This window comes from Schistocerca nitens, chromosome 6 (genome assembly GCF_023898315.1).
Source record: "Schistocerca nitens isolate TAMUIC-IGC-003100 chromosome 6, iqSchNite1.1, whole genome shotgun sequence".
Classification (NCBI taxonomy): Eukaryota; Metazoa; Arthropoda; class Insecta; order Orthoptera; family Acrididae; genus Schistocerca; species Schistocerca nitens.
In genome coordinates, this window is record NC_064619.1 from 670,159,167 (window position 1) to 670,231,255 (window position 72,089).

Consider the following 72,089-nt stretch of genomic DNA (forward strand, 5'->3'; position numbering starts at 1 on the left):
TTTACCACAGTCGCATCTACAAGCTTACTCTGGCCAGTTCACCAGAAGCGATACGCCATTATTTGTTGTCCTTAAGACTTTCACAGTACTCCTGCCGGGAGCTCCTCGAGTTTGCCGTTGGAATTCTCCTGTTGACGAGGCATTTGGCTACCTTAAGAGAGTCATAGTTACTCCTGCCACTTGCTCCCCATTTTACCACAGTCACATCTACAAGCTTACTCTGGCCAGTTCACCAGAGCGATACGCCATTATTTGTTGACCTTAAGACTTTCACAGTACTCCTGCTGGGAGCTCCTCGAGTTTGCCGTTGGAATTCGCCTGTTGACGAGGCATTTGGCTAGCTTAAGAGAGTCATAGTTACTCCTGCCACTTGCTCCTCGTTTTACCACAGTCGCATCTACAAGCTTACTCTGGCTAGTTCACCAGAAGCGATACGCCATTATTTGTTGATCTTAAGACTTTCACAGTACTCCTTCCGGGAGCTCCTCGAGTTTGCCGTTGGAATTCGCCTGTTGACGAGTCATTTGGCAACCTTAAGGGAGTCATAGTTACTCCTGCCACTTGCTCCTCGTTTTACCACAGTCGCATCTACAAGCTTACTCTGGCCAGTTCACCAGAAGCGATACGCCATTATTTGTTGACCTTAAGACTTTCACAGTACTCCTGCTGGGAGCTCCTCGAGTTTGCCGTTGGAATTCGCCTGTTGACGAGGCATTTGGCTACCTTAAGAGAGTCATAGTTACTCCTGCCACTTGCTCCTCGTTTTACCACAGTCGCATCTACAAGCTTACTCTGGCTAGTTCACCAGAAGCGATACGCCATTATTTGTTGATCTTAAGACTTTCACAGTACTCCTTCCGGGAGCTCCTCGGGTTTGCCGATGTAATTCGCCTTTTGACGAGTTATTTGGCAACCCTAAGAGAGTCATAGTTACTCCTGCCACTTGCTCCCCATTTTACCACAGTCGCATCTACAAGCTTACTCTGGCCAGTTCACCAGAAGCGATACGCCATTATTTGTTGACCTTAAGACTTTCACAGTACTCCTGCCGGGAGCTCCTCGAGTTTGCCGTTGGAATTCGCCTGTTGACGAGGCATTTGGCTACCTTAAGAGAGTCATAGTTACTCCTGCCACTTGCTCCTCGTTTTACCACAGTCGCATCTACAAGCTTACTCTGGCCAGTTCACCAGAGCGATACGCCATTATTTGTTGACCTTAAGACTTTCACAGTACTCCTTCCGGGAGCTCCTCGGGTTTGCCGATGTAATTCGCCTTTTGACGAGTCATTTGGCAACCCTAAGAGAGTCATAGTTACTCCTGCCACTTGCTCCCCATTTTACCACAGTCACATCTACAAGCTTACTCTGGCTAGTTCACCAGAAGCGATACGCCATTATTTGTTGACCTTAAGGCTTTCACAGTACTCCTTCCGGGAGCTCCTCGAGTTTGCCGTTGGAATTCGCCTGTTGACGAGGCATTTGGCTACCTTAAGAGAGTCATAGTTACTCCTGCCAGTTGCACCCCGTTTCACACAGTCACATCTACAAGCTTACTCTGGCCAGTTCACCAGAAGCGATACGCCATTATTTGTTGACCTTAAGGCTTGCACAGTACTCCTTCCGGGAGCTCCTCGAGTTTGCCGTTGGAATTCGCCTGTTGACGAGGCATTTGGCTACCTTAAGAGAGTCATAGTTACTCCTGCCACTTGCTCCTCGTTTTACCACAGTCGCATCTACAAGCTTACTCTGGCCAGTTCACCAGAGCGATACGCCATTATTTGTTGACCTTAAGACTTTCACAGTACTCCTTCCGGGAGCTCCTCGGGTTTGCCGATGTAATTCGCCTTTTGACGAGTCATTTGGCAACCCTAAGAGAGTCATAGTTACTCCTGCCACTTGCTCCCCATTTTACCACAGTCACATCTACAAGCTTACTCTGGCTAGTTCACCAGAAGCGATACGCCATTATTTGTTGACCTTAAGACTTTCACAGTACTCCTGCTGGGAGCTCCTCGAGTTTGCCGTTGGAATTCGCCTGTTGACGAGGCATTTGGCTAGCTTAAGAGAGTCATAGTTACTCCTGCCACTTGCTCCTCGTTTTACCACAGTCGCATCTACAAGCTTACTCTGGCTAGTTCACCAGAAGCGATACGCCATTATTTGTTGATCTTAAGACTTTCACAGTACTCCTTCCGGGAGCTCCTCGAGTTTGCCGTTGGAATTCGCCTGTTGACGAGTCATTTGGCAACCTTAAGGGAGTCATAGTTACTCCTGCCACTTGCTCCTCGTTTTACCACAGTCGCATCTACAAGCTTACTCTGGCCAGTTCACCAGAAGCGATACGCCATTATTTGTTGACCTTAAGACTTTCACAGTACTCCTGCTGGGAGCTCCTCGAGTTTGCCGTTGGAATTCGCCTGTTGACGAGGCATTTGGCTACCTTAAGAGAGTCATAGTTACTCCTGCCACTTGCTCCTCGTTTTACCACAGTCGCATCTACAAGCTTACTCTGGCTAGTTCACCAGAAGCGATACGCCATTATTTGTTGATCTTAAGACTTTCACAGTACTCCTTCCGGGAGCTCCTCGGGTTTGCCGATGTAATTCGCCTTTTGACGAGTTATTTGGCAACCCTAAGAGAGTCATAGTTACTCCTGCCACTTGCTCCCCATTTTACCACAGTCGCATCTACAAGCTTACTCTGGCCAGTTCACCAGAAGCGATACGCCATTATTTGTTGACCTTAAGACTTTCACAGTACTCCTGCCGGAAGCTCCTCGAGTTTGCCGTTGGAATTCGCCTGTTGACGAGGCATTTGGCTACCTTAAGAGAGTCATAGTTACTCCTGCCACTTGCTCCTCGTTTTACCACAGTCGCATCTACAAGCTTACTCTGGCCAGTTCACCAGAGCGATACGCCATTATTTCTTGACCTTAAGACTTTCACAGTACTCCTTCCGGGAGCTCCTCGGGTTTGCCGATGTAATTCGCCTTTTGACGAGTCATTTGGCAACCCTAAGAGAGTCATAGTTACTCCTGCCACTTGCTCCTCGTTTTACCACAGTCGCATCTACAAGCTTACTCTGGCCAGTTCACCAGAAGCGATACGCCATTATTTGTTGACCTTAAGACTTTCACAGTACTCCTGCTGGGAGCTCCTCGAGTTTGCCGTTGGAATTCGCCTGTTGACGAGGCATTTGGCTACCTTAAGAGAGTCATAGTTACTCCTGCCACTTGCTCCTCGTTTTACCACAGTCGCATCTACAAGCTTACTCTGGCTAGTTCACCAGAAGCGATACGCCATTATTTGTTGATCTTAAGACTTTCACAGTACTCCTTCCGGGAGCTCCTCGAGTTTGCCGTTGGAATTCGCCTGTTGACGAGGCATTTGGCTACCTTAAGAGAGTCATAGTTACTCCTGCCACTTGCTCCTCGTTTTACCACAGTCGCATCTACAAGCTTACTCTGGCCAGTTCACCAGAAGCGATACGCCATTATTTGTTGTCCTTAAGACTTTCACAGTACTCCTGCCGGGAGCTCCTCGAGTTTGCCGTTGGAATTCTCCTGTTGACGAGGCATTTGGCTACCTTAAGAGAGTCATAGTTACTCCTGCCACTTGCTCCCCATTTTACCACAGTCACATCTACAAGCTTACTCTGGCCAGTTCACCAGAGCGATACGCCATTATTTGTTGACCTTAAGACTTTCACAGTACTCCTGCTGGGAGCTCCTCGAGTTTGCCGTTGGAATTCGCCTGTTGACGAGGCATTTGGCTAGCTTAAGAGAGTCATAGTTACTCCTGCCACTTGCTCCTCGTTTTACCACAGTCGCATCTACAAGCTTACTCTGGCTAGTTCACCAGAAGCGATACGCCATTATTTGTTGATCTTAAGACTTTCACAGTACTCCTTCCGGGAGCTCCTCGAGTTTGCCGTTGGAATTCGCCTGTTGACGAGTCATTTGGCAACCTTAAGGGAGTCATAGTTACTCCTGCCACTTGCTCCTCGTTTTACCACAGTCGCATCTACAAGCTTACTCTGGCCAGTTCACCAGAAGCGATACGCCATTATTTGTTGACCTTAAGACTTTCACAGTACTCCTGCTGGGAGCTCCTCGAGTTTGCCGTTGGAATTCGCCTGTTGACGAGGCATTTGGCTACCTTAAGAGAGTCATAGTTACTCCTGCCACTTGCTCCTCGTTTTACCACAGTCGCATCTACAAGCTTACTCTGGCTAGTTCACCAGAAGCGATACGCCATTATTTGTTGATCTTAAGACTTTCACAGTACTCCTTCCGGGAGCTCCTCGGGTTTGCCGATGTAATTCGCCTTTTGACGAGTTATTTGGCAACCCTAAGAGAGTCATAGTTACTCCTGCCACTTGCTCCCCATTTTACCACAGTCGCATCTACAAGCTTACTCTGGCCAGTTCACCAGAAGCGATACGCCATTATTTGTTGACCTTAAGACTTTCACAGTACTCCTGCCGGGAGCTCCTCGAGTTTGCCGTTGGAATTCGCCTGTTGACGAGGCATTTGGCTACCTTAAGAGAGTCATAGTTACTCCTGCCACTTGCTCCTCGTTTTACCACAGTCGCATCTACAAGCTTACTCTGGCCAGTTCACCAGAGCGATACGCCATTATTTGTTGACCTTAAGACTTTCACAGTACTCCTTCCGGGAGCTCCTCGGGTTTGCCGATGTAATTCGCCTTTTGACGAGTCATTTGGCAACCCTAAGAGAGTCATAGTTACTCCTGCCACTTGCTCCCCATTTTACCACAGTCACATCTACAAGCTTACTCTGGCTAGTTCACCAGAAGCGATACGCCATTATTTGTTGACCTTAAGGCTTTCACAGTACTCCTTCCGGGAGCTCCTCGAGTTTGCCGTTGGAATTCGCCTGTTGACGAGGCATTTGGCTACCTTAAGAGAGTCATAGTTACTCCTGCCAGTTGCACCCCGTTTCACACAGTCACATCTACAAGCTTACTCTGGCCAGTTCACCAGAAGCGATACGCCATTATTTGTTGACCTTAAGGCTTGCACAGTACTCCTTCCGGGAGCTCCTCGAGTTTGCCGTTGGAATTCGCCTGTTGACGAGGCATTTGGCTACCTTAAGAGAGTCATAGTTACTCCTGCCACTTGCTCCTCGTTTTACCACAGTCGCATCTACAAGCTTACTCTGGCCAGTTCACCAGAGCGATACGCCATTATTTGTTGACCTTAAGACTTTCACAGTACTCCTTCCGGGAGCTCCTCGGGTTTGCCGATGTAATTCGCCTTTTGACGAGTCATTTGGCAACCCTAAGAGAGTCATAGTTACTCCTGCCACTTGCTCCCCATTTTACCACAGTCACATCTACAAGCTTACTCTGGCTAGTTCACCAGAAGCGATACGCCATTATTTGTTGACCTTAAGACTTTCACAGTACTCCTGCTGGGAGCTCCTCGAGTTTGCCGTTGGAATTCGCCTGTTGACGAGGCATTTGGCTAGCTTAAGAGAGTCATAGTTACTCCTGCCACTTGCTCCTCGTTTTACCACAGTCGCATCTACAAGCTTACTCTGGCTAGTTCACCAGAAGCGATACGCCATTATTTGTTGATCTTAAGACTTTCACAGTACTCCTTCCGGGAGCTCCTCGAGTTTGCCGTTGGAATTCGCCTGTTGACGAGTCATTTGGCAACCTTAAGGGAGTCATAGTTACTCCTGCCACTTGCTCCTCGTTTTACCACAGTCGCATCTACAAGCTTACTCTGGCCAGTTCACCAGAAGCGATACGCCATTATTTGTTGACCTTAAGACTTTCACAGTACTCCTGCTGGGAGCTCCTCGAGTTTGCCGTTGGAATTCGCCTGTTGACGAGGCATTTGGCTACCTTAAGAGAGTCATAGTTACTCCTGCCACTTGCTCCTCGTTTTACCACAGTCGCATCTACAAGCTTACTCTGGCTAGTTCACCAGAAGCGATACGCCATTATTTGTTGATCTTAAGACTTTCACAGTACTCCTTCCGGGAGCTCCTCGGGTTTGCCGATGTAATTCGCCTTTTGACGAGTTATTTGGCAACCCTAAGAGAGTCATAGTTACTCCTGCCACTTGCTCCCCATTTTACCACAGTCGCATCTACAAGCTTACTCTGGCCAGTTCACCAGAAGCGATACGCCATTATTTGTTGACCTTAAGACTTTCACAGTACTCCTGCCGGGAGCTCCTCGAGTTTGCCGTTGGAATTCGCCTGTTGACGAGGCATTTGGCTACCTTAAGAGAGTCGTAGTTACTCCTGCCACTTGCTCCTCGTTTTACCACAGTCGCATCTACAAGCTTACTCTGGCCAGTTCACCAGAGCGATACGCCATTATTTGTTGACCTTAAGACTTTCACAGTACTCCTTCCGGGAGCTCCTCGGGTTTGCCGATGTAATTCGCCTTTTGACGAGTCATTTGGCAACCCTAAGAGAGTCATAGTTACTCCTGCCACTTGCTCCCCATTTTACCACAGTCACATCTACAAGCTTACTCTGGCTAGTTCACCAGAAGCGATACGCCATTATTTGTTGACCGTAAGACTTTCACAGTACTCCTGCTGGGAGCTCCTCGAGTTTGCCGTTGGAATTCGCCTGTTGACGAGGCATTTGGCTACCTTAAGAGAGTCATAGTTAGTCCTGCCACTTGCTCCTCGTTTTACCACAGTCGCATCTACAAGCTTACTCTGGCTAGTTCACCAGAAGCGATACGCCATTATTTGTTGCCCTTAAGACTTTCACAGTACTCCTGCCGGGAGCTCCTCGAGTTTGCCGTTGGAATTCGCCTGTGACGAGTCATTTGGCTACCTTAAGAGAGTCATAGTTACTCCTGCCACTTGCTCCTCGTTTTACCACAGTCGCATCTACAAGCTTACTCTGGCTAGTTCACCAGAAGCGATACGCCATTATTTGTTGATCTTAAGACTTTCACAGTACTCCTTCCGGGAGCTCCTCGGGTTTGCCGATGTAATTCGCCTTTTGACGAGTCATTTGGCAACCCTAAGAGAGTCATAGTTACTCCTGCCACTTGCTCCCCATTTTACCACAGTCGCATCTACAAGCTTACTCTGGCCAGTTCACCAGAAGCGATACGCCATTATTTGTTGACCTTAAGACTTTCACAGTACTCCTGCCGGGAGCTCCTCGAGTTTGCCGTTGGAATTCGCCTGTTGACGAGGCATTTGGCTACCTTAAGAGAGTCATAGTTACTCCTGCCACTTGCTCCTCGTTTTACCACAGTCGCATCTACAAGCTTACTCTGGCCAGTTCACCAGAGCGATACGCCATTATTTCTTGACCTTAAGACTTTCACAGTACTCCTTCCGGGAGCTCCTCGGGTTTGCCGATGTAATTCGCCTTTTGACGAGTCATTTGGCAACCCTAAGAGAGTCATAGTTACTCCTGCCACTTGCTCCTCGTTTTACCACAGTCGCATCTACAAGCTTACTCTGGCCAGTTCACCAGAAGCGATACGCCATTATTTGTTGACCTTAAGACTTTCACAGTACTCCTGCTGGGAGCTCCTCGAGTTTGCCGTTGGAATTCGCCTGTTGACGAGGCATTTGGCTACCTTAAGAGAGTCATAGTTACTCCTGCCACTTGCTCCTCGTTTTACCACAGTCGCATCTACAAGCTTACTCTGGCTAGTTCACCAGAAGCGATACGCCATTATTTGTTGATCTTAAGACTTTCACAGTACTCCTTCCGGGAGCTCCTCGAGTTTGCCGTTGGAATTCGCCTGTTGACGAGGCATTTGGCTACCTTAAGAGAGTCATAGTTACTCCTGCCACTTGCTCCTCGTTTTACCACAGTCGCATCTACAAGCTTACTCTGGCCAGTTCACCAGAAGCGATACGCCATTATTTGTTGTCCTTAAGACTTTCACAGTACTCCTGCCGGGAGCTCCTCGAGTTTGCCGTTGGAATTCTCCTGTTGACGAGGCATTTGGCTACCTTAAGAGAGTCATAGTTACTCCTGCCACTTGCTCCCCATTTTACCACAGTCACATCTACAAGCTTACTCTGGCCAGTTCACCAGAGCGATACGCCATTATTTGTTGACCTTAAGACTTTCACAGTACTCCTGCTGGGAGCTCCTCGAGTTTGCCGTTGGAATTCGCCTGTTGACGAGGCATTTGGCTAGCTTAAGAGAGTCATAGTTACTCCTGCCACTTGCTCCTCGTTTTACCACAGTCGCATCTACAAGCTTACTCTGGCTAGTTCACCAGAAGCGATACGCCATTATTTGTTGATCTTAAGACTTTCACAGTACTCCTTCCGGGAGCTCCTCGAGTTTGCCGTTGGAATTCGCCTGTTGACGAGTCATTTGGCAACCTTAAGGGAGTCATAGTTACTCCTGCCACTTGCTCCTCGTTTTACCACAGTCGCATCTACAAGCTTACTCTGGCCAGTTCACCAGAAGCGATACGCCATTATTTGTTGACCTTAAGACTTTCACAGTACTCCTGCTGGGAGCTCCTCGAGTTTGCCGTTGGAATTCGCCTGTTGACGAGGCATTTGGCTACCTTAAGAGAGTCATAGTTACTCCTGCCACTTGCTCCTCGTTTTACCACAGTCGCATCTACAAGCTTACTCTGGCTAGTTCACCAGAAGCGATACGCCATTATTTGTTGATCTTAAGACTTTCACAGTACTCCTTCCGGGAGCTCCTCGGGTTTGCCGATGTAATTCGCCTTTTGACGAGTTATTTGGCAACCCTAAGAGAGTCATAGTTACTCCTGCCACTTGCTCCCCATTTTACCACAGTCGCATCTACAAGCTTACTCTGGCCAGTTCACCAGAAGCGATACGCCATTATTTGTTGACCTTAAGACTTTCACAGTACTCCTGCCGGGAGCTCCTCGAGTTTGCCGTTGGAATTCGCCTGTTGACGAGGCATTTGGCTACCTTAAGAGAGTCATAGTTACTCCTGCCACTTGCTCCTCGTTTTACCACAGTCGCATCTACAAGCTTACTCTGGCCAGTTCACCAGAGCGATACGCCATTATTTGTTGACCTTAAGACTTTCACAGTACTCCTTCCGGGAGCTCCTCGGGTTTGCCGATGTAATTCGCCTTTTGACGAGTCATTTGGCAACCCTAAGAGAGTCATAGTTACTCCTGCCACTTGCTCCCCATTTTACCACAGTCACATCTACAAGCTTACTCTGGCTAGTTCACCAGAAGCGATACGCCATTATTTGTTGACCTTAAGGCTTTCACAGTACTCCTTCCGGGAGCTCCTCGAGTTTGCCGTTGGAATTCGCCTGTTGACGAGGCATTTGGCTACCTTAAGAGAGTCATAGTTACTCCTGCCAGTTGCACCCCGTTTCACACAGTCACATCTACAAGCTTACTCTGGCCAGTTCACCAGAAGCGATACGCCATTATTTGTTGACCTTAAGGCTTGCACAGTACTCCTTCCGGGAGCTCCTCGAGTTTGCCGTTGGAATTCGCCTGTTGACGAGGCATTTGGCTACCTTAAGAGAGTCATAGTTACTCCTGCCACTTGCTCCTCGTTTTACCACAGTCGCATCTACAAGCTTACTCTGGCCAGTTCACCAGAGCGATACGCCATTATTTCTTGACCTTAAGACTTTCACAGTACTCCTTCCGGGAGCTCCTCGAGTTTGCCGTTGGAATTCGCCTGTTGACGAGGCATTTGGCTACCTTAAGAGAGTCATAGTTACTCCTGCCACTTGCTCCTCGTTTTACCACAGTCGCATCTACAAGCTTACTCTGGCCAGTTCACCAGAAGCGATACGCCATTATTTGTTGTCCTTAAGACTTTCACAGTACTCCTGCCGGGAGCTCCTCGAGTTTGCCGTTGGAATTCTCCTGTTGACGAGGCATTTGGCTACCTTAAGAGAGTCATAGTTACTCCTGCCACTTGCTCCCCATTTTACCACAGTCACATCTACAAGCTTACTCTGGCCAGTTCACCAGAGCGATACGCCATTATTTGTTGACCTTAAGACTTTCACAGTACTCCTGCTGGGAGCTCCTCGAGTTTGCCGTTGGAATTCGCCTGTTGACGAGGCATTTGGCTACCTTAAGAGAGTCATAGTTACTCCTGCCACTTGCTCCTCGTTTTACCACAGTCGCATCTACAAGCTTACTCTGGCTAGTTCACCAGAAGCGATACGCCATTATTTGTTGATCTTAAGACTTTCACAGTACTCCTTCCGGGAGCTCCTCGAGTTTGCCGTTGGAATTCGCCTGTTGACGAGTCATTTGGCAACCTTAAGGGAGTCATAGTTACTCCTGCCACTTGCTCCTCGTTTTACCACAGTCGCATCTACAAGCTTACTCTGGCTAGTTCACCAGAAGCGATACGCCATTATTTGTTGATCTTAAGACTTTCACAGTACTCCTTCCGGGAGCTCCTCGGGTTTGCCGATGTAATTCGCCTTTTGACGAGTTATTTGGCAACCCTAAGAGAGTCATAGTTACTCCTGCCACTTGCTCCCCATTTTACCACAGTCGCATCTACAAGCTTACTCTGGCCAGTTCACCAGAAGCGATACGCCATTATTTGTTGACCTTAAGACTTTCACAGTACTCCTGCCGGGAGCTCCTCGAGTTTGCCGTTGGAATTCGCCTGTTGACGAGGCATTTGGCTACCTTAAGAGAGTCATAGTTACTCCTGCCACTTGCTCCTCGTTTTACCACAGTCGCATCTACAAGCTTACTCTGGCCAGTTCACCAGAGCGATACGCCATTATTTGTTGACCTTAAGACTTTCACAGTACTCCTTCCGGGAGCTCCTCGGGTTTGCCGATGTAATTCGCCTTTTGACGAGTCATTTGGCAACCCTAAGAGAGTCATAGTTACTCCTGCCACTTGCTCCCCATTTTACCACAGTCACATCTACAAGCTTACTCTGGCTAGTTCACCAGAAGCGATACGCCATTATTTGTTGACCTTAAGGCTTTCACAGTACTCCTTCCGGGAGCTCCTCGAGTTTGCCGTTGGAATTCGCCTGTTGACGAGGCATTTGGCTACCTTAAGAGAGTCATAGTTACTCCTGCCAGTTGCACCCCGTTTCACACAGTCACATCTACAAGCTTACTCTGGCCAGTTCACCAGGAGCGATACGCCATTATTTGTTGACCTTAAGGCTTTCACAGTACTCCTTCCGGGAGCTCCTCGAGTTTGCCGTTGGAATTCGCCTGTTGACGAGGCATTTGGCTACCTTAAGAGAGTTATAGTTACTCCTGCCACTTGCTCCTCGTTTTACCACAGTCGCATCTACAAGCTTACTCTGGCTAGTTCACCAGAAGCGATACGCCATTATTTGTTGATCTTAAGACTTTCACAGTACTCCTTCCGGGAGCTCCTTGGGTTTGCCGATGTAATTCGCCTTTTGACGAGTTATTTGGCAACCCTAAGAGAGACATAGTTACTCCTGCCACTTGCTCCCCATTTTACCACAGTCGCATCTACAAGCTTGCTCTGGCTAGTTCACCAGAAGCGATACGCCATTATTTGCTGATCTTAAGACTTTCACAGTACTCCTTCCGGGAGCTCCTCGGGTTTGCCGATGTAATTCGCCTTTTGACGAGTTATTTGGCAACCCTAAGAGAGTCATAGTTACTCCTGCCACTTGCTCCCCATTTTACCACAGTCGCATCTACAAGCTTACTCTGGCCAGTTCACCAGAAGCGATACGCCATTATTTGTTGACCTTAAGACTTTCACAGTACTCCTGCCGGGAGCTCCTCGAGATTGCCGTTGGAATTCGCCTGTTGACGAGGCATTTGGCTACCTTAAGAGAGTCATAGTTACTCCTGCCACTTGCTCCTCGTTTTACCACAGTCGCATCTACAAGCTTACTCTGGCCAGTTCACCAGAGCGATACGCCATTATTTGTTGACCTTAAGACTTTCACAGTACTCCTTCCGGGAGCTCCTCGGGTTTGCCGATGTAATTCGCCTTTTGACGAGTCATTTGGCAACCCTAAGAGAGTCATAGTTACTCCTGCCACTTGCTCCCCATTTTACCACAGTCACATCTACAAGCTTACTCTGGCTAGTTCACCAGAAGCGATACGCCATTATTTGTTGACCTTAAGGCTTTCACAATACTCCTTCCGGGAGCTCCTCGAGTTTGCCGTTGGAATTCGCCTGTTGACGAGGCATTTGGCTACCTTAAGAGAGTCATAGTTACTCCTGCCACTTGCTCCTCGTTTTACCACAGTCGCATCTACAAGCTTACTCTGGCCAGTTCACCAGAAGCGATACGCCATTATTTGTTGTCCTTAAGACTTTCACAGTACTCCTGCCGGCAGCTCCTCGAGTTTGCCGTTGGAATTCTCCTGTTGACGAGGCATTTGGCTACCTTAAGAGAGTCATAGTTACTCCTGCCACTTGCTCCCCATTTTACCACAGTCACATCTACAAGCTTACTCTGGCTAGTTCACCAGAAGCGATACGCCATTATTTGTTGACCTTAAGACTTTCACAGTACTCCTGCTGGGAGCTCCTCGAGTTTGCCGTTGGAATTCGCCTGTGACGAGTCATTTGGCTACCTTAAGAGAGTCATAGTTACTCCTGCCACTTGCTCCTCGTTTTACCACAGTCGCATCTACAAGCTTACTCTGGCCAGTTCACCAGAGCGATACGCCATTATTTGTTGACCTTAAGACTTTCACAGTACTCCTTCCGGGAGCTCCTCGGGTTTGCCGATGTAATTCGCCTTTTGACGAGTCATTTGGCAACCCTAAGAGAGTCATAGTTACTCCTGCCACTTGCTCCCCATTTTACCACAGTCACATCTACAAGCTTACTCTGGCTAGTTCACCAGAAGCGATACGCCATTATTTGTTGACCTTAAGGCTTTCACAGTACTCCTTCCGGGAGCTCCTCGAGTTTGCCGTTGGAATTCGCCTGTTGACGAGGCATTTGGCTACCTTAAGAGAGTCATAGTTACTCCTGCCAGTTGCACCCCGTTTCACACAGTCACATCTACAAGCTTACTCTGGCCAGTTCACCAGGAGCGATACGCCATTATTTGTTGACCTTAAGGCTTTCACAGTACTCCTTCCGGGAGCTCCTCGAGTTTGCCGTTGGAATTCGCCTGTTGACGAGGCATTTGGCTACCTTAAGAGAGTTATAGTTACTCCTGCCACTTGCTCCTCGTTTTACCACAGTCGCATCTACAAGCTTACTCTGGCTAGTTCACCAGAAGCGATACGCCATTATTTGTTGATCTTAAGACTTTCACAGTACTCCTTCCGGGAGCTCCTTGGGTTTGCCGATGTAATTCGCCTTTTGACGAGTTATTTGGCAACCCTAAGAGAGTCATAGTTACTCCTGCCACTTGCTCCCCATTTTACCACAGTCGCATCTACAAGCTTGCTCTGGCTAGTTCACCAGAAGCGATACGCCATTATTTGCTGATCTTAAGACTTTCACAGTACTCCTTCCGGGAGCTCCTCGGGTTTGCCGATGTAATTCGCCTTTTGACGAGTTATTTGGCAACCCTAAGAGAGTCATAGTTACTCCTGCCACTTGCTCCCCATTTTACCACAGTCGCATCTACAAGCTTACTCTGGCCAGTTCACCAGAAGCGATACGCCATTATTTGTTGACCTTAAGACTTTCACAGTACTCCTGCCGGGAGCTCCTCGAGATTGCCGTTGGAATTCGCCTGTTGACGAGGCATTTGGCTACCTTAAGAGAGTCATAGTTACTCCTGCCACTTGCTCCTCGTTTTACCACAGTCGCATCTACAAGCTTACTCTGGCCAGTTCACCAGAGCGATACGCCATTATTTGTTGACCTTAAGACTTTCACAGTACTCCTTCCGGGAGCTCCTCGGGTTTGCCGATGTAATTCGCCTTTTGACGAGTCATTTGGCAACCCTAAGAGAGTCATAGTTACTCCTGCCACTTGCTCCCCATTTTACCACAGTCACATCTACAAGCTTACTCTGGCTAGTTCACCAGAAGCGATACGCCATTATTTGTTGACCTTAAGGCTTTCACAATACTCCTTCCGGGAGCTCCTCGAGTTTGCCGTTGGAATTCGCCTGTTGACGAGGCATTTGGCTACCTTAAGAGAGTCATAGTTACTCCTGCCACTTGCTCCTCGTTTTACCACAGTCGCATCTACAAGCTTACTCTGGCCAGTTCACCAGAAGCGATACGCCATTATTTGTTGTCCTTAAGACTTTCACAGTACTCCTGCCGGCAGCTCCTCGAGTTTGCCGTTGGAATTCTCCTGTTGACGAGGCATTTGGCTACCTTAAGAGAGTCATAGTTACTCCTGCCACTTGCTCCCCATTTTACCACAGTCACATCTACAAGCTTACTCTGGCTAGTTCACCAGAAGCGATACGCCATTATTTGTTGACCTTAAGACTTTCACAGTACTCCTGCTGGGAGCTCCTCGAGTTTGCCGTTGGAATTCGCCTGTGACGAGTCATTTGGCTACCTTAAGAGAGTCATAGTTACTCCTGCCACTTGCTCCTCGTTTTACCACAGTCGCATCTACAAGCTTACTCTGGCTAGTTCACCAGAAGCGATACGCCATTATTTGTTGATCTTAAGACTTTCACAGTACTCCTTCCGGGAGCTCCTCGGGTTTGCCGATGTAATTCGCCTTTTGACGAGTCATTTGGCAACCCTAAGAGAGTCATAGTTACTCCTGCCACTTGCTCCCCATTTTACCACAGTCGCATCTACAAGCTTACTCTGGCCAGTTCACCAGAAGCGATACGCCATTATTTGTTGACCTTAAGACTTTCACAGTACTCCTGCCGGGAGCTCCTCGAGTTTGCCGTTGGAATTCGCCTGTTGACGAGGCATTTGGCTACCTTAAGAGAGTCATAGTTACTCCTGCCACTTGCTCCTCGTTTTACCACAGTCGCATCTACAAGCTTACTCTGGCCAGTTCACCAGAGCGATACGCCATTATTTCTTGACCTTAAGACTTTCACAGTACTCCTTCCGGGAGCTCCTCGGGTTTGCCGATGTAATTCGCCTTTTGACGAGTCATTTGGCAACCCTAAGAGAGTCATAGTTACTCCTGCCACTTGCTCCTCGTTTTACCACAGTCGCATCTACAAGCTTACTCTGGCCAGTTCACCAGAAGCGATACGCCATTATTTGTTGACCTTAAGACTTTCACAGTACTCCTGCTGGGAGCTCCTCGAGTTTGCCGTTGGAATTCGCCTGTTGACGAGGCATTTGGCTACCTTAAGAGAGTCATAGTTACTCCTGCCACTTGCTCCTCGTTTTACCACAGTCGCATCTACAAGCTTACTCTGGCTAGTTCACCAGAAGCGATACGCCATTATTTGTTGATCTTAAGACTTTCACAGTACTCCTTCCGGGAGCTCCTCGAGTTTGCCGTTGGAATTCGCCTGTTGACGAGGCATTTGGCTACCTTAAGAGAGTCATAGTTACTCCTGCCACTTGCTCCTCGTTTTACCACAGTCGCATCTACAAGCTTACTCTGGCCAGTTCACCAGAAGCGATACGCCATTATTTGTTGTCCTTAAGACTTTCACAGTACTCCTGCCGGGAGCTCCTCGAGTTTGCCGTTGGAATTCTCCTGTTGACGAGGCATTTGGCTACCTTAAGAGAGTCATAGTTACTCCTGCCACTTGCTCCCCATTTTACCACAGTCACATCTACAAGCTTACTCTGGCCAGTTCACCAGAGCGATACGCCATTATTTGTTGACCTTAAGACTTTCACAGTACTCCTGCTGGGAGCTCCTCGAGTTTGCCGTTGGAATTCGCCTGTTGACGAGGCATTTGGCTACCTTAAGAGAGTCATAGTTACTCCTGCCACTTGCTCCTCGTTTTACCACAGTCGCATCTACAAGCTTACTCTGGCTAGTTCACCAGAAGCGATACGCCATTATTTGTTGATCTTAAGACTTTCACAGTACTCCTTCCGGGAGCTCCTCGAGTTTGCCGTTGGAATTCGCCTGTTGACGAGTCATTTGGCAACCTTAAGGGAGTCATAGTTACTCCTGCCACTTGCTCCTCGTTTTACCACAGTCGCATCTACAAGCTTACTCTGGCCAGTTCACCAGAAGCGATACGCCATTATTTGTTGACCTTAAGACTTTCACAGTACTCCTTCCGGGAGCTCCTCGAGTTTGCCGTTGGAATTCGCCTGTTGACGAGGCATTTGGCTACCTTAAGAGAGTCATAGTTAGTCCTGCCACTTGCTCCTCGTTTTACCACAGTCGCATCTACAAGCTTACTCTGGCTAGTTCACCAGAAGCGATACGCCATTATTTGTTGCCCTTAAGACTTTCACAGTACTCCTGCCGGGAGCTCCTCGAGTTTGCCGTTGGAATTCGCCTGTGACGAGTCATTTGGCTACCTTAAGAGAGTCATAGTTACTCCTGCCACTTGCTCCTCGTTTTACCACAGTCGCATCTACAAGCTTACTCTGGCTAGTTCACCAGAAGCGATACGCCATTATTTGTTGATCTTAAGACTTTCACAGTACTCCTTCCGGGAGCTCCTCGAGTTTGCCGTTGGAATTCGCCTGTTGACGAGGCATTTGGCTACCTTAAGAGAGTCATAGTTACTCCTGCCACTTGCTCCTCGTTTTACCACAGTCGCATCTACAAGCTTACTCTGGCTAGTTCACCAGAAGCGATACGCCATTATTTGTTGATCTTAAGACTTTCACAGTACTCCTTCCGGGAGCTCCTCGAGTTTGCCGTTGGAATTCGCCTGTTGACGAGGCATTTGGCTACCTTAAGAGAGTCATAGTTACTCCTGCCACTTGCTCCTCGTTTTACCACAGTCGCATCTACGAGCTTACTCTGGCCAGTTCACCAGAAGCGATACGCCATTATTTGTTGTCCTTAAGACTTTCACAGTACTCCTGCCGGGAGCTCCTCGAGTTTGCCGTTGGAATTCTCCTGTTGACGAGGCATTTGGCTACCTTAAGAGAGTCATAGTTACTCCTGCCACTTGCTCCCCATTTTACCACAGTCACATCTACAAGCTTACTCTGGCCAGTTCACCAGAGCGATACGCCATTATTTGTTGACCTTAAGACTTTCACAGTACTCCTGCTGGGAGCTCCTCGAGTTTGCCGTTGGAATTCGCCTGTTGACGAGGCATTTGGCTACCTTAAGAGAGTCATAGTTACTCCTGCCACTTGCTCCTCGTTTTACCACAGTCGCATCTACAAGCTTACTCTGGCTAGTTCACCAGAAGCGATACGCCATTATTTGTTGATCTTAAGACTTTCACAGTACTCCTTCCGGGAGCTCCTCGAGTTTGCCGTTGGAATTCGCCTGTTGACGAGTCTTTTGGCAACCTTAAGGGAGTCATAGTTACTCCTGCCACTTGCTCCTCGTTTTACCACAGTCGCATCTACAAGCTTACTCTGGCCAGTTCACCAGAAGCGATACGCCATTATTTGTTGACCTTAAGACTTTCACAGTACTCCTGCTGGGAGCTCCTCGAGTTTGCCGTTGGAATTCGCCTGTTGACGAGGCATTTGGCTACCTTAAGAGAGTCATAGTTACTCCTGCCACTTGCTCCTCGTTTTACCACAGTCGCATCTACAAGCTTACTCTGGCTAGTTCACCAGAAGCGATACGCCATTATTTGTTGATCTTAAGACTTTCACAGTACTCCTTCCGGGAGCTCCTCGGGTTTGCCGATGTAATTCGCCTTTTGACGAGTTATTTGGCAACCCTAAGAGAGTCATAGTTACTCCTGCCACTTGCTCCCCATTTTACCACAGTCGCATCTACAAGCTTACTCTGGCCAGTTCACCAGAAGCGATACGCCATTATTTGTTGACCTTAAGACTTTCACAGTACTCCTGCCGGGAGCTCCTCGAGTTTGCCGTTGGAATTCGCCTGTTGACGAGGCATTTGGCTACCTTAAGAGAGTCATAGTTACTCCTGCCACTTGCTCCTCGTTTTACCACAGTCGCATCTACAAGCTTACTCTGGCCAGTTCACCAGAGCGATACGCCATTATTTGTTGACCTTAAGACTTTCACAGTACTCCTTCCGGGAGCTCCTCGGGTTTGCCGATGTAATTCGCCTTTTGACGAGTCATTTGGCAACCCTAAGAGAGTCATAGTTACTCCTGCCACTTGCTCCCCATTTTACCACAGTCACATCTACAAGCTTACTCTGGCTAGTTCACCAGAAGCGATACGCCATTATTTGTTGACCTTAAGGCTTTCACAGTACTCCTTCCGGGAGCTCCTCGAGTTTGCCGTTGGAATTCGCCTGTTGACGAGGCATTTGGCTACCTTAAGAGAGTCATAGTTACTCCTGCCAGTTGCACCCCGTTTCACACAGTCACATCTACAAGCTTACTCTGGCCAGTTCACCAGGAGCGATACGCCATTATTTGTTGACCTTAAGGCTTTCACAGTATTCCTTCCGGGAGCTCCTCGAGTTTGCCGTTGGAATTCGCCTGTTGACGAGGCATTTGGCTACCTTAAGAGAGTTATAGTTACTCCTGCCACTTGCTCCTCGTTTTACCACAGTCGCATCTACAAGCTTACTCTGGCTAGTTCACCAGAAGCGATACGCCATTATTTGTTGACCTTAAGACTTTCACAGTACTCCTTCCGGGAGCTCCTCGGGTTTGCCGATGTAATTCGCCTTTTGACGAGTCATTTGGCAACCCTAAGAGAGTCATAGTTACTCCTGCCACTTGCTCCCCATTTTACCACAGTCACATCTACAAGCTTACTCTGGCTAGTTCACCAGAAGCGATACGCCATTATTTGTTGACCTTAAGGCTTTCACAGTACTCCTTCCGGGAGCTCCTCGAGTTTGCCGTTGGAATTCGCCTGTTGACGAGGCATTTGGCTACCTTAAGAGAGTCATAGTTACTCCTGCCAGTTGCACCCCGTTTCACACAGTCACATCTACAAGCTTACTCTGGCCAGTTCACCAGGAGCGATACGCCATTATTTGTTGACCTTAAGGCTTTCACAGTATTCCTTCCGGGAGCTCCTCGAGTTTGCCGTTGGAATTCGCCTGTTGACGAGGCATTTGGCTACCTTAAGAGAGTTATAGTTACTCCTGCCACTTGCTCCTCGTTTTACCACAGTCGCATCTACAAGCTTACTCTGGCTAGTTCACCAGAAGCGATACGCCATTATTTGTTGATCTTAAGACTTTCACAGTACTCCTTCCGGGAGCTCCTCGGGTTTGCCGATGTAATTCGCCTTTTGACGAGTTATTTGGCAACCCTAAGAGAGTCATAGTTACTCCTGCCACTTGCTCCCCATTTTACCACAGTCGCATCTACAAGCTTACTCTGGCTAGTTCACCAGAAGCGATACGCCATTATTTGTTGATCTTAAGACTTTCACAGTACTCCTTCCGGGAGCTCCTCGGGTTTGCCGATGTAATTCGCCTTTTGACGAGTTATTTGGCAACCCTAAGAGAGTCATAGTTACTCCTGCCACTTGCTCCCCATTTTACCACAGTCGCATCTACAAGCTTACTCTGGCCAGTTCACCAGAAGCGATACGCCATTATTTGTTGACCTTAAGACTTTCACAGTACTCCTGCCGGGAGCTCCTCGAGTTTGCCGTTGGAATTCGCCTGTTGACGAGGCATTTGGCTACCTTAAGAGAGTCATAGTTACTCCTGCCACTTGCTCCTCGTTTTACCACAGTCGCATCTACAAGCTTACTCTGGCCAGTTCACCAGAGCGATACGCCATTATTTGTTGACCTTAAGACTTTCACAGTACTCCTTCCGGGAGCTCCTCGGGTTTGCCGATGTAATTCGCCTTTTGACGAGTCATTTGGCAACCCTAAGAGAGTCATAGTTACTCCTGCCACTTGCTCCCCATTTTACCACAGTCACATCTACAAGCTTACTCTGGCTAGTTCACCAGAAGCGATACGCCATTATTTGTTGACCTTAAGGCTTTCACAATACTCCTTCCGGGAGCTCCTCGAGTTTGCCGTTGGAATTCGCCTGTTGACGAGGCATTTGGCTACCTTAAGAGAGTCATAGTTACTCCTGCCACTTGCTCCTCGTTTTACCACAGTCGCATCTACAAGCTTACTCTGGCCAGTTCACCAGAAGCGATACGCCATTATTTGTTGTCCTTAAGACTTTCACAGTACTCCTGCCGGCAGCTCCTCGAGTTTGCCGTTGGAATTCTCCTGTTGACGAGGCATTTGGCTACCTTAAGAGAGTCATAGTTACTCCTGCCACTTGCTCCCCATTTTACCACAGTCACATCTACAAGCTTACTCTGGCTAGTTCACCAGAAGCGATACGCCATTATTTGTTGACCTTAAGACTTTCACAGTACTCCTGCTGGGAGCTCCTCGAGTTTGCCGTTGGAATTCGCCTGTTGACGAGGCATTTGGCTACCTTAAGAGAGTCATAGTTAGTCCTGCCACTTGCTCCTCGTTTTACCACAGTCGCATCTACAAGCTTACTCTGGCTAGTTCACCAGAAGCGATACGCCATTATTTGTTGCCCTTAAGACTTTCACAGTACTCCTGCCGGGAGCTCCTCGAGTTTGCCGTTGGAATTCGCCTGTGACGAGTCATTTGGCTACCTTAAGAGAGTCATAGTTACTCCTGCCACTTGCTCCTCGTTTTACCACAGTCGCATCTACAAGCTTACTCTGGCTAGTTCACCAGAAGCGATACGCCATTATTTGTTGATCTTAAGACTTTCACAGTACTCCTTCCGGGAGCTCCTCGGGTTTGCCGATGTAATTCGCCTTTTGACGAGTCATTTGGCAACCCTAAGAGAGTCATAGTTACTCCTGCCACTTGCTCCCCATTTTACCACAGTCGCATCTACAAGCTTACTCTGGCCAGTTCACCAGAAGCGATACGCCATTATTTGTTGACCTTAAGACTTTCACAGTACTCCTGCCGGGAGCTCCTCGAGTTTGCCGTTGGAATTCGCCTGTTGACGAGGCATTTGGCTACCTTAAGAGAGTCATAGTTACTCCTGCCACTTGCTCCTCGTTTTACCACAGTCGCATCTACAAGCTTACTCTGGCCAGTTCACCAGAGCGATACGCCATTATTTCTTGACCTTAAGACTTTCACAGTACTCCTTCCGGGAGCTCCTCGGGTTTGCCGATGTAATTCGCCTTTTGACGAGTCATTTGGCAACCCTAAGAGAGTCATAGTTACTCCTGCCACTTGCTCCCCATTTTACCACAGTCACATCTACAAGCTTACTCTGGCTAGTTCACCAGAAGCGATACGCCATTATTTGTTGACCTTAAGGCTTTCACAATACTCCTTCCGGGAGCTCCTCGAGTTTGCCGTTGGAATTCGCCTGTTGACGAGGCATTTGGCTACCTTAAGAGAGTCATAGTTACTCCTGCCACTTGCTCCTCGTTTTACCACAGTCGCATCTACAAGCTTACTCTGGCCAGTTCACCAGAAGCGATACGCCATTATTTGTTGTCCTTAAGACTTTCACAGTACTCCTGCCGGCAGCTCCTCGAGTTTGCCGTTGGAATTCTCCTGTTGACGAGGCATTTGGCTACCTTAAGAGAGTCATAGTTACTCCTGCCACTTGCTCCCCATTTTACCACAGTCACATCTACAAGCTTACTCTGGCTAGTTCACCAGAAGCGATACGCCATTATTTGTTGACCTTAAGACTTTCACAGTACTCCTGCTGGGAGCTCCTCGAGTTTGCCGTTGGAATTCGCCTGTTGACGAGGCATTTGGCTACCTTAAGAGAGTCATAGTTAGTCCTGCCACTTGCTCCTCGTTTTACCACAGTCGCATCTACAAGCTTACTCTGGCTAGTTCACCAGAAGCGATACGCCATTATTTGTTGCCCTTAAGACTTTCACAGTACTCCTGCCGGGAGCTCCTCGAGTTTGCCGTTGGAATTCGCCTGTGACGAGTCATTTGGCTACCTTAAGAGAGTCATAGTTACTCCTGCCACTTGCTCCTCGTTTTACCACAGTCGCATCTACAAGCTTACTCTGGCTAGTTCACCAGAAGCGATACGCCATTATTTGTTGATCTTAAGACTTTCACAGTACTCCTTCCGGGAGCTCCTCGGGTTTGCCGATGTAATTCGCCTTTTGACGAGTCATTTGGCAACCCTAAGAGAGTCATAGTTACTCCTGCCACTTGCTCCCCATTTTACCACAGTCGCATCTACAAGCTTACTCTGGCCAGTTCACCAGAAGCGATACGCCATTATATGTTGACCTTAAGACTTTCACAGTACTCCTGCCGGGAGCTCCTCGAGTTTGCCGTTGGAATTCGCCTGTTGACGAGGCATTTGGCTACCTTAAGAGAGTCATAGTTACTCCTGCCACTTGCTCCTCGTTTTACCACAGTCGCATCTACAAGCTTACTCTGGCCAGTTCACCAGAGCGATACGCCATTATTTCTTGACCTTAAGACTTTCACAGTACTCCTTCCGGGAGCTCCTCGGGTTTGCCGATGTAATTCGCCTTTTGACGAGTCATTTGGCAACCCTAAGAGAGTCATAGTTACTCCTGCCACTTGCTCCTCGTTTTACCACAGTCGCATCTACAAGCTTACTCTGGCCAGTTCACCAGAAGCGATACGCCATTATTTGTTGACCTTAAGACTTTCACAGTACTCCTGCTGGGAGCTCCTCGAGTGTGCCGTTGGAATTCGCCTGTTGACGAGGCATTTGGCTACCTTAAGAGAGTCATAGTTACTCCTGCCACTTGCTCCTCGTTTTACCACAGTCGCATCTACAAGCTTACTCTGGCCAGTTCACCAGAGCGATACGCCATTATTTGTTGACCTTAAGACTTTCACAGTACTCCTGCTGGGAGCTCCTCGAGTTTGCCGTTGGAATTCGCCTGTTGACGAGGCATTTGGCTACCTTAAGAGAGTCATAGTTACTCCTGCCACTTGCTCCTCGTTTTACCACAGTCGCATCTACAAGCTTACTCTGGCTAGTTCACCAGAAGCGATACGCCATTATTTGTTGATCTTAAGACTTTCACAGTACTCCTTCCGGGAGCTCCTCGAGTTTGCCGTTGGAATTCGCCTGTTGACGAGTCATTTGGCAACCTTAAGGGAGTCATAGTTACTCCTGCCACTTGCTCCTCGTTTTACCACAGTCGCATCTACAAGCTTACTCTGGCCAGTTCACCAGAAGCGATACGCCATTATTTGTTGACCTTAAGACTTTCACAGTACTCCTGCTGGGAGCTCCTCGAGTTTGCCGTTGGAATTCGCCTGTTGACGAGGCATTTGGCTACCTTAAGAGAGTCATAGTTAGTCCTGCCACTTGCTCCTCGTTTTACCACAGTCGCATCTACAAGCTTACTCTGGCTAGTTCACCAGAAGCGATACGCCATTATTTGTTGCCCTTAAGACTTTCACAGTACTCCTGCCGGGAGCTCCTCGAGTTTGCCGTTGGAATTCGCCTGTGACGAGTCATTTGGCTACCTTAAGAGAGTCATAGTTACTCCTGCCACTTGCTCCTCGTTTTACCACAGTCGCATCTACAAGCTTACTCTGGCTAGTTCACCAGAAGCGATACGCCATTATTTGTTGATCTTAAGACTTTCACAGTATTCCTTCCGGGAGCTCCTCGGGTTTGCCGATGTAATTCGCCTTTTGACGAGTCATTTGGCAACCCTAAGAGAGTCATAGTTACTCCTGCCACTTGCTCCCCATTTTACCACAGTCGCATCTACAAGCTTACTCTGGCCAGTTCACCAGAAGCGATACGCCATTATTTGTTGACCTTAAGACTTTCACAGTACTCCTGCCGGGAGCTCCTCGAGTTTGCCGTTGGAATTCGCCTGTTGACGAGGCATTTGGCTACCTTAAGAGAGTTATAGTTACTCCTGCCACTTGCTCCTCGTTTTACCACAGTCGCATCTACAAGCTTACTCTGGCTAGTTCACCAGAAGCGATACGCCATTATTTGTTGTCCTTAAGACTTTCACAGTACTCCTGCCGGCAGCTCCTCGAGTTTGCCGTTGGAATTCTCCTGTTGACGAGGCATTTGGCTACCTTAAGAGAGTCATAGTTACTCCTGCCACTTGCTCCCCATTTTACCACAGTCACATCTACAAGCTTACTCTGGCTAGTTCACCAGAAGCGATACGCCATTATTTGTTGACCTTAAGACTTTCACAGTACTCCTGCTGGGAGCTCCTCGAGTTTGCCGTTGGAATTCGCCTGTTGACGAGGCATTTGGCTACCTTAAGAGAGTCATAGTTAGTCCTGCCACTTGCTCCTCGTTTTACCACAGTCGCATCTACAAGCTTACTCTGGCTAGTTCACCAGAAGCGATACGCCATTATTTGTTGCCCTTAAGACTTTCACAGTACTCCTGCCGGGAGCTCCTCGAGTTTGCCGTTGGAATTCGCCTGTGACGAGTCATTTGGCTACCTTAAGAGAGTCATAGTTACTCCTGCCACTTGCTCCTCGTTTTACCACAGTCGCATCTACAAGCTTACTCTGGCTAGTTCACCAGAAGCGATACGCCATTATTTGTTGATCTTAAGACTTTCACAGTACTCCTTCCGGGAGCTCCTCGGGTTTGCCGATGTAATTCGCCTTTTGACGAGTCATTTGGCAACCCTAAGAGAGTCATAGTTACTCCTGCCACTTGCTCCCCATTTTACCACAGTCGCATCTACAAGCTTACTCTGGCCAGTTCACCAGAAGCGATACGCCATTATTTGTTGACCTTAAGACTTTCACAGTACTCCTGCCGGGAGCTCCTCGAGTTTGCCGTTGGAATTCGCCTGTTGACGAGGCATTTGGCTACCTTAAGAGAGTCATAGTTACTCCTGCCACTTGCTCCTCGTTTTACCACAGTCGCATCTACAAGCTTACTCTGGCCAGTTCACCAGAGCGATACGCCATTATTTCTTGACCTTAAGACTTTCACAGTACTCCTTCCGGGAGCTCCTCGGGTTTGCCGATGTAATTCGCCTTTTGACGAGTCATTTGGCAACCCTAAGAGAGTCATAGTTACTCCTGCCACTTGCTCCTCGTTTTACCACAGTCGCATCTACAAGCTTACTCTGGCCAGTTCACCAGAAGCGATACGCCATTATTTGTTGACCTTAAGACTTTCACAGTACTCCTGCTGGGAGCTCCTCGAGTTTGCCGTTGGAATTCGCCTGTTGACGAGGCATTTGGCTACCTTAAGAGAGTCATAGTTACTCCTGCCACTTGCTCCTCGTTTTACCACAGTCGCATCTACAAGCTTACTCTGGCCAGTTCACCAGAGCGATACGCCATTATTTGTTGACCTTAAGACTTTCACAGTACTCCTGCTGGGAGCTCCTCGAGTTTGCCGTTGGAATTCGCCTGTTGACGAGGCATTTGGCTACCTTAAGAGAGTCATAGTTACTCCTGCCACTTGCTCCTCGTTTTACCACAGTCGCATCTACAAGCTTACTCTGGCTAGTTCACCAGAAGCGATACGCCATTATTTGTTGATCTTAAGACTTTCACAGTACTCCTTCCGGGAGCTCCTCGAGTTTGCCGTTGGAATTCGCCTGTTGACGAGTCATTTGGCAACCTTAAGGGAGTCATAGTTACTCCTGCCACTTGCTCCTCGTTTTACCACAGTCGCATCTACAAGCTTACTCTGGCCAGTTCACCAGAAGCGATACGCCATTATTTGTTGACCTTAAGACTTTCACAGTACTCCTGCTGGGAGCTCCTCGAGTTTGCCGTTGGAATTCGCCTGTTGACGAGGCATTTGGCTACCTTAAGAGAGTCATAGTTAGTCCTGCCACTTGCTCCTCGTTTTACCACAGTCGCATCTACAAGCTTACTCTGGCTAGTTCACCAGAAGCGATACGCCATTATTTGTTGCCCTTAAGACTTTCACAGTACTCCTGCCGGGAGCTCCTCGAGTTTGCCGTTGGAATTCGCCTGTGACGAGTCATTTGGCTACCTTAAGAGAGTCATAGTTACTCCTGCCACTTGCTCCTCGTTTTACCACAGTCGCATCTACAAGCTTACTCTGGCTAGTTCACCAGAAGCGATACGCCATTATTTGTTGATCTTAAGACTTTCACAGTATTCCTTCCGGGAGCTCCTCGGGTTTGCCGATGTAATTCGCCTTTTGACGAGTCATTTGGCAACCCTAAGAGAGTCATAGTTACTCCTGCCACTTGCTCCCCATTTTACCACAGTCGCATCTACAAGCTTACTCTGGCCAGTTCACCAGAAGCGATACGCCATTATTTGTTGACCTTAAGACTTTCACAGTACTCCTGCCGGGAGCTCCTCGAGTTTGCCGTTGGAATTCGCCTGTTGACGAGGCATTTGGCTACCTTAAGAGAGTCATAGTTACTCCTGCCACTTGCTCCTCGTTTTACCACAGTCGCATCTACAAGCTTACTCTGGCCAGTTCACCAGAGCGATACGCCATTATTTCTTGACCTTAAGACTTTCACAGTACTCCTTCCGGGAGCTCCTCGGGTTTGCCGATGTAATTCGCCTTTTGACGAGTCATTTGGCAACCCTAAGAGAGTCATAGTTACTCCTGCCACTTGCTCCTCGTTTTACCACAGTCGCATCTACAAGCTTACTCTGGCCAGTTCACCAGAAGCGATACGCCATTATTTGTTGACCTTAAGACTTTCACAGTACTCCTGCTGGGAGCTCCTCGAGTTTGCCGTTGGAATTCGCCTGTTGACGAGGCATTTGGCTACCTTAAGAGAGTCATAGTTACTCCTGCCACTTGCTCCTCGTTTTACCACAGTCGCATCTACAAGCTTACTCTGGCTAGTTCACCAGAAGCGATACGCCATTATTTGTTGATCTTAAGACTTTCACAGTACTCCTTCCGGGAGCTCCTCGAGTTTGCCGTTGGAATTCGCCTGTTGACGAGGCATTTGGCTACCTTAAGAGAGTCATAGTTACTCCTGCCACTTGCTCCTCGTTTTACCACAGTCGCATCTACGAGCTTACTCTGGCCAGTTCACCAGAAGCGATACGCCATTATTTGTTGTCCTTAAGACTTTCACAGTACTCCTGCCGGGAGCTCCTCGAGTTTGCCGTTGGAATTCTCCTGTTGACGAGGCATTTGGCTACCTTAAGAGAGTCATAGTTACTCCTGCCACTTGCTCCCCATTTTACCACAGTCACATCTACAAGCTTACTCTGGCCAGTTCACCAGAGCGATACGCCATTATTTGTTGACCTTAAGACTTTCACAGTACTCCTGCTGGGAGCTCCTCGAGTTTGCCGTTGGAATTCGCCTGTTGACGAGGCATTTGGCTACCTTAAGAGAGTCATAGTTACTCCTGCCACTTGCTCCTCGTTTTACCACAGTCGCATCTACAAGCTTACTCTGGCTAGTTCACCAGAAGCGATACGCCATTATTTGTTGATCTTAAGACTTTCACAGTACTCCTTCCGGGAGCTCCTCGAGTTTGCCGTTGGAATTCGCCTGTTGACGAGTCATTTGGCAACCTTAAGGGAGTCATAGTTACTCCTGCCACTTGCTCCTCGTTTTACCACAGTCGCATCTACAAGCTTACTCTGGCCAGTTCACCAGAAGCGATACGCCATTATTTGTTGACCTTAAGACTTTCACAGTACTCCTGCTGGGAGCTCCTCGAGTTTGCCGTTGGAATTCGCCTGTTGACGAGGCATTTGGCTACCTTAAGAGAGTCATAGTTACTCCTGCCACTTGCTCCTCGTTTTACCACAGTCGCATCTACAAGCTTACTCTGGCTAGTTCACCAGAAGCGATACGCCATTATTTGTTGATCTTAAGACTTTCACAGTACTCCTTCCGGGAGCTCCTCGGGTTTGCCGATGTAATTCGCCTTTTGACGAGTTATTTGGCAACCCTAAGAGAGTCATAGTTACTCCTGCCACTTGCTCCCCATTTTACCACAGTCGCATCTACAAGCTTACTCTGGCCAGTTCACCAGAAGCTATACGCCATTATTTGTTGACCTTAAGACTTTCACAGTACTCCTGCCGGGAGCTCCTCGAGTTTGCCGTTGGAATTCGCCTGTTGACGAGGCATTTGGCTACCTTAAGAGAGTCATAGTTACTCCTGCCACTTGCTCCTCGTTTTACCACAGTCGCATCTACAAGCTTACTCTGGCCAGTTCACCAGAGCGATACGCCATTATTTGTTGACCTTAAGACTTTCACAGTACTCCTTCCGGGAGCTCCTCGGGTTTGCCGATGTAATTCGCCTTTTGACGAGTCATTTGGCAACCCTAAGAGAGTCATAGTTACTCCTGCCACTTGCTCCCCATTTTACCACAGTCACATCTACAAGCTTACTCTGGCTAGTTCACCAGAAGCGATACGCCATTATTTGTTGACCTTAAGGCTTTCACAGTACTCCTTCCGGGAGCTCCTCGAGTTTGCCGTTGGAATTCGCCTGTTGACGAGGCATTTGGCTACCTTAAGAGAGTCATAGTTACTCCTGCCAGTTGCACCCCGTTTCACACAGTCACATCTACAAGCTTACTCTGGCCAGTTCACCAGGAGCGATACGCCATTATTTGTTGACCTTAAGGCTTTCACAGTATTCCTTCCGGGAGCTCCTCGAGTTTGCCGTTGGAATTCGCCTGTTGACGAGGCATTTGGCTACCTTAAGAGAGTTATAGTTACTCCTGCCACTTGCTCCTCGTTTTACCACAGTCGCATCTACAAGCTTACTCTGGCTAGTTCACCAGAAGCGATACGCCATTATTTGTTGATCTTAAGACTTTCACAGTACTCCTTCCGGGAGCTCCTCGGGTTTGCCGATGTAATTCGCCTTTTGACGAGTTATTTGGCAACCCTAAGAGAGTCATAGTTACTCCTGCCACTTGCTCCCCATTTTACCACAGTCGCATCTACAAGCTTACTCTGGCTAGTTCACCAGAAGCGATACGCCATTATTTGTTGATCTTAAGACTTTCACAGTACTCCTTCCGGGAGCTCCTCGGGTTTGCCGATGTAATTCGCCTTTTGACGAGTTATTTGGCAACCCTAAGAGAGTCATAGTTACTCCTGCCACTTGCTCCCCATTTTACCACAGTCGCATCTACAAGCTTACTCTGGCCAGTTCACCAGAAGCGATACGCCATTATTTGTTGACCTTAAGACTTTCACAGTACTCCTGCCGGGAGCTCCTCGAGTTTGCCGTTGGAATTCGCCTGTTGACGAGGCATTTGGCTACCTTAAGAGAGTCATAGTTACTCCTGCCACTTGCTCCTCGTTTTACCACAGTCGCATCTACAAGCTTACTCTGGCCAGTTCACCAGAGCGATACGCCATTATTTGTTGACCTTAAGACTTTCACAGTACTCCTTCCGGGAGCTCCTCGGGTTTGCCGATGTAATTCGCCTTTTGACGAGTCATTTGGCAACCCTAAGAGAGTCATAGTTACTCCTGCCACTTGCTCCCCATTTTACCACAGTCACATCTACAAGCTTACTCTGGCTAGTTCACCAGAAGCGATACGCCATTATTTGTTGACCTTAAGGCTTTCACAATACTCCTTCCGGGAGCTCCTCGAGTTTGCCGTTGGAATTCGCCTGTTGACGAGGCATTTGGCTACCTTAAGAGAGTCATAGTTACTCCTGCCACTTGCTCCTCGTTTTACCACAGTCGCATCTACAAGCTTACTCTGGCCAGTTCACCAGAAGCGATACGCCATTATTTGTTGTCCTTAAGACTTTCACAGTACTCCTGCCGGCAGCTCCTCGAGTTTGCCGTTGGAATTCTCCTGTTGACGAGGCATTTGGCTACCTTAAGAGAGTCATAGTTACTCCTGCCACTTGCTCCCCATTTTACCACAGTCACATCTACAAGCTTACTCTGGCCAGTTCACCAGAAGCGATACGCCATTATTTGTTGACCTTAAGACTTTCACAGTACTCCTTCCCGGAGCTCCTCGGGTTTGCCGATGTAATTCGCCTTTTGACGAGTTATTTGGCAACCCTAAGAGAGTCATAGTTACTCCTGCCACTTGCTCCCCATTTTACCACAGTCGCATCTACAAGCTTACTCTGGCCAGTTCACCAGAAGCGATACGCCATTATTTGTTGACCTTAAGACTTTCACAGTACTCCTGCCGGGAGCTCCTCGAGTTTGCCGTTGGAATTCGCCTGTTGACGAGGCATTTGGCTACCTTAAGAGAGTCATAGTTACTCCTGCCACTTGCTCCTCGTTTTACCACAGTCGCATCTACAAGCTTACTCTGGCCAGTTCACCAGAGCGATACGCCATTATTTGTTGACCTTAAGACTTTCACAGTACTCCTTCCGGGAGCTCCTTGGGTTTGCCGATGTAATTCGCCTTTTGACGAGTCATTTGGCAACCCTAAGAGAGTCATAGTTACTCCTGCCACTTGCTCCTCGTTTTACCACAGTCGCATCTACAAGCTTACTCTGGCCAGTTCACCAGAAGCGATACGCCATTATTTGTTGACCTTAAGACTTTCACAGTACTCCTGCTGGGAGCTCCTCGAGTTTGCCGTTGGAATTCGCCTGTTGACGAGGCATTTGGCTACCTTAAGAGAGTCATAGTTACTCCTGCCACTTGCTCCTCGTTTTACCACAGTCGCATCTACAAGCTTACTCTGGCTAGTTCACCAGAAGCGATACGCCATTATTTGTTGATCTTAAGACTTTCACAGTACTCCTTCCGGGAGCTCCTCGAGTTTGCCGATGTAATTCGCCTTTTGACGAGTTATTTGGCAACCCTAAGAGAGTCATAGTTACTCCTGCCACTTGCTCCCCATTTTACCACAGTCGCATCTACAAGCTTACTCTGGCCAGTTCACCAGAAGCGATACGCCATTATTTGTTGACCTTAAGACTTTCACAGTACTCCTGCCGGGAGCTCCTCGAGTTTGCCGTTGGAATTCGCCTGTTGACGAGGCATTTGGCTACCTTAAGAGAGTCATAGTTACTCCTGCCACTTGCTCCTCGTTTTACCACAGTCGCATCTACAAGCTTACTCTGGCCAGTTCACCAGAGCGATACGCCATTATTTGTTGACCTTAAGACTTTCACAGTACTCCTTCCGGGAGCTCCTCGGGTTTGCCGATGTAATTCGCCTTTTGACGAGTCATTTGGCAACCCTAAGAGAGTCATAGTTACTCCTGCCACTTGCTCCCCATTTTACCACAGTCACATCTACAAGCTTACTCTGGCTAGTTCACCAGAAGCGATACGCCATTATTTGTTGACCTTAAGGCTTTCACAATACTCCTTCCGGGAGCTCCTCGAGTTTGCCGTTGGAATTCGCCTGTTGACGAGGCATTTGGCTACCTTAAGAGAGTCATAGTTACTCCTGCCACTTGCTCCTCGTTTTACCACAGTCGCATCTACAAGCTTACTCTGGCCAGTTCACCAGAAGCGATACGCCATTATTTGTTGTCCTTAAGACTTTCACAGTACTCCTGCCGGCAGCTCCTCGAGTTTGCCGTTGGAATTCTCCTGTTGACGAGGCATTTGGCTACCTTAAGAGAGTCATAGTTACTCCTGCCACTTGCTCCCCATTTTACCACAGTCACATCTACAAGCTTACTCTGGCTAGTTCACCAGAAGCGATACGCCATTATTTGTTGACCTTAAGACTTTCACAGTACTCCTGCTGGGAGCTCCTCGAGTTTGCCGTTGGAATTCGCCTGTTGACGAGGCATTTGGCTACCTTAAGAGAGTCATAGTTAGTCCTGCCACTTGCTCCTCGTTTTACCACAGTCGCATCTACAAGCTTACTCTGGCTAGTTCACCAGAAGCGATACGCCATTATTTGTTGCCCTTAAGACTTTCACAGTACTCCTGCCGGGAGCTCCTCGAGTTTGCCGTTGGAATTCGCCTGTGACGAGGCATTTGGCTACCTTAAGAGAGTCATAGTTACTCCTGCCACTTGCTCCTCGTTTTACCACAGTCGCATCTACAAGCTTACTCTGGCTAGTTCACCAGAAGCGATACGCCATTATTTGTTGATCTTAAGACTTTCACAGTACTCCTTCCGGGAGCTCCTCGGGTTTGCCGATGTAATTCGCCTTTTGACGAGTTATTTGGCAACCCTAAGAGAGTCATAGTTACTCCTGCCACTTGCTCCCCATTTTACCACAGTCGCATCTACAAGCTTACTCTGGCCAGTTCACCAGAAGCGATACGCCATTATTTGTTGACCTTAAGACTTTCACAGTACTCCTGCCGGGAGCTCCTCGAGTTTGCCGTTGGAATTCGCCTGTTGACGAGGCATTTGGCTACCTTAAGAGAGTCATAGTTACTCCTGCTACTTGCTCCTCGTTTTACCACAGTCGCATCTACAAGCTTACTCTGGCCAGTTCACCAGAGCGATACGCCATTATTTGTTGACCTTAAGACTTTCACAGTACTCCTTCCGGGAGCTCCTCGGGTTTGCCGATGTAATTCGCCTTTTGACGAGTCATTTGGCAACCCTAAGAGAGTCATAGTTACTCCTGCCACTTGCTCCCCATTTTACCACAGTCACATCTACAAGCTTACTCTGGCTAGTTCACCAGAAGCGATACGCCATTATTTGTTGACCTTAAGGCTTTCACAGTACTCCTTCCGGGAGCTCCTCGAGTTTGCCGTTGGAATTCGCCTGTTGACGAGGCATTTGGCTACCTTAAGAGAGTCATAGTTACTCCTGCCAGTTGCACCCCGTTTCACACAGTCACATCTACAAGCTTACTCTGGCCAGTTCACCAGGAGCGATACGCCATTATTTGTTGACCTTAAGGCTTTCACAGTACTCCTTCCGGGAGCTCCTCGAGTTTGCCGTTGGAATTCGCCTGTTGACGAGGCATTTGGCTACCTTAAGAGAGTTATAGTTACTCCTGCCACTTGCTCCTCGTTTTACCACAGTCGCATCTACAAGCTTACTCTGGCTAGTTCACCAGAAGCGATACGCCATTATTTGTTGATCTTAAGACTTTCACAGTACTCCTTCCGGGAGCTCCTCGAGTTTGCCGTTGGAATTCGCCTGTTGACGAGGCATTTGGCTACCTTAAGAGAGTCATAGTTACTCCTGCCACTTGCTCCTCGTTTTACCACAGTCGCATCTACAAGCTTACTCTGGCCAGTTCACCAGAAGCGATACGCCATTATTTGTTGTCCTTAAGACTTTCACAGTACTCCTGCCGGGAGCTCCTCGAGTTTGCCGTTGGAATTCTCCTGTTGACGAGGCATTTGGCTACCTTAAGAGAGTCATAGTTACTCCTGCCACTTGTTCCCCATTTTACCGCAGTCACATCTACAAGCTTACTCTGGCCAGTTCACCAGAGCGATACGCCATTATTTGTTGACCTTAAGACTTTCACAGTACTCCTGCTGGGAGCTCCTCGAGTTTGCCGTTGGAATTCGCCTGTTGACGAGGCATTTGGCTACCTTAAGAGAGTCATAGTTACTCCTGCCACTTGCTCCTCGTTTTACCACAGTCGCATCTACAAGCTTACTCTGGCTAGTTCACCAGAAGCGATACGCCATTATTTGTTGATCTTAAGACTTTCACAGTACTCCTTCCGGGAGCTCCTCGAGTTTGCCGTTGGAATTCGCCTGTTGACGAGTCATTTGGCAACCTTAAGGGAGTCATAGTTACTCCTGCCACTTGCTCCTCGTTTTACCACAGTCGCATCTACAAGCTTACTCTGGCCAGTTCACCAGAAGCGATACGCCATTATTTGTTGACCTTAAGACTTTCACAGTACTCCTGCTGGGAGCTCCTCGAGTTTGCCGTTGGAATTCGCCTGTTGACGAGGCATTTGGCTACCTTAAGAGAGTCATAGTTACTCCTGCCACTTGCTCCTCGTTTTACCACAGTCGCATCTACAAGCTTACTCTGGCTAGTTCACCAGAAGCGATACGCCATTATTTGTTGATCTTAAGACTTTCACAGTACTCCCTCCGGGAGCTCCTCGGGTTTGCCGATGTAATTCGCCTTTTGACGAGTTATTTGGCAACCCTAAGAGAGTCATAGTTACTCCTGCCACTTGCTCCCCATTTTACCACAGTCGCATCTACAAGCTTACTCTGGCCAGTTCACCAGAAGCGATACGCCATTATTTGTTGACCTTAAGACTTTCACAGTACTCCTGCCGGGAGCTCCTCGAGTTTGCCGTTGGAATTCGCCTGTTGACGAGGCATTTGGCTACCTTAAGAGAGTCTTAGTTACTCCTGCCACTTGCTCCTCGTTTTACCACAGTCGCATCTACAAGCTTACTCTGGCCAGTTCACCAGAGCGATACGCCATTATTTGTTGACCTTAAGACTTTCACAGTACTCCTTCCGGGAGCTCCTCGGGTTTGCCGATGTAATTCGCCTTTTGACGAGTCATTTGGCAACCCTAAGAGAGTCATAGTTACTCCTGCCACTTGCTCCCCATTTTACCACAGTCACATCTACAAGCTTACTCTGGCTAGTTCACCAGAAGCGATACGCCATTATTTGTTGACCTTAAGGCTTTCACAGTACTCCTTCCGGGAGCTCCTCGAGTTTGCCGTTGGAATTCGCCTGTTGACGAGGCATTTGGCTACCTTAAGAGAGTCATAGTTACTCCTGCCACTTGCTCCTCGTTTTACCACAGTCGCATCTACAAGCTTACTCTGGCCAGTTCACCAGAGCGATACGCCATTATTTCTTGACCTTAAGACTTTCACAGTACTCCTTCCGGGAGCTCCTCGGGTTTGCCGATGTAATTCGCCTTTTGACGAGTCATTTGGCAACCCTAAGAGAGTCATAGTTACTCCTGCCACTTGCTCCCCATTTTACCACAGTCACATCTACAAGCTTACTCTGGCTAGTTCACCAGAAGCGATACGCCATTATTTGTTGACCTTAAGGCTTTCACAATACTCCTTCCGGGAGCTCCTCGAGTTTGCCGTTGGAATTCGCCTGTTGACGAGGCATTTGGCTACCTTAAGAGAGTCATAGTTACTCCTGCCACTTGCTCCTCGTTTTACCACAGTCGCATCTACAAGCTTACTCTGGCCAGTTCACCAGAAGCGATACGCCATTATTTGTTGTCCTTAAGACTTTCACAGTACTCCTGCCGGCAGCTCCTCGAGTTTGCCGTTGGAATTCTCCTGTTGACGAGGCATTTGGCTACCTTAAGAGAGTCATAGTTACTCCTGCCACTTGCTCCCCATTTTACCACAGTCACATCTACAAGCTTACTCTGGCTAGTTCACCAGAAGCGATACGCCATTATTTGTTGACCTTAAGACTTTCACAGTACTCCTGCTGGGAGCTCCTCGAGTTTGCCGTTGGAATTCGCCTGTTGACGAGGCATTTGGCTACCTTAAGAGAGTCATAGTTAGTCCTGCCACTTGCTCCTCGTTTTACCACAGTCGCATCTACAAGCTTACTCTGGCTAGTTCACCAGAAGCGATACGCCATTATTTGTTGCCCTTAAGACTTTCACAGTACTCCTGCCGGGAGCTCCTCGAGTTTGCCGTTGGAATTCGCCTGTGACGAGGCATTTGGCTACCTTAAGAGAGTCATAGTTACTCCTGCCACTTGCTCCTCGTTTTACCACAGTCGCATCTACAAGCTTACTCTGGCTAGTTCACCAGAAGCGATACGCCATTATTTGTTGATCTTAAGACTTTCACAGTACTCCTTCCGGGAGCTCCTCGGGTTTGCCGATGTAATTCGCCTTTTGACGAGTTATTTGGCAACCCTAAGAGAGTCATAGTTACTCCTGCCACTTGCTCCCCATTTTACCACAGTCGCATCTACAAGCTTACTCTGGCCAGTTCACCAGAAGCGATACGCCATTATTTGTTGACCTTAAGACTTTCACAGTACTCCTGCCGGGAGCTCCTCGAGTTTGCCGTTGGAATTCGCCTGTTGACGAGGCATTTGGCTACCTTAAGAGAGTCATAGTTACTCCTGCTACTTGCTCCTCGTTTTACCACAGTCGCATCTACAAGCTTACTCTGGCCAGTTCACCAGAGCGATACGCCATTATTTGTTGACCTTAAGACTTTCACAGTACTCCTTCCGGGAGCTCCTCGGGTTTGCCGATGTAATTCGCCTTTTGACGAGTCATTTGGCAACCCTAAGAGAGTCATAGTTACTCCTGCCACTTGCTCCCCATTTTACCACAGTCACATCTACAAGCTTACTCTGGCTAGTTCACCAGAAGCGATACGCCATTATTTGTTGACCTTAAGGCTTTCACAGTACTCCTTCCGGGAGCTCCTCGAGTTTGCCGTTGGAATTCGCCTGTTGACGAGGCATTTGGCTACCTTAAGAGAGTCATAGTTACTCCTGCCAGTTGCACCCCGTTTCACACAGTCACATCTACAAGCTTACTCTGGCCAGTTCACCAGGAGCGATACGCCATTATTTGTTGACCTTAAGGCTTTCACAGTACTCCTTCCGGGAGCTCCTCGAGTTTGCCGTTGGAATTCGCCTGTTGACGAGGCATTTGGCTACCTTAAGAGAGTTATAGTTACTCCTGCCACTTGCTCCTCGTTTTACCACAGTCGCATCTACAAGCTTACTCTGGCTAGTTCACCAGAAGCGATACGCCATTATTTGTTGATCTTAAGACTTTCACAGTACTCCTTCCGGGAGCTCCTCGAGTTTGCCGTTGGAATTCGCCTGTTGACGAGGCATTTGGCTACCTTAAGAGAGTTATAGTTACTCCTGCCACTTGCTCCTCGTTTTACCACAGTCGCATCTACAAGCTTACTCTGGCTAGTTCACCAGAAGCGATACGCCATTATTTGTTGATCTTAAGACTTTCACAGTACTCCTTCCGGGAGCTCCTCGAGTTTGCCGTTGGAATTCGCCTGTTGACGAGGCATTTGGCTACCTTAAGAGAGTCATAGTTACTCCTGCCACTTGCTCCTCGTTTTACCACAGTCGCATCTACAAGCTTACTCTGGCCAGTTCACCAGAAGCGATACGCCATTATTTGTTGTCCTTAAGACTTTCACAGTACTCCTGCCGGGAGCTCCTCGAGTTTGCCGTTGGAATTCTCCTGTTGACGAGGCATTTGGCTACCTTAAGAGAGTCATAGTTACTCCTGCCACTTGTTCCCCATTTTACCACAGTCACATCTACAAGCTTACTCTGGCCAGTTCACCAGAGCGATACGCCATTATTTGTTGACCTTAAGACTTTCACAGTACTCCTGCTGGGAGCTCCTCGAGTTTGCCGTTGGAATTCGCCTGTTGACGAGGCATTTGGCTACCTTAAGAGAGTCATAGTTACTCCTGCCACTTGCTCCTCGTTTTACCACAGTCGCATCTACAAGCTTACTCTGGCTAGTTCACCAGAAGCGATACGCCATTATTTGTTGATCTTAAGACTTTCACAGTACTCCTTCCGGGAGCTCCTCGAGTTTGCCGTTGGAATTCGCCTGTTGACGAGTCATTTGGCAACCTTAAGGGAGTCATAGTTACTCCTGCCACTTGCTCCTCGTTTTACCACAGTCGCATCTACAAGCTTACTCTGGCCAGTTCACCAGAAGCGATACGCCATTATTTGTTGACCTTAAGACTTTCACAGTACTCCTGCTGGGAGCTCCTCGAGTTTGCCGTTGGAATTCGCCTGTTGACGAGGCATTTGGCTACCTTAAGAGAGTCATAGTTACTCCTGCCACTTGCTCCTCGTTTTACCACAGTCGCATCTACAAGCTTACTCTGGCTAGTTCACCAGAAGCGATACGCCATTATTTGTTGATCTTAAGACTTTCACAGTACTCCCTCCGGGAGCTCCTCGGGTTTGCCGATGTAATTCGCCTTTTGACGAGTTATTTGGCAACCCTAAGAGAGTCATAGTTACTCCTGCCACTTGCTCCCCATTTTACCACAGTCGCATCTACAAGCTTACTCTGGCCAGTTCACCAGAAGCGATACGCCATTATTTGTTGACCTTAAGACTTTCACAGTACTCCTGCCGGGAGCTCCTCGAGTTTGCCGTTGGAATTCGCCTGTTGACGAGGCATTTGGCTACCTTAAGAGAGTCTTAGTTACTCCTGCCACTTGCTCCTCGTTTTACCACAGTCGCATCTACAAGCTTACTCTGGCCAGTTCACCAGAGCGATACGCCATTATTTGTTGACCTTAAGACTTTCACAGTACTCCTTTCGGGAGCTCCTCGGGTTTGCCGATGTAATTCGCCTTTTGACGAGTCATTTGGCAACCCTAAGAGAGTCATAGTTACTCCTGCCACTTGCTCCCCATTTTACCACAGTCACATCTACAAGCTTACTCTGGCTAGTTCACCAGAAGCGATACGCCATTATTTGTTGACCTTAAGGCTTTCACAGTACTCCTTCCGGGAGCTCCTCGAGTTTGCCGTTGGAATTCGCCTGTTGACGAGGCATTTGGCTACCTTAAGAGAGTCATAGTTACTCCTGCCACTTGCTCCTCGTTTTACCACAGTCGCATCTACAAGCTTACTCTGGCCAGTTCACCAGAGCGATACGCCATTATTTCTTGACCTTAAGACTTTCACAGTACTCCTTCCGGGAGCTCCTCGGGTTTGCCGATGTAATTCGCCTTTTGACGAGTCATTTGGCAACCCTAAGAGAGTCATAGTTACTCCTGCCACTTGCTCCCCATTTTACCACAGTCACATCTACAAGCTTACTCTGGCTAGTTCACCAGAAGCGATACGCCATTATTTGTTGACCTTAAGGCTTTCACAATACTCCTTCCGGGAGCTCCTCGAGTTTGCCGTTGGAATTCGCCTGTTGACGAGGCATTTGGCTACCTTAAGAGAGTCATAGTTACTCCTGCCACTTGCTCCTCGTTTTACCACAGTCGCATCTACAAGCTTACTCTGGCCAGTTCACCAGAAGCGATACGCCATTATTTGTTGTCCTTAAGACTTTCACAGTACTCCTGCCGGCAGCTCCTCGAGTTTGCCGTTGGAATTCTCCTGTTGACGAGGCATTTGGCTACCTTAAGAGAGTCATAGTTACTCCTGCCACTTGCTCCCCATTTTACCACAGTCACATCTACAAGCTTACTCTGGCTAGTTCACCAGAAGCGATACGCCATTATTTGTTGACCTTAAGACTTTCACAGTACTCCTGCTGGGAGCTCCTCGAGTTTGCCGTTGGAATTCGCCTGTTGACGAGGCATTTGGCTACCTTAAGAGAGTCATAGTTAGTCCTGCCACTTGCTCCTCGTTTTACCACAGTCGCATCTACAAGCTTACTCTGGCTAGTTCACCAGAAGCGATACGCCATTATTTGTTGCCCTTAAGACTTTCACAGTACTCCTGCCGGGAGCTCCTCGAGTTTGCCGTTGGAATTCGCCTGTGACGAGGCATTTGGCTACCTTAAGAGAGTCATAGTTACTCCTGCCACTTGCTCCTCGTTTTACCACAGTCGCATCTACAAGCTTACTCTGGCTAGTTCACCAGAAGCGATACGCCATTATTTGTTGATCTTAAGACTTTCACAGTACTCCTTCCGGGAGCTCCTCGGGTTTGCCGATGTAATTCGCCTTTTGACGAGTTATTTGGCAACCCTAAGAGAGTCATAGTTACTCCTGCCACTTGCTCCCCATTTTACCACAGTCGCATCTACAAGCTTACTCTGGCCAGTTCACCAGAAGCGATACGCCATTATTTGTTGACCTTAAGACTTTCACAGTACTCCTGCCGGGAGCTCCTCGAGTTTGCCGTTGGAATTCGCCTGTTGACGAGGCATTTGGCTACCTTAAGAGAGTCATAGTTACTCCTGCTACTTGCTCCTCGTTTTACCACAGTCGCATCTACAAGCTTACTCTGGCCAGTTCACCAGAGCGATACGCCATTATTTGTTGACCTTAAGACTTTCACAGTACTCCTTCCGGGAGCTCCTCGGGTTTGCCGATGTAATTCGCCTTTTGACGAGTCATTTGGCAACCCTAAGAGAGTCATAGTTACTCCTGCCACTTGCTCCCCATTTTACCACAGTCACATCTACAAGCTTACTCTGGCTAGTTCACCAGAAGCGATACGCCATTATTTGTTGACCTTAAGGCTTTCACAGTACTCCTTCCGGGAGCTCCTCGAGTTTGCCGTTGGAATTCGCCTGTTGACGAGGCATTTGGCTACCTTAAGAGAGTCATAGTTACTCCTGCCAGTTGCACCCCGTTTCACACAGTCACATCTACAAGCTTACTCTGGCCAGTTCACCAGGAGCGATACGCCATTATTTGTTGACCTTAAGGCTTTCACAGTACTCCTTCCGGGAGCTCCTCGAGTTTGCCGTTGGAATTCGCCTGTTGACGAGGCATTTGGCTACCTTAAGAGAGTTATAGTTACTCCTGCCACTTGCTCCTCGTTTTACCACAGTCGCATCTACAAGCTTACTCTGGCTAGTTCACCAGAAGCGATACGCCATTATTTGTTGATCTTAAGACTTTCACAGTACTCCTTCCGGGAGCTCCTCGAGTTTGCCGTTGGAATTCGCCTGTTGACGAGGCATTTGGCTACCTTAAGAGAGTCATAGTTACTCCTGCCACTTGCTCCTCGTTTTACCACAGTCGCATCTACAAGCTTACTCTGGCCAGTTCACCAGAAGCGATACGCCATTATTTGTTGTCCTTAAGACTTTCACAGTACTCCTGCCGGGAGCTCCTCGAGTTTGCCGTTGGAATTCTCCTGTTGACGAGGCATTTGGCTACCTTAAGAGAGTCATAGTTACTCCTGCCACTTGTTCCCCATTTTACCACTGTCACATCTACAAGCTTACTCTGGCCAGTTCACCAGAGCGATACGCCATTATTTGTTGACCTTAAGACTTTCACAGTACTCCTGCTGGGAGCTCCTCGAGTTTGCCGTTGGAATTCGCCTGTTGACGAGGCATTTGGCTACCTTAAGAGAGTCATAGTTACTCCTGCCACTTGCTCCTCGTTTTACCACAGTCGCATCTACAAGCTTACTCTGGCTAGTTCACCAGAAGCGATACGCCATTATTTGTTGATCTTAAGACTTTCACAGTACTCCTTCCGGGAGCTCCTCGAGTTTGCCGTTGGAATTCGCCTGTTGACGAGTCATTTGGCAACCTTAAGGGAGTCATAGTTACTCCTGCCACTTGCTCCTCGTTTTACCACAGTCGCATCTACAAGCTTACTCTGGCCAGTTCACCAGAAGCGATACGCCATTATTTGTTGTCCTTAAGACTTTCACAGTACTCCTGCCGGCAGCTCCTCGAGTTTGCCGTTGGAATTCTCCTGTTGACGAGGCATTTGGCTACCTTAAGAGAGTCATAGTTACTCCTGCCACTTGCTCCCCATTTTACCACAGTCACATCTACAAGCTTACTCTGGCTAGTTCACCAGAAGCGATACGCCATTATTTGTTGACCTTAAGACTTTCACAGTACTCCTGCTGGGAGCTCCTCGAGTTTGCCGTTGGAATTCGCCTGTTGACGAGGCATTTGGCTACCTTAAGAGAGTCATAGTTAGTCCTGCCACTTGCTCCTCGTTTTACCACAGTCGCATCTACAAGCTTACTCTGGCTAGTTCACCAGAAGCGATACGCCATTATTTGTTGCCCTTAAGACTTTCACAGTACTCCTGCCGGGAGCTCCTCGAGTTTGCCGTTGGAATTCGCCTGTGACGAGGCATTTGGCTACCTTAAGAGAGTCATAGTTACTCCTGCCACTTGCTCCTCGTTTTACCACAGTCGCATCTACAAGCTTACTCTGGCTAGTTCACCAGAAGCGATACGCCATTATTTGTTGATCTTAAGACTTTCACAGTACTCCTTCCGGGAGCTCCTCGGGTTTGCCGATGTAATTCGCCTTTTGACGAGTTATTTGGCAACCCTAAGAGAGTCATAGTTACTCCTGCCACTTGCTCCCCATTTTACCACAGTCGCATCTACAAGCTTACTCTGGCCAGTTCACCAGAAGCGATACGCCATTATTTGTTGACCTTAAGACTTTCACAGTACTCCTGCCGGGAGCTCCTCGAGTTTGCCGTTGGAATTCGCCTGTTGACGAGGCATTTGGCTACCTTAAGAGAGTCATAGTTACTCCTGCTACTTGCTCCTCGTTTTACCACAGTCGCATCTACAAGCTTACTCTGGCCAGTTCACCAGAGCGATACGCCATTATTTGTTGACCTTAAGACTTTCACAGTACTCCTTCCGGGAGCTCCTCGGGTTTGCCGATGTAATTCGCCTTTTGACGAGTCATTTGGCAACCCTAAGAGAGTCATAGTTACTCCTGCCACTTGCTCCCCATTTTACCACAGTCACATCTACAAGCTTACTCTGGCTAGTTCACCAGAAGCGATACGCCATTATTTGTTGACCTTAAGGCTTTCACAGTACTCCTTCCGGGAGCTCCTCGAGTTTGCCGTTGGAATTCGCCTGTTGACGAGGCATTTGGCTACCTTAAGAGAGTCATAGTTACTCCTGCCAGTTGCACCCCGTTTCACACAGTCACATCTACAAGCTTACTCTGGCCAGTTCACCAGGAGCGATACGCCATTATTTGTTGACCTTAAGGCTTTCACAGTACTCCTTCCGGGAGCTCCTCGAGTTTGCCGTTGGAATTCGCCTGTTGACGAGGCATTTGGCTACCTTAAGAGAGTTATAGTTACTCCTGCCACTTGCTCCTCGTTTTACCACAGTCGCATCTACAAGCTTACTCTGGCTAGTTCACCAGAAGCGATACGCCATTATTTGTTGATCTTAAGACTTTCACAGTACTCCTTCCGGGAGCTCCTCGAGTTTGCCGTTGGAATTCGCCTGTTGACGAGGCATTTGGCTACCTTAAGAGAGTCATAGTTACTCCTGCCACTTGCTCCTCGTTTTACCACAGTCGCATCTACAAGCTTACTCTGGCCAGTTCACCAGAAGCGATACGCCATTATTTGTTGTCCTTAAGACTTTCACAGTACTCCTGCCGGGAGCTCCTCGAGTTTGCCGTTGGAATTCTCCTGTTGACGAGGCATTTGGCTACCTTAAGAGAGTCATAGTTACTCCTGCCACTTGTTCCCCATTTTACCACTGTCACATCTACAAGCTTACTCTGGCCAGTTCACCAGAGCGATACGCCATTATTTGTTGACCTTAAGACTTTCACAGTACTCCTGCTGGGAGCTCCTCGAGTTTGCCGTTGGAATTCGCCTGTTGACGAGGCATTTGGCTACCTTTAGAGAGTCATAGTTACTCCTGCCACTTGCTCCTCGTTTTACCACAGTCGCATCTACAAGCTTACTCTGGCTAGTTCACCAGAAGCGATACGCCATTATTTGTTGATCTTAAGACTTTCACAGTACTCCTTCCGGGAGCTCCTCGAGTTTGCCGTTGGAATTCGCCTGTTGACGAGTCATTTGGCAACCTTAAGGGAGTCATAGTTACTCCTGCCACTTGCTCCTCGTTTTACCACAGTCGCATCTACAAGCTTACTCTGGCCAGTTCACCAGAAGCGATACGCCATTATTTGTTGACCTTAAGACTTTCACAGTACTCCTGCTGGGAGCTCCTCGAGTTTGCCGTTGGAATTCGCCTGTTGACGAGGCATTTGGCTACCTTAAGAGAGTCATAGTTACTCCTGCCACTTGCTCCTCGTTTTACCACAGTCGCATCTACAAGCTTACTCTGGCTAGTTCACCAGAAGCGATACGCCATTATTTGTTGATCTTAAGACTTTCACAGTACTCCTTCCGGGAGCTCCTCGGGTTTGCCGATGTAATTCGCCTTTTGACGAGTTATTTGGCAACCCTAAGAGAGTCATAGTTACTCCTGCCACTTGCTCCCCATTTTACCACAGTCGCATCTACAAGCTTACTCTGGCCAGTTCACCAGAAGCGATACGCCATTATTTGTTGACCTTAAGACTTTCACAGTACTCCTGCCGGGAGCTCCTCGAGTTTGCCGTTGGAATTCGCCTGTTGACGAGGCATTTGGCTACCTTAAGAGAGTCTTAGTTACTCCTGCCACTTGCTCCTCGTTTTACCACAGTCGCATCTACAAGCTTACTCTGGCCAGTTCACCAGAGCGATACGCCATTATTTGTTGACCTTAAGACTTTCACAGTACTCCTTCCGGGAGCTCCTCGGGTTTGCCGATGTAATTCGCCTTTTGACGAATCATTTGGCAACCCTAAGAGAGTCATAGTTACTCCTGCCACTTGCTCCCCATTTTACCACAGTCACATCTACAAGCTTACTCTGGCTAGTTCACCAGAAGCGATACGCCATTATTTGTTGACCTTAAGGCTTTCACAGTACTCCTTCCGGGAGCTCCTCGAGTTTGCCGTTGGAATTCGCCTGTTGACGAGGCATTTGGCTACCTTAAGAGAGTCATAGTTACTCCTGCCAGTTGCACCCCGTTTCACACAGTCACATCTACAAGCTTACTCTGGCCAGTTCACCAGGAGCGATACGCCATTATTTGTTGACCTTAAGACTTTCACAGTACTCCTGCTGGGAGCTCCTCGAGTTTGCCGTTGGAATTCGCCTGTTGACGAGGCATTTGGCTACCTTAAGAGAGTCATAGTTACTCCTGCCACTTGCTCCTCGTTTTACCACAGTCGCATCTACAAGCTTACTCTGGCTAGTTCACCAGAAGCGATACGCCATTATTTGTTGATCTTAAGACTTTCACAGTACTCCTTCCGGGAGCTCCTCGAGTTTGCCGTTGGAATTCGCCTGTTGACGAGGCATTTGGCTACCTTAAGAGAGTCATAGTTACTCCTGCCACTTGCTCCTCGTTTTACCACAGTCGCATCTACAAGCTTACTCTGGCCAGTTCACCAGAAGCGATACGCCATTATTTGTTGTCCTTAAGACTTTCACAGTACTCCTGCCGGGAGCTCCTCGAGTTTGCCGTTGGAATTCTCCTGTTGACGAGGCATTTGGCTACCTTAAGAGAGTCATAGTTACTCCTGCCACTTGTTCCCCATTTTACCACAGTCACATCTACAAGCTTACTCTGGCCAGTTCACCAGAGCGATACGCCATTATTTGTTGACCTTAAGACTTTCACAGTACTCCTGCTGGGAGCTCCTCGAGTTTGCCGTTGGAATTCGCCTGTTGACGAGGCATTTGGCTACCTTAAGAGAGTCATAGTTACTCCTGCCACTTGCTCCTCGTTTTACCACAGTCGCATCTACAAGCTTACTCTGGCTAGTTCACCAGAAGCGATACGCCATTATTTGTTGATCTTAAGACTTTCACAGTACTCCTTCCGGGAGCTCCTCGAGTTTGCCGTTGGAATTCGCCTGTTGACGAGTCATTTGGCAACCTTAAGGGAGTCATAGTTACTCCTGCCACTTGCTCCTCGTTTTACCACAGTCGCATCTACAAGCTTACTCTGGCCAGTTCACGAGAAGCGATACGCCATTATTTGTTGACCTTAAGACTTTCACAGTACTCCTGCTGGGAGCTCCTCGAGTTTGCCGTTGGAATTCGCCTGTTGACGAGGCATTTGGCTACCTTAAGAGAGTCATAGTTACTCCTGCCACTTGCTCCTCGTTTTACCACAGTCGCATCTACAAGCTTACTCTGGCTAGTTCACCAGAAGCGATACGCCATTATTTGTTGATCTTAAGACTTTCACAGTACTCCTTCCGGGAGCTCCTCGGGTTTGCCGATGTAATTCGCCTTTTGACGAGTTATTTGGCAACCCTAAGAGAGTCATAGTTACTCCTGCCACTTGCTCCCCATTTTACCACAGTCGCATCTACAAGCTTACTCTGGCCAGTTCACCAGAAGCGATACGCCATTATTTGTTGACCTTAAGACTTTCACAGTACTCCTGCCGGGAGCTCCTCGAGTTTGCCGTTGGAATTCGCCTGTTGACGAGGCATTTGGCTACCTTAAGAGAGTCTTAGTTACTCCTGCCACTTGCTCCTCGTTTTACCACAGTCGCATCTACAAGCTTACTCTGGCCAGTTCACCAGAGCGATACGCCATTATTTGTTGACCTTAAGACTTTCACAGTACTCCTTCCGGGAGCTCCTCGGGTTTGCCGATGTAATTCGCCTTTTGACGAGTCATTTGGCAACCCTAAGAGAGTCATAGTTACTCCTGCCACTTGCTCCCCATTTTACCACAGTCACATCTACAAGCTTACTCTGGCTAGTTCACCAGAAGCGATACGCCATTATTTGTTGACCTTAAGGCTTTCACAGTACTCCTTCCGGGAGCTCCTCGAGTTTGCCGTTGGAATTCGCCTGCTGACGAGGCATTTGGCTACCTTAAGAGAGTCATAGTTACTCCTGCCAGTTGCACCCCGTTTCACACAGTCACATCTACAAGCTTACTCTGGCCAGTTCACCAGGAGCGATACGCCATTATTTGTTGACCTTAAGACTTTCACAGTACTCCTTCCGGGAGCTCCTCGAGTTTGCCGTTGGAATTCGCCTGTTGACGAGGCATTTGGCTACCTTAAGAGAGTTATAGTTACTCCTGCCACTTGCTCCTCGTTTTACCACAGTCGCATCTACAAGCTTACTCTGGCTAGTTCACCAGAAGCGATACGCCATTATTTGTTGATCTTAAGACTTTCACAGTACTCCTTCCGGGAGCTCCTCGAGTTTGCCGCTGGAATTCGCCTGTTGACGAGGCATTTGGCTACCTTAAGAGAGTCATAGTTACTCCTGCCACTTGCTCCTCGTTTTACCACAGTCGCATCTACAAGCTTACTCTGGCCAGTTCACCAGAAGCGATACGCCATTATTTGTTGTCCTTAAGACTTTCACAGTACTCCTGCCGGGAGCTCCTCGAGTTTGCCGTTGGAATTCTCCTGTTGACGAGGCATTTGGCTACCTTAAGAGAGTCATAGTTACTCCTGCCACTTGCTCCCCATTTTACCACAGTCACATCTACAAGCTTACTCTGGCTAGTTCACCAGAAGCGATACGCCATTATTTGTTGACCTTAAGACTTTCACAGTACTCCTGCTGGGAGCTCCTCGAGTTTGCCGTTGGAATTCGCCTGTTGACGAGGCATTTGGCTACCTTAAGAGAGTCATAATTACTCCTGCCACTTGCTCCTCGTTTTACCACAGTCGCATCTACAAGCTTACTCTGGCTAGTTCACCAGAAGCGATACGCCATTATTTGTTGATCTTAAGACTTTCACAGTACTCCTTCCGGGAGCTCCTCGAGTTTGCAGTTGGAATTCGCCTGTTGACGAGTCATTTGGCAACCTTAAGGGAGTCATAGTTACTCCTGCCACTTGCTCCTCGTTTTACCACAGTCGCATCTACAAGCTTACTCTGGCCAGTTCACCAGAAGCGATACGCCATTATTTGTTGACCTTAAGACTTTCACAGTACTCCTGCTGGGAGCTCCTCGAGTTTGCCGTTGGAATTCGCCTGTTGACGAGGCATTTGGCTACCTTAAGAGAGTCATAGTTACTCCTGCCACTTGCTCCTCGTTTTACCACAGTCGCATCTACAAGCTTACTCTGGCCAGTTCACCAGAGCGATACGCCATTATTTGTTGACCTTAAGACTTTCACAGTACTCCTGCCGGGAGCTCCTCGAGTTTGCCGTTGGAATTCGCCTGTTGACGAGGCATTTGGCTACCTTAAGAGAGTCATAGTTACTCCTGCCACTTGCTCCTCGTTTTACCACAGTCGCATCTACAAGCTTACTCTGGCCAGTTCACCAGAGCGATACGCCATTATTTGTTGACCTTAAGACTTTCACAGTACTCCTTCCGGGAGCTCCTCGGGTTTGCCGATGTAATTCGCCTTTTGACGAGTCATTTGGCAACCCTAAGAGAGTCATAGTTACTCCTGCCACTTGCTCCCCATTTTACCACAGTCACATCTACAAGCTTACTCTGGCTAGTTCACCAGAAGCGATACGCCATTATTTGTTGACCTTAAGGCTTTCACAATACTCCTTCCGGGAGCTCCTCGGGTTTGCCGATGTAATTCGCCTTTTGACGAGTCATTTGGCAACCCTAAGAGAGTCATAGTTACTCCTGCCACTTGCTCCCCATTTTACCACAGTCACATCTACAAGCTTACTCTGGCTAGTTCACCAGAAGCGATACGCCATTATTTGTTGACCTTAAGACTTTCACAGTACTCCTTCCGGGAGCTCCTCGGGTTTGCCGATGTAATTCGCCTTTTGACGAGTCATTTGGCAACCCTAAGAGAGTCATAGTTACTCCTGCCACTTGCTCCCCATTTTACCACAGTCACATCTACAAGCTTACTCTGGCTAGTTCACCAGAAGCGATACGCCATTATTTGTTGACCTTAAGGCTTTCACAGTACTCCTTCCGGGAGCTCCTCGAGTTTGCCGTTGGAATTCGCCTGTTGACGAGGCATTTGGCTACCTTAAGAGAGTCATAGTTACTCCTGCCAGTTGCACCCCGTTTCACACAGTCACATCTACAAGCTTACTCTGGCCAGTTCACCAGGAGCGATACGCCATTATTTGTTGACCTTAAGGCTTTCACAGTACTCCTTCCGGGAGCTCCTCGAGTTTGCCGTTGGAATTCGCCTGTTGACGAGGCATTTGGCTACCTTAAGAGAGTTATAGTTACTCCTGCCACTTGCTCCTCGTTTTACCACAGTCGCATCTACAAGCTTACTCTGGCTAGTTCACCAGAAGCGATACGCCATTATTTGTTGATCTTAAGACTTTCACAGTACTCCTTCCGGGAGCTCCTCGAGTTTGCCGTTGGAATTCGCCTGTTGACGAGGCATTTGGCTACCTTAAGAGAGTCATAGTTACTCCTGCCACTTGCTCCTCGTTTTACCACAGTCGCATCTACAAGCTTACTCTGGCCAGTTCACCAGAAGCGATACGCCATTATTTGTTGTCCTTAAGACTTTCACAGTACTCCTGCCGGGAGCTCCTCGAGTTTGCCGTTGGAATTCTCCTGTTGACGAGGCATTTGGCTACCTTAAGAGAGTCATAGTTACTCCTGCCACTTGCTCCCCATTTTACCACAGTCACATCTACAAGCTTACTCTGGCTAGTTCACCAGAAGCGATACGCCATTATTTGTTGACCTTAAGACTTTCACAGTACTCCTGCTGGGAGCTCCTCGAGTTTGCCGTTGGAATTCGCCTGTTGACGAGGCATTTGGCTACCTTAAGAGAGTCATAATTACTCCTGCCACTTGCTCCTCGTTTTACCACAGTCGCATCTACAAGCTTACTCTGGCTAGTTCACCAGAAGCGATACGCCATTATTTGTTGATCTTAAGACTTTCACAGTACTCCTTCCGGGAGCTCCTCGAGTTTGCAGTTGGAATTCGCCTGTTGACGAGTCATTTGGCAACCTTAAGGGAGTCATAGTTACTCCTGCCACTTGCTCCTCGTTTTACCACAGTCGCATCTACAAGCTTACTCTGGCCAGTTCACCAGAAGCGATACGCCATTATTTGTTGACCTTAAGACTTTCACAGTACTCCTGCTGGGAGCTCCTCGAGTTTGCCGTTGGAATTCGCCTGTTGACGAGGCATTTGGCTACCTTAAGAGAGTCATAGTTACTCCTGCCACTTGCTCCTCGTTTTACCACAGTCGCATCTACAAGCTTACTCTGGCCAGTTCACCAGAGCGATACGCCATTATTTGTTGACCTTAAGACTTTCACAGTACTCCTGCCGGGAGCTCCTCGAGTTTGCCGTTGGAATTCGCCTGTTGACGAGGCATTTGGCTACCTTAAGAGAGTCATAGTTACTCCTGCCACTTGCTCCTCGTTTTACCACAGTCGCATCTACAAGCTTACTCTGGCCAGTTCACCAGAGCGATACGCCATTATTTGTTGACCTTAAGACTTTCACAGTACTCCTTCCGGGAGCTCCTCGGGTTTGCCGATGTAATTCGCCTTTTGACGAGTCATTTGGCAACCCTAAGAGAGTCATAGTTACTCCTGCCACTTGCTCCCCATTTTACCACAGTCACATCTACAAGCTTACTCTGGCTAGTTCACCAGAAGCGATACGCCATTATTTGTTGACCTTAAGGCTTTCACAATACTCCTTCCGGGAGCTCCTCGAGTTTGCCGTTGGAATTCGCCTGTTGACGAGGCATTTGGCTACCTTAAGAGAGTCATAGTTACTCCTGCCACTTGCTCCTCGTTTTACCACAGTCGCATCTACAAGCTTACTCTGGCCAGTTCACCAGAAGCGATACGCCATTATTTGTTGTCCTTAAGACTTTCACAGTACTCCTGCCGGCAGCTCCTCGAGTTTGCCGTTGGAATTCTCCTGTTGACGAGGCATTTGGCTACCTTAAGAGAGTCATAGTTACTCCTGCCACTTGCTCCCCATTTTACCACAGTCACATCTACAAGCTTACTCTGGCTAGTTCACCAGAAGCGATACGCCATTATTTGTTGACCTTAAGACTTTCACAGTACTCCTGCTGGGAGCTCCTCGAGTTTGCCGTTGGAATTCGCCTGTTTACGAGGCATTTGGCTTCCTTAAGAGAGTCATAGTTAGTCCTGCCACTTGCTCCTCGTTTTACCACAGTCGCATCTACAAGCTTACTCTGGCTAGTTCACCAGAAGCGATACGCCATTATTTGTTGCCCTTAAGACTTTCACAGTACTCCTGCCGGGAGCTCCTCGAGTTTGCCGTTGGAATTCGCCTGTGACGAGGCATTTGGCTACCTTAAGAGAGTCATAGTTACTCCTGCCACTTGCTCCTCGTTTTACCACAGTCGCATCTACAAGCTTACTCTGGCTAGTTCACCAGAAGCGATACGCCATTATTTGTTGATCTTAAGACTTTCACAGTACTCCTTCCGGGAGCTCCTCGGGTTTGCCGATGTAATTCGCCTTTTGACGAGTTATTTGGCAACCCTAAGAGAGTCATAGTTACTCCTGCCACTTGCTCCCCATTTTACCACAGTCGCATCTACAAGCTTACTCTGGCCAGTTCACCAGAAGCGATACGCCATTATTTGTTGACCTTAAGACTTTCACAGTACTCCTGCCGGGAGCTCCTCGAGTTTGCCGTTGGAATTCGCCTGTTGACGAGGCATTTGGCTACCTTAAGAGAGTCATAGTTACTCCTGCCACTTGCTCCTCGTTTTACCACAGTCGCATCTACAAGCTTACTCTGGCCAGTTCACCAGAGCGATACGCCATTATTTGTTGACCTTAAGACTTTCACAGTACTCCTTCCGGGAGCTCCTCGGGTTTGCCGATGTAATTCGCCTTTTGACGAGTCATTTGGCAACCCTAAGAGAGTCATAGTTACTCCTGCCACTTGCTCCCCATTTTACCACAGTCACATCTACAAGCTTACTCTGGCTAGTTCACCAGAAGCGATACGCCATTATTTGTTGACCTTAAGGCTTTCACAGTACTCCTTCGGGAGCTCCTCGAGTTTGCCGTTGGAATTCGCCTGTTGACGAGGCATTTGGCTACCTTAAGAGAGTCATAGTTACTCCTGCCAGTTGCACCCCGTTTCACACAGTCACATCTACAAGCTTACTCTGGCCAGTTCACCAGAAGCGATACGCCATTATTTGTTGACCTTAAGACTTTCACAGTACTCCTGCTGGGAGCTCCTCGAGTTTGCCGTTGGAATTCGCCTGTTTACGAGGCATTTGGCTACCTTAAGAGAGTCATAGTTAGTCCTGCCACTTGCTCCTCGTTTTACCACAGTCGCATCTACAAGCTTACTCTGGCTAGTTCACCAGAAGCGATACGCCATTATTTGTTGCCCTTAAGACTTTCACAGTACTCCTGCCGGGAGCTCCTCGAGTTTGCCGTTGGAATTCGCCTGTGACGAGGCATTTGGCTACCTTAAGAGAGTCATAGTTACTCCTGCCACTTGCTCCTCGTTTTACCACAGTCGCATCTACAAGCTTACTCTGGCTAGTTCACCAGAAGCGATACGCCATTATTTGTTGATCTTAAGACTTTCACAGTACTCCTTCCGGGAGCTCCTCGGGTTTGCCGATGTAATTCGCCTTTTGACGAGTTATTTGGCAACCCTAAGAGAGTCATAGTTACTCCTGCCACTTGCTCCCCATTTTACCACAGTCGCATCTACAAGCTTACTCTGGCCAGTTCACCAGAAGCGATACGCCATTATTTGTTGACCTTAAGACTTTCACAGTACTCCTGCTGGGAGCTCCTCGAGTTTGCCGTTGGAATTCGCCTGTTGACGAGGCATTTGGCTACCTTAAGAGAGTCATAGTTACTCCTGCCACTTGCTCCTCGTTTTACCACAGTCGCATCTACAAGCTTACTCTGGCCAGTTCACCAGAGCGATACGCCATTATTTGTTGACCTTAAGACTTTCACAGTACTCCTTCCGGGAGCTCCTCGGGTTTGCCGATGTAATTCGCCTTTTGACGAGTCATTTGGCAACCCTAAGAGAGTCATAGTTACTCCTGCCACTTGCTCCCCATTTTACCACAGTCACATCTACAAGCTTACTCTGGCTAGTTCACCAGAAGCGATACGCCATTATTTGTTGACCTTAAGGCTTTCACAGTACTCCTTCGGGAGCTCCTCGAGTTTGCCGTTGGAATTCGCCTGTTGACGAGGCATTTGGCTACCTTAAGAGAGTCATAGTTACTCCTGCCAGTTGCACCCCGTTTCACACAGTCACATCTACAAGCTTACTCTGGCCAGTTCACCAGGAGCGATACGCCATTATTTGTTGACCTTAAGGCTTTCACAGTACTCCTTCCGGGAGCTCCTCGAGTTTGCCGTTGGAATTCGCCTGTTGACGAGGCATTTGGCTACCTTAAGAGAGTTATAGTTACTCCTGCCACTTGCTCCTCGTTTTACCACAGTCGCATCTACAAGCTTACTCTGGCTAGTTCACCAGAAGCGATACGCCATTATTTGTTGATCTTAAGACTTTCACAGTACTCCTTCCGGGAGCTCCTCGAGTTTGCCGTTGGAATTCGCCTGTTGACGAGGCATTTGGCTACCTTAAGAGAGTCATAGTTACTCCTGCCACTTGCTCCTCGTTTTACCACAGTCGCAACTACAAGCTTACTCTGGCCAGTTCACCAGAAGCGATACGCCATTATTTGTTGTCCTTAAGACTTTCACAGTACTCCTGCCGGGAGCTCCTCGAGTTTGCCGTTGGAATTCTCCTGTTGACGAGGCATTTGGCTACCTTAAGAGAGTCATAGTTACTCCTGCCACTTGCTCCCCATTTTACCACAGTCACATCTACAAGCTTACTCTGGCCAGTTCACCAGAGCGATACGCCATTATTTGTTGACCTTAAGACTTTCACAGTACTCCTGCTGGGAGCTCCTCGAGTTTGCCGTTGGAATTCGCCTGTTGACGAGGCATTTGGCTACCTTAAGAGAGTCATAGTTACTCCTGCCACTTGCTCCTCGTTTTACCACAGTCGCATCTACAAGCTTACTCTGGCTAGTTCACCAGAAGCGATACGCCATTATTTGTTGATCTTAAGACTTTCACAGTACTCCTTCCGGGAGCTCCTCGAGTTTGCCGTTGGAATTCACCTGTTGACGAGGCATTTGACTACCTTAAGAGAGTCATAGTTACTCCTGCCAGTTGCACCCCGTTTCACACAGTCACATCTACAAGCTTACTCTGGCCAGTTCACCAGGAGCGATACGCCATTATTTGTTGACCTTAAGGCTTTCACAATACTCCTTCCGGGAGCTCCTCGAGTTTGCCGTTGGAATTCGCCTGTTGACGAGGTATTTGGCTACCTTAAGAGAGTTATAGTTACTCCTGCCACTTGCTCCTCGTTTTACCACAGTCGCATCTACAAGCTTACTCTGGCTAGTTCACCAGAAGCGATACGCCATTATTTGTTGATCTTAAGACTTTCACAGTACTCCTTCCGGGAGCTCCTCGAGTTTGCCGTTGGAATTCGCCTGTTGACGAGGCATTTGGCTACCTTAAGAGAGTCATAGTTACTCCTGCCACTTGCTCCTCGTTTTACCACAGTCGCATCTACAAGCTTACTCTGGCTAGTTCACCAGAAGCGATACGCCATTATTTGTTGATCTTAAGACTTTCACAGTACTCCTTCCGGGAGCTCCTCGGGTTTGCCGATGTAATTCGCCTTTTGACGAGTTATTTGGCAACCCTAAGAGAGTCATAGTTACTCCTGCCACTTGCTCCTCGTTTTACCACAGTCGCATCTACAAGCTTACTCTGGCCAGTTCACCAGAAGCGATACGCCATTATTTGTTGACCTTAAGACTTTCACAGTACTCCTGCCGGGAGCTCCTCGAGTTTGCCGTTGGAATTCGCCTGTTGACGAGGCATTTGGCTACCTTAAGAGAGTCATAGTTACTCCTGCCACTTGCTCCTCGTTTTACCACAGTCGCATCTACAAGCTTACTCTGGCCAGTTCACCAGAGCGATACGCCATTATTTGTTGACCTTAAGACTTTCACAGTACTCCTTCCGGGAGCTCCTCGGGTTTGCCGATGTAATTCGCCTTTTGACGAGTCATTTGGCAACCCTAAGAGAGTCATAGTTACTCCTGCCACTTGCTCCCCATTTTACCACAGTCACATCTACAAGCTTACTCTGGCTAGTTCACCAGAAGCGATACGCCATTATTTGTTGACCTTAAGGCTTTCACAGTACTCCTTCGGGAGCTCCTCGAGTTTGCCGTTGGAATTCGCCTGTTGACGAGGCATTTGGCTACCTTAAGAGAGTCATAGTTACTCCTGCCAGTTGCACCCCGTTTCACACAGTCACATCTACAAGCTTACTCTGGCCAGTTCACCAGGAGCGATACGCCATTATTTGTTGACCTTAAGGCTTTCACAGTACTCCTTCCGGGAGCTCCTCGAGTTTGCCGTTGGAATTCGCCTGTTGACGAGGCATTTGGCTACCTTAAGAGAGTCATAGTTACTCCTGCCACTTGCTCCTCGTTTTACCACAGTCGCATCTACAAGCTTACTCTGGCCAGTTCACCAGAGCGATACGCCATTATTTGTTGACCTTAAGACTTTCACAGTACTCCTGCCGGGAGCTCCTCGAGTTTGCCGTTGGAATTCGCCTGTTGACGAGGCATTTGGCTACCTTAAGAGAGTCATAGTTACTCCTGCCACTTGCTCCTCGTTTTACCACAGTCGCATCTACAAGCTTACTCTGGCCAGTTCACCAGAGCGATACGCCATTATTTGTTGACCTTAAGACTTTCACAGTACTCCTTCCGGGAGCTCCTCGGGTTTGCCGATGTAATTCGCCTTTTGACGAGTCATTTGGCAACCCTAAGAGAGTCATAGTTACTCCTGCCACTTGCTCCCCATTTTACCACAGTCACATCTACAAGCTTACTCTGGCTAGTTCACCAGAAGCGATACGCCATTATTTGTTGACCTTAAGGCTTTCACAATACTCCTTCCGGGAGCTCCTCGAGTTTGCCGTTGGAATTCGCCTGTTGACGAGGCATTTGGCTACCTTAAGAGAGTCATAGTTACTCCTGCCACTTGCTCCTCGTTTTACCACAGTCGCATCTACAAGCTTACTCTGGCCAGTTCACCAGAAGCGATACGCCATTATTTGTTGTCCTTAAGACTTTCACAGTACTCCTGCCGGCAGCTCCTCGAGTTTGCCGTTGGAATTCTCCTGTTGACGAGGCATTTGGCTACCTTAAGAGAGTCATAGTTACTCCTGCCACTTGCTCCCCATTTTACCACAGTCACATCTACAAGCTTACTCTGGCTAGTTCACCAGAAGCGATACGCCATTATTTGTTGACCTTAAGACTTTCACAGTACTCCTGCTGGGAGCTCCTCGAGTTTGCCGTTGGAATTCGCCTGTTTACGAGGCATTTGGCTACCTTAAGAGAGTCATAGTTAGTCCTGCCACTTGCTCCTCGTTTTACCACAGTCGCATCTACAAGCTTACTCTGGCTAGTTCACCAGAAGCGATACGCCATTATTTGTTGCCCTTAAGACTTTCACAGTACTCCTGCCGGGAGCTCCTCGAGTTTGCCGTTGGAATTCGCCTGTGACGAGGCATTTGGCTACCTTAAGAGAGTCATAGTTACTCCTGCCACTTGCTCCTCGTTTTACCACAGTCGCATCTACAAGCTTACTCTGGCTAGTTCACCAGAAGCGATACGCCATTATTTGTTGATCTTAAGACTTTCACAGTACTCCTTCCGGGAGCTCCTCGGGTTTGCCGATGTAATTCGCCTTTTGACGAGTTATTTGGCAACCCTAAGAGAGTCATAGTTACTCCTGCCACTTGCTCCCCATTTTACCACAGTCGCATCTACAAGCTTACTCTGGCCAGTTCACCAGAAGCGATACGCCATTATTTGTTGACCTTAAGACTTTCACAGTACTCCTGCCGGGAGCTCCTCGAGTTTGCCGTTGGAATTCGCCTGTTGACGAGGCATTTGGCTACCTTAAGAGAGTCATAGTTACTCCTGCCACTTGCTCCTCGTTTTACCACAGTCGCATCTACAAGCTTACTCTGGCCAGTTCACCAGAGCGATACGCCATTATTTGTTGACCTTAAGACTTTCACAGTACTCCTTCCGGGAGCTCCTCGGGTTTGCCGATGTAATTCGCCTTTTGACGAGTCATTTGGCAACCCTAAGAGAGTCATAGTTACTCCTGCCACTTGCTCCCCATTTTACCACAGTCACATCTACAAGCTTACTCTGGCTAGTTCACCAGAAGCGATACGCCATTATTTGTTGACCTTAAGGCTTTCACAGTACTCCTTCGGGAGCTCCTCGAGTTTGCCGTTGGAATTCGCCTGTTGACGAGGCATTTGGCTACCTTAAGAGAGTCATAGTTACTCCTGCCAGTTGCACCCCGTTTCACACAGTCACATCTACAAGCTTACTCTGGCCAGTTCACCAGGAGCGATACGCCATTATTTGTTGACCTTAAGGCTTTCACAGTACTCCTTCCGGGAGCTCCTCGAGTTTGCCGTTGGAATTCGCCTGTTGACGAGGCATTTGGCTACCTTAAGAGAGTTATAGTTACTCCTGCCACTTGCTCCTCGTTTTACCACAGTCGCATCTACAAGCTTACTCTGGCTAGTTCACCAGAAGCGATACGCCATTATTTGTTGATCTTAAGACTTTCACAGTACTCCTTCCGGGAGCTCCTCGAGTTTGCCGTTGGAATTCGCCTGTTGACGAGGCATTTGGCTACCTTAAGAGAGTCATAGTTACTCCTGCCACTTGCTCCTCGTTTTACCACAGTCGCATCTACAAGCTTACTCTGGCCAGTTCACCAGAAGCGATACGCCATTATTTGTTGTCCTTAAGACTTTCACAGTACTCCTGCCGGGAGCTCCTCGAGTTTGCCGTTGGAATTCTCCTGTTGACGAGGCATTTGGCTACCTTAAGAGAGTCATAGTTACTCCTGCCACTTGCTCCCCATTTTACCACAGTCACATCTACAAGCTTACTCTGGCCAGTTCACCAGAGCGATACGCCATTATTTGTTGACCTTAAGACTTTCACAGTACTCCTGCTGGGAGCTCCTCGAGTTTGCCGTTGGAATTCGCCTGTTGACGAGGCATTTGGCTACCTTAAGAGAGTCATAGTTACTCCTGCCACTTGCTCCTCGTTTTACCACAGTCGCATCTACAAGCTTACTCTGGCTAGTTCACCAGAAGCGATACGCCATTATTTGTTGATCTTAAGACTTTCACAGTACTCCTTCCGGGAGCTCCTCGAGTTTGCCGTTGGAATTCGCCTGTTGACGAGGCATTTGGCTACCTTAAGAGAGTCATAGTTACTCCTGCCAGTTGCACCCCGTTTCACACAGTCACATCTACAAGCTTACTCTGGCCAGTTCACCAGGAGCGATACGCCATTATTTGTTGACCTTAAGGCTTTCACAATACTCCTTCCGGGAGCTCCTCGAGTTTGCCGTTGGAATTCGCCTGTTGACGAGGCATTTGGGTACCTTAAGAGAGTTATAGTTACTCCTGCCACTTGCTCCTCGTTTTACCACAGTCGCATCTACAAGCTTACTCTGGCTAGTTCACCAGAAGCGATACGCCATTATTTGTTGATCTTAAGACTTTCACAGTACTCCTTCCGGGAGCTCCTCGAGTTTGCCGTTGGAATTCGCCTGTTGACGAGGCATTTGGCTACCTTAAGAGAGTCATAGTTACTCCTGCCACTTGCTCCTCGTTTTACCACAGTCGCATCTACAAGCTTACTCTGGCCAGTTCACCAGAAGCGATACGCCATTATTTGTTGTCCTTAAGACTTTCACAGTACTCCTGCCGGGAGCTCCTCGAGTTTGCCGTTGGAATTCTCCTGTTGACGAGGCATTTGGCTACCTTAAGAGAGTCATAGTTACTCCTGCCACTTGCTCCCCATTTTACCACAGTCACATCTACAAGCTTACTCTGGCCAGTTCACCAGAGCGATACGCCATTATTTGTTGACCTTAAGACTTTCACAGTACTCCTGCTGGGAGCTCCTCGAGTTTGCCGTTGGAATTCGCCTGTTTACGAGGCATTTGGCTACCTTAAGAGAGTCATAGTTAGTCCTGCCACTTGCTCCTCGTTTTACCACAGTCGCATCTACAAGCTTACTCTGGCTAGTTCACCAGAAGCGATACGCCATTATTTGTTGCCCTTAAGACTTTCACAGTACTCCTGCCGGGAGCTCCTCGAGTTTGCCGTTGGAATTCGCCTGTGACGAGGCATTTGGCTACCTTAAGAGAGTCATAGTTACTCCTGCCACTTGCTCCTCGTTTTACCACAGTCGCATCTACAAGCTTACTCTGGCTAGTTCACCAGAAGCGATACGCCATTATTTGTTGATCTTAAGACTTTCACAGTACTCCTTCCGGGAGCTCCTCGGGTTTGCCGATGTAATTCGCCTTTTGACGAGTTATTTGGCAACCCTAAGAGAGTCATAGTTACTCCTGCCACTTGCTCCCCATTTTACCACAGTCGCATCTACAAGCTTACTCTGGCCAGTTCACCAGAAGCGATACGCCATTATTTGTTGACCTTAAGACTTTCACAGTACTCCTGCCGGGAGCTCCTCGAGTTTGCCGTTGGAATTCGCCTGTTGACGAGGCATTTGGCTACCTTAAGAGAGTCATAGTTACTCCTGCCACTTGCTCCTCGTTTTACCACAGTCGCATCTACAAGCTTACTCTGGCCAGTTCACCAGAGCGATACGCCATTATTTGTTGACCTTAAGACTTTCACAGTACTCCTTCCGGGAGCTCCTCGGGTTTGCCGATGTAATTCGCCTTTTGACGAGTCATTTGGCAACCCTAAGAGAGTCATAGTTACTCCTGCCACTTGCTCCCCATTTTACCACAGTCACATCTACAAGCTTACTCTGGCTAGTTCACCAGAAGCGATACGCCATTATTTGTTGACCTTAAGGCTTTCACAGTACTCCTTCGGGAGCTCCTCGAGTTTGCCGTTGGAATTCGCCTGTTGACGAGGCATTTGGCTACCTTAAGAGAGTCATAGTTACTCCTGCCAGTTGCACCCCGTTTCACACAGTCACATCTACAAGCTTACTCTGGCCAGTTCACCAGGAGCGATACGCCATTATTTGTTGACCTTAAGGCTTTCACAGTACTCCTTCCGGGAGCTCCTCGAGTTTGCCGTTGGAATTCGCCTGTTGACGAGGCATTTGGCTACCTTAAGAGAGTTATAGTTACTCCTGCCACTTGCTCCTCGTTTTACCACAGTCGCATCTACAAGCTTACTCTGGCTAGTTCACCAGAAGCGATACGCCATTATTTGTTGATCTTAAGACTTTCACAGTACTCCTTCCGGGAGCTCCTCGAGTTTGCCGTTGGAATTCGCCTGTTGACGAGGCATTTGGCTACCTTAAGAGAGTCATAGTTACTCCTGCCACTTGCTCCTCGTTTTACCACAGTCGCATCTACAAACTTACTCTGGCCAGTTCACCAGAAGCGATACGCCATTATTTGTTGTCCTTAAGACTTTCACAGTACTCCTGCCGGGAGCTCCTCGAGTTTGCCGTTGGAATTCTCCTGTTGACGAGGCATTTGGCTACCTTAAGAGAGTCATAGTTACTCCTGCCACTTGCTCCCCATTTTACCACAGTCACATCTACAAGCTTACTCTGGCCAGTTCACCAGAGCGATACGCCATTATTTGTTGACCTTAAGACTTTCACAGTACTCCTGCTGGGAGCTCCTCGAGTTTGCCGTTGGAATTCGCCTGTTGACGAGGCATTTGGCTACCTTAAGAGAGTCATAGTTACTCCTGCCACTTGCTCCTCGTTTTACCACAGTCGCATCTACAAGCTTACTCTGGCTAGTTCACCAGAAGCGATACGCCATTATTTGTTGATCTTAAGACTTTCACAGTACTCCTTCCGGGAGCTCCTCGAGTTTGCCGTTGGAATTCGCCTGTTGACGAGGCATTTGGCTACCTTAAGAGAGTCATAGTTACTCCTGCCAGTTGCACCCCGTTTCACACAGTCACATCTACAAGCTTACTCTGGCCAGTTCACCAGGAGCGATACGCCATTATTTGTTGACCTTAAGGCTTTCACAATACTCCTTCCGGGAGCTCCTCGAGTTTGCCGTTGGAATTCGCCTGTTGACGAGGCATTTGGCTACCTTAAGAGAGTCATAGTTACTCCTGCCACTTGCTCCTCGTTTTACCACAGTCGCATCTACAAGCTTACTCTGGCCAGTTCACCAGAAGCGATACGCCATTATTTGTTGTCCTTAAGACTTTCACAGTACTCCTGCCGGCAGCTCCTCGAGTTTGCCGTTGGAATTCTCCTGTTGACGAGGCATTTGGCTACCTTAAGAGAGTCATAGTTACTCCTGCCACTTGCTCCCCATTTTACCACAGTCACATCTACAAGCTTACTCTGGCTAGTTCACCAGAAGCGATACGCCATTATTTGTTGACCTTAAGACTTTCACAGTACTCCTGCTGGGAGCTCCTCGAGTTTGCCGTTGGAATTCGCCTGTTGACGAGGCATTTGGCTACCTTAAGAGAGTCATAGTTAGTCCTGCCACTTGCTCCTCGTTTTACCACAGTCGCATCTACAAGCTTACTCTGGCTAGTTCACCAGAAGCGATACGCCATTATTTGTTGCCCTTAAGACTTTCACAGTACTCCTGCCGGGAGCTCCTCGAGTTTGCCGTTGGAATTCGCCTGTGACGAGGCATTTGGCTACCTTAAGAGAGTCATAGTTACTCCTGCCACTTGCTCCTCGTTTTACCACAGTCGCATCTACAAGCTTACTCTGGCTAGTTCACCAGAAGCGATACGCCATTATTTGTTGATCTTAAGACTTTCACAGTACTCCTTCCGGGAGCTCCTCGGGTTTGCCGATGTAATTCGCCTTTTGACGAGTTATTTGGCAACCCTAAGAGAGTCATAGTTACTCCTGCCACTTGCTCCCCATTTTACCACAGTCGCATCTACAAGCTTACTCTGGCCAGTTCACCAGAAGCGATACGCCATTATTTGTTGACCTTAAGACTTTCACAGTACTCCTGCCGGGAGCTCCTCGAGTTTGCCGTTGGAATTCGCCTGTTGACGACGCATTTGGCTACCTTAAGAGAGTCATAGTTACTCCTGCCACTTGCTCCTCGTTTTACCACAGTCGCATCTACAAGCTTACTCTGGCCAGTTCACCAGAGCGATACGCCATTATTTGTTGACCTTAAGACTTTCACAGTACTCCTTCCGGGAGCTCCTCGGGTTTGCCGATGTAATTCGCCTTTTGACGAGTCATTTGGCAACCCTAAGAGAGTCATAGTTACTCCTACCACTTGCTCCCCATTTTACCACAGTCACATCTACAAGCTTACTCTGGCTAGTTCACCAGAAGCGATACGCCATTATTTGTTGACCTTAAGGCTTTCACAGTACTCCTTCGGGAGCTCCTCGAGTTTGCCGTTGGAATTCGCCTGTTGACGAGGCATTTGGCTACCTTAAGAGAGTCATAGTTACTCCTGCCAGTTGCACCCCGTTTCACACAGTCACATCTACAAGCTTACTCTGGCCAGTTCACCAGGAGCGATACGCCATTATTTGTTGACCTTAAGGCTTTCACAATACTCCTTCCGGGAGCTCCTCGAGTTTGCCGTTGGAATTCGCCTGTTGACGAGGCATTTGGGTACCTTAAGAGAGTTATAGTTACTCCTGCCACTTGCTCCTCGTTTTACCACAGTCGCATCTACAAGCTTACTCTGGCTAGTTCACCAGAAGCGATACGCCATTATTTGTTGATCTTAAGACTTTCACAGTACTCCTTCCGGGAGCTCCTCGAGTTTGCCGTTGGAATTCGCCTGTTGACGAGGCATTTGGCTACCTTAAGAGAGTCATAGTTACTCCTGCCACTTGCTCCTCGTTTTACCACAGTCGCATCTACAAGCTTACTCTGGCCAGTTCACCAGAAGCGATACGCCATTATTTGTTGTCCTTAAGACTTTCACAGTACTCCTGCCGGGAGCTCCTCGAGTTTGCCGTTGGAATTCTCCTGTTGACGAGGCATTTGGCTACCTTAAGAGAGTCATAGTTACTCCTGCCACTTGCTCCCCATTTTACCACAGTCACATCTACAAGCTTACTCTGGCCAGTTCACCAGAGCGATACGCCATTATTTGTTGACCTTAAGACTTTCACAGTACTCCTGCTGGGAGCTCCTCGAGTTTGCCGTTGGAATTCGCCTGTTTACGAGGCATTTGGCTACCTTAAGAGAGTCATAGTTAGTCCTGCCACTTGCTCCTCGTTTTACCACAGTCGCATCTACAAGCTTACTCTGGCTAGTTCACCAGAAGCGATACGCCATTATTTGTTGCCCTTAAGACTTTCACAGTACTCCTGCCGGGAGCTCCTCGAGTTTGCCGTTGGAATTCGCCTGTGACGAGGCATTTGGCTACCTTAAGAGAGTCATAGTTACTCCTGCCACTTGCTCCTCGTTTTACCACAGTCGCATCTACAAGCTTACTCTGGCTAGTTCACCAGAAGCGATACGCCATTATTTGTTGATCTTAAGACTTTCACAGTACTCCTTCCGGGAGCTCCTCGGGTTTGCCGATGTAATTCGCCTTTTGACGAGTTATTTGGCAACCCTAAGAGAGTCATAGTTACTCCTGCCACTTGCTCCCCATTTTACCACAGTCGCATCTACAAGCTTACTCTGGCCAGTTCACCAGAAGCGATACGCCATTATTTGTTGACCTTAAGACTTTCACAGTACTCCTGCCGGGAGCTCCTCGAGTTTGCCGTTGGAATTCGCCTGTTGACGAGGCATTTGGCTACCTTAAGAGAGTCATAGTTACTCCTGCCACTTGCTCCTCGTTTTACCACAGTCGCATCTACAAGCTTACTCTGGCCAGTTCACCAGAGCGATACGCCATTATTTGTTGACCTTAAGACTTTCACAGTACTCCTTCCGGGAGCTCCTCGGGTTTGCCGATGTAATTCGCCTTTTGACGAGTCATTTGGCAACCCTAAGAGAGTCATAGTTACTCCTGCCACTTGCTCCCCATTTTACCACAGTCACATCTACAAGCTTACTCTGGCTAGTTCACCAGAAGCGATACGCCATTATTTGTTGACCTTAAGGCTTTCACAGTACTCCTTCGGGAGCTCCTCGAGTTTGCCGTTGGAATTCGCCTGTTGACGAGGCATTTGGCTACCTTAAGAGAGTCATAGTTACTCCTGCCAGTTGCACCCCGTTTCACACAGTCACATCTACAAGCTTACTCTGGCCAGTTCACCAGGAGCGATACGCCATTATTTGTTGACCTTAAGGCTTTCACAGTACTCCTTCCGGGAGCTCCTCGAGTTTGCCGTTGGAATTCGCCTGTTGACGAGGCATTTGGCTACCTTAAGAGAGTTATAGTTACTCCTGCCACTTGCTCCTCGTTTTACCACAGTCGCATCTACAAGCTTACTCTGGCTAGTTCACCAGAAGCGATACGCCATTATTTGTTGATCTTAAGACTTTCACAGTACTCCTTCCGGGAGCTCCTCGAGTTTGCCGTTGGAATTCGCCTGTTGACGAGGCATTTGGCTACCTTAAGAGAGTCATAGTTACTCCTGCCACTTGCTCCTCGTTTTACCACAGTCGCATCTACAAACTTACTCTGGCCAGTTCACCAGAAGCGATACGCCATTATTTGTTGTCCTTAAGACTTTCACAGTACTCCTGCCGGGAGCTCCTCGAGTTTGCCGTTGGAATTCTCCTGTTGACGAGGCATTTGGCTACCTTAAGAGAGTCATAGTTACTCCTGCCACTTGCTCCCCATTTTACCACAGTCACATCTACAAGCTTACTCTGGCCAGTTCACCAGAGCGATACGCCATTATTTGTTGACCTTAAGACTTTCACAGTACTCCTGCTGGGAGCTCCTCGAGTTTGCCGTTGGAATTCGCCTGTTGACGAGGCATTTGGCTACCTTAAGAGAGTCATAGTTACTCCTGCCACTTGCTCCTCGTTTTACCACAGTCGCATCTACAAGCTTACTCTGGCTAGTTCACCAGAAGCGATACGCCATTATTTGTTGATCTTAAGACTTTCACAGTACTCCTTCCGGGAGCTCCTCGAGTTTGCCGTTGGAATTCGCCTGTTGACGAGGCATTTGGCTACCTTAAGAGAGTCATAGTTACTCCTGCCAGTTGCACCCCGTTTCACACAGTCACATCTACAAGCTTACTCTGGCCAGTTCACCAGGAGCGATACGCCATTATTTGTTGACCTTAAGGCTTTCACAATACTCCTTCCGGGAGCTCCTCGAGTTTGCCGTTGGAATTCGCCTGTTGACGAGGCATTTGGCTACCTTAAGAGAGTCATAGTTACTCCTGCCACTTGCTCCTCGTTTTACCACAGTCGCATCTACAAGCTTACTCTGGCCAGTTCACCAGAAGCGATACGCCATTATTTGTTGTCCTTAAGACTTTCACAGTACTCCTGCCGGCAGCTCCTCGAGTTTGCCGTTGGAATTCTCCTGTTGACGAGGCATTTGGCTACCTTAAGAGAGTCATAGTTACTCCTGCCACTTGCTCCCCATTTTACCACAGTCACATCTACAAGCTTACTCTGGCTAGTTCACCAGAAGCGATACGCCATTATTTGTTGACCTTAAGACTTTCACAGTACTCCTGCTGGGAGCTCCTCGAGTTTGCCGTTGGAATTCGCCTGTTGACGAGGCATTTGGCTACCTTAAGAGAGTCATAGTTAGTCCTGCCACTTGCTCCTCGTTTTACCACAGTCGCATCTACAAGCTTACTCTGGCTAGTTCACCAGAAGCGATACGCCATTATTTGTTGCCCTTAAGACTTTCACAGTACTCCTGCCGGGAGCTCCTCGAGTTTGCCGTTGGAATTCGCCTGTGACGAGGCATTTGGCTACCTTAAGAGAGTCATAGTTACTCCTGCCACTTGCTCCTCGTTTTACCACAGTCGCATCTACAAGCTTACTCTGGCTAGTTCACCAGAAGCGATACGCCATTATTTGTTGATCTTAAGACTTTCACAGTACTCCTTCCGGGAGCTCCTCGGGTTTGCCGATGTAATTCGCCTTTTGACGAGTTATTTGGCAACCCTAAGAGAGTCATAGTTACTCCTGCCACTTGCTCCCCATTTTACCACAGTCGCATCTACAAGCTTACTCTGGCCAGTTCACCAGAAGCGATACGCCATTATTTGTTGACCTTAAGACTTTCACAGTACTCCTGCCGGGAGCTCCTCGAGTTTGCCGTTGGAATTCGCCTGTTGACGACGCATTTGGCTACCTTAAGAGAGTCATAGTTACTCCTGCCACTTGCTCCTCGTTTTACCACAGTCGCATCTACAAGCTTACTCTGGCCAGTTCACCAGAGCGATACGCCATTATTTGTTGACCTTAAGACTTTCACAGTACTCCTTCCGGGAGCTCCTCGGGTTTGCCGATGTAATTCGCCTTTTGACGAGTCATTTGGCAACCCTAAGAGAGTCATAGTTACTCCTACCACTTGCTCCCCATTTTACCACAGTCACATCTACAAGCTTACTCTGGCTAGTTCACCAGAAGCGATACGCCATTATTTGTTGACCTTAAGGCTTTCACAGTACTCCTTCGGGAGCTCCTCGAGTTTGCCGTTGGAATTCGCCTGTTGACGAGGCATTTGGCTACCTTAAGAGAGTCATAGTTACTCCTGCCAGTTGCACCCCGTTTCACACAGTCACATCTACAAGCTTACTCTGGCCAGTTCACCAGGAGCGATACGCCATTATTTGTTGACCTTAAGGCTTTCACAGTACTCCTTCCGGGAGCTCCTCGAGTTTGCCGTTGGAATTCGCCTGTTGACGAGGCATTTGGCTACCTTAAGAGAGTTATAGTTACTCCTGCCACTTGCTCCTCGTTTTACCACAGTCGCATCTACAAGCTTACTCTGGCTAGTTCACCAGAAGCGATACGCCATTATTTGTTGATCTTAAGACTTTCACAGTACTCCTTCCGGGAGCTCCTCGAGTTTGCCGTTGGAATTCGCCTGTTGACGAGGCATTTGGCTACCTTAAGAGAGTCATAGCTACTCCTGCCACTTGCTCCTCGTTTTACCACAGTCGCATCTACAAGCTTACTCTGGCCACTTCACCAGAAGCGATACGCCATTATTTGTTGTCCTTAAGACTTTCACAGTACTCCTGCCGGGAGCTCCTCGAGTTTGCCGTTGGAATTCTCCTGTTGACGAGGCATTTGGCTACCTTAAGAGAGTCATAGTTACTCCTGCCACTTGCTCCCCATTTTCCCACAGTCACATCTACAAGCTTACTCTGGCCAGTTCACCAGAGCGATACGCCATTATTTGTTGCCCTTAAGACTTTCACAGTACTCCTGCCGGGAGCTCCTCGAGTTTGCCGTTGGAATTCGCCTGTGACGAGGCATTTGGCTACCTTAAGAGAGTCATAGTTACTCCTGCCACTTGCTCCTCGTTTTACCACAGTCGCATCTACAAGCTTACTCTGGCTAGTTCACCAGAAGCGATACGCCATTATTTGTTGATCTTAAGACTTTCACAGTACTCCTTCCGGGAGCTCCTCGGGTTTGCCGATGTAATTCGCCTTTTGACGAGTTATTTGGCAACCCTAAGAGAGTCATAGTTACTCCTGCCACTTGCTCCCCATTTTACCACAGTCGCATCTACAAGCTTACTCTGGCCAGTTCACCAGAAGCGATACGCCATTATTTGTTGACCTTAAGACTTTCACAGTACTCCTGCCGGGAGCTCCTCGAGTTTGCCGTTGGAATTCGCCTGTTGACGAGGCATTTGGCTACCTTAAGAGAGTCATAGTTACTCCTGCCACTTGCTCCTCGTTTTACCACAGTCGCATCTACAAGCTTACTCTGGCCAGTTCACCAGAGCGATACGCCATTATTTGTTGACCTTAAGACTTTCACAGTACTCCTTCCGGGAGCTCCTCGGGTTTGCCGATGTAATTCGCCTTTTGACGAGTCATTTGGCAACCCTAAGAGAGTCATAGTTACTCCTGCCACTTGCTCCCCATTTTACCACAGTCACATCTACAAGCTTACTCTGGCTAGTTCACCAGAAGCGATACGCCATTATTTGTTGACCTTAAGGCTTTCACAGTACTCCTTCGGGAGCTCCTCGAGTTTGCCGTTGGAATTCGCCTGTTGACGAGGCATTTGGCTACCTTAAGAGAGTCATAGTTACTCCTGCCAGTTGCACCCCGTTTCACACAGTCACATCTACAAGCTTACTCTGGCCAGTTCACCAGGAGCGATACGCCATTATTTGTTGACCTTAAGGCTTTCACAGTACTCCTTCCGGGAGCTCCTCGAGTTTGCCGTTGGAATTCGCCTGTTGACGAGGCATTTGGCTACCTTAAGAGAGTTATGGTTACTCCTGCCACTTGCTCCTCGTTTTACCACAGTCGCATCTACAAGCTTACTCTGGCTAGTTCACCAGAAGCGATACGCCATTATTTGTTGATCTTAAGACTTTCACAGTACTCCTTCCGGGAGCTCCTCGAGTTTGCCGTTGGAATTCGCCTGTTGACGAGGCATTTGGCTACCTTAAGAGAGTCATAGTTACTCCTGCCACTTGCTCCTCGTTTTACCACAGTCGCATCTACAAGCTTACTCTGGCCAGTTCACCAGAAGCGATACGCCATTATTTGTTGTCCTTAAGACTTTCACAGTACTCCTGCCGGGAGCTCCTCGAGTTTGCCGTTGGAATTCTCCTGTTGACGAGGCATTTGGCTACCTTAAGAGAGTCATAGTTACTCCTGCCACTTGCTCCCCATTTTACCACAGTCACATCTACAAGCTTACTCTGGCCAGTTCACCAGAGCGATACGCCATTATTTGTTGACCTTAAGACTTTCACAGTACTCCTGCTGGGAGCTCCTCGAGTTTGCCGTTGGAATTCGCCTGTTGACGAGGCATTTGGCTACCTTAAGAGAGTCATAGTTACTCCTGCCACTTGCTCCTCGTTTTACCACAGTCGCATCTACAAGCTTACTCTGGCTAGTTCACCAGAAGCGATACACGCCATTATTTGTTGATCTTAAGACTTTCACAGGTACTCCTTCCGGAGCTCCTCGAGTTTGCCGTTGGAATTCGCCTGTTGACGAGGCATTTGGCTACCTTAAGAGAGTCATAGTTACTCCTGCCAGTTGCACCCGTTTCACACAGTCACATCTACAAGCTTACTCTGGCCAGTTCACCAGGAGCGATACGCCATTATTTGTTGACCTTAAGGCTTTCACAATACTCCTTCAGGGAGCTCCTCGAGTTTGCCGTTGGAATTCGCCTGTTGACGAGGCATTTGGCTACCTTAAGAGAGTCATAGTTACTCCTGCCACTTGCTCCTCGTTTTACCACAGTCGCATCTACAAGCTTACTCTGGCCAGTTCACCAGAGCGATACGCCATTATTTGTTGACCTTAGACTTTCACAGTACTCCTTCCGGGAGCTCCTCGGGTTTGCCGATGTAATTCGCCTTTTGACGAGTCATTTGGCAACCCTAAGAGAGTCATAGTTACTCCTACCACTTGCTCCCCATTTTACCACAGTCACATCTACAAGCTTACTCTGGCTAGTTCACCAGAAGCGATACGCCATTATTTGTTGACCTTAAGGCTTTCACAGTACTCCTTCGGGAGCTCCTCGAGTTTGCCGTTGGAATTCGCCTGTTGACGAGGCATTTGGCTACCTTAAGAGAGTTATAGTTACTCCTGCCACTTGCTCCTCGTTTTACCACAGTCGCATCTACAAGCTTACTCTGGCTAGTTCACCAGAAGCGATACGCCATTATTTGTTGATCTTAAGACTTTCACAGTACTCCTTCCGGGAGCTCCTCGAGTTTGCCGTTGGAATTCGCCTGTTGACGAGGCATTTGGCTACCTTAAGAGAGTCATAGTTACTCCTGCCACTTGCTCCTCGTTTTACCACAGTCGCATCTACAAGCTTACTCTGGCCAGTTCACCAGAAGCGATACGCCATTATTTGTTGTCCTTAAGACTTTCACAGTACTCCTGCCGGGAGCTCCTCGAGTTTGCCGTTGGAATTCTCCTGTTGACGAGGCATTTGGCTACCTTAAGAGAGTCATAGTTACTCCTGCCACTTGCTCCCCATTTTACCACAGTCACATCTACAAGCTTACTCTGGCCAGTTCACCAGAGCGATACGCCATTATTTGTTGACCTTAAGACTTTCACAGTACTCCTTCCGGGAGCTCCTCGGGTTTGCCGATGTAATTCGCCTTTTGACGAGTCATTTGGCAACCCTAAGAGAGTCATAGTTACTCCTGCCACTTGCTCCCCATTTTACCACAGTCACATCTACAAGCTTACTCTGGCTAGTTCACCAGAAGCGATACGCCATTATTTGTTGACCTTAAGGCTTTCACAGTACTCCTTCGGGAGCTCCTCGAGTTTGCCGTTGGAATTCGCCTGTTGACGAGGCATTTGGCTACCTTAAGAGAGTCATAGTTACTCCTGCCAGTTGCACCCCGTTTCACACAGTCACATCTACAAGCTTACTCTGGCCAGTTCACCAGGAGCGATACGCCATTATTTGTTGACCTTAAGGCTTTCACAGTACTCCTTCCGGGAGCTCCTCGAGTTTGCCGTTGGAATTCGCCTGTTGACGAGGCATTTGGCTACCTTAAGAGAGTTATAGTTACTCCTGCCACTTGCTCCTCGTTTTACCACAGTCGCATCTACAAGCTTACTCTGGCTAGTTCACCAGAAGCGATACGCCATTATTTGTTGATCTTAAGACTTTCACAGTACTCCTTCCGGGAGCTCCTCGAGTTTGCCGTTGGAATTCGCCTGTTGACGAGGCATTTGGCTACCTTAAGAGAGTCATAGTTACTCCTGCCACTTGCTCCTCGTTTTACCACAGTCGCATCTACAAGCTTACTCTGGCCAGTTCACCAGAAGCGATACGCCATTATTTGTTGTCCTTAAGACTTTCACAGTACTCCTGCCGGGAGCTCCTCGAGTTTGCCGTTGGAATTCTCCTGTTGACGAGGCATTTGGCTACCTTAAGAGAGTCATAGTTACTCCTGCCACTTGCTCCCCATTTTACCACAGTCACATCTACAAGCTTACTCTGGCCAGTTCACCAGAGCGATACGCCATTATTTGTTGACCTTAAGACTTTCACAGTACTCCTGCTGGGAGCTCCTCGAGTTTGCCGTTGGAATTCGCCTGTTGACGAGGCATTTGGCTACCTTAAGAGAGTCATAGTTACTCCTGCCACTTGCTCCTCGTTTTACCACAGTCGCATCTACAAGCTTACTCTGGCTAGTTCACCAGAAGCGATACGCCATTATTTGTTGATCTTAAGACTTTCACAGTACTCCTTCCGGGAGCTCCTCGAGTTTGCCGTTGGAATTCGCCTGTTGACGAGGCATTTGGCTACCTTAAGAGAGTCATAGTTACTCCTGCCAGTTGCACCCCGTTTCACACAGTCACATCTACAAGCTTACTCTGGCCGGTTCACCAGGAGCGATACGCCATTATTTGTTGACCTTAAGGCTTTCACAATACTCCTTCCGGGAGCTCCTCGAGTTTGCCGTTGGAATTCGCCTGTTGACGAGGCATTTGGCTACCTTAAGAGAGTCATAGTTACTCCTGCCACTTGCTCCTCGTTTTACCACAGTCGCATCTACAAGCTTACTCTGGCCAGTTCACCAGAGCGATACGCCATTATTTGTTGACCTTAAGACTTTCACAGTACTCCTTCCGGGAGCTCCTCGGGTTTGCCGATGTAATTCGCCTTTTGACGAGTCATTTGGCAACCCTAAGAGAGTCATAGTTACTCCTACCACTTGCTCCCCATTTTACCACAGTCACATCTACAAGCTTACTCTGGCTAGTTCACCAGAAGCGATACGCCATTATTTGTTGACCTTAAGGCTTTCACAGTACTCCTTCGGGAGCTCCTCGAGTTTGCCGTTGGAATTCGCCTGTTGACGAGGCATTTGGCTACCTTAAGAGAGTTATAGTTACTCCTGCCACTTGCTCCTCGTTTTACCACAGTCGCATCTACAAGCTTACTCTGGCTAGTTCACCAGAAGCGATACGCCATTATTTGTTGATCTTAAGACTTTCACAGTACTCCTTCCGGGAGCTCCTCGAGTTTGCCGTTGGAATTCGCCTGTTGACGAGGCATTTGGCTACCTTAAGAGAGTCATAGTTACTCCTGCCACTTGCTCCTCGTTTTACCACAGTCGCATCTACAAGCTTACTCTGGCCAGTTCACCAGAAGCGATACGCCATTATTTGTTGTCCTTAAGACTTTCACAGTACTCCTGCCGGGAGCTCCTCGAGTTTGCCGTTGGAATTCTCCTGTTGACGAGGCATTTGGCTACCTTAAGAGAGTCATAGTTACTCCTGCCACTTGCTCCCCATTTTACCACAGTCACATCTACAAGCTTACTCTGGCCAGTTCACCAGAGCGATACGCCATTATTTGTTGACCTTAAGACTTTCACAGTACTCCTGCTGGGAGCTCCTCGAGTTTGCCGTTGGAATTCGCCTGTTGACGAGGCATTTGGCTACCTTAAGAGAGTCATAGTTACTCCTGCCACTTGCTCCTCGTTTTACCACAGTCGCATCTACAAGCTTACTCTGGCTAGTTCACCAGGAGCGATACGCCATTATTTGTTGACCTTAAGGCTTTCACAATACTCCTTCCGGGAGCTCCTCGAGTTTGCCGTTGGAATTCGCCTGTTGACGAGGCATTTGGCTACCTTAAGAGAGTTATAGTTACTCCTGCCACTTGCTCCTCGTTTTACCACAGTCGCATCTACAAGCTTACTCT